The 72,089-nt window shown below is 35.5% G+C and overlaps 2 protein-coding genes across 9 annotated transcripts in view; one reads left to right on the top strand and one right to left on the bottom strand.

Moving 5' to 3' along the window:
- Positions 1 to 26,630: 26,630 nt before the first annotated feature.
- LOC120418230 (abnormal cell migration protein 10) lies at positions 26,631 to 63,040 on the bottom strand. 8 transcript variants are annotated; one of them, XM_039580525.2, is made up of 5 exons: positions 62,496 to 63,040; positions 51,789 to 51,875; positions 29,172 to 30,016; positions 28,733 to 29,108; positions 26,631 to 28,671 (listed from the first exon to the last, which is right to left on the bottom strand). In XM_039580525.2, exons 2-5 carry the CDS (start codon positions 51,861 to 51,863, stop codon positions 26,902 to 26,904), a joined length of 3,066 nt encoding a protein of 1,021 aa, XP_039436459.1. In that variant the 5' UTR covers positions 51,864 to 51,875; positions 62,496 to 63,040; the 3' UTR covers positions 26,631 to 26,901. The 8 variants fall into 8 exon arrangements, with proteins under 8 accessions (XP_039436459.1, XP_039436461.1, XP_039436460.1 ...); XM_039580527.2 differs by lacking the exons at positions 51,789 to 51,875; positions 62,496 to 63,040 and adding exons at positions 30,198 to 30,257; positions 30,388 to 30,840; XM_039580526.2 differs by lacking the exons at positions 51,789 to 51,875; positions 62,496 to 63,040 and adding an exon at positions 41,941 to 42,360.
- Positions 63,041 to 70,976: 7,936 nt separating this feature from the next.
- Positions 70,977 to 72,089, top strand: part of LOC120418235 (ATP-binding cassette sub-family F member 2) — a 3,309-nt gene continuing 2,196 nt past the window's right edge. Inside the window, exons 1-3 of the mRNA XM_039580537.2 lie at positions 70,977 to 71,106; positions 71,537 to 71,687; positions 71,767 to 72,063. Coding sequence (XP_039436471.1) covers positions 71,564 to 71,687; positions 71,767 to 72,063 — 421 coding nt within the window. The 5' untranslated portion in view covers positions 70,977 to 71,106; positions 71,537 to 71,563. The remainder of the gene's footprint in view (positions 71,107 to 71,536; positions 71,688 to 71,766; positions 72,064 to 72,089) is intronic.

The following is a 72,089-nucleotide window of genomic DNA, read 5'->3' as shown; positions in this document are numbered from 1 at the left end:
ATTTATTATTAACAATTTAGCCTTCTCCTTTACATTTACATTTTTACATTTACATTTACATTTTTACATTTCAAACGGGCCAAACATTCAATATTACGCCCATTTGAAATGTCAGTCTTGATTTTAAATTTTTGAAAATATTTTTTTCAAAAAGATCGGAAAATTTCACGAATGTTTCATGTTTTAACATTGTAAATCGGACCTATAATTGCTGAGATATCGACATTAGAAAATGGTGGGTTATTTGGGTGAGACTTAGAAAACATCAATTTTCCTGTTTTTTAACCTTTGCATGGCAATATCTCAGCAACTATGGGTCGTATCGACAAAGTTCAATGAAGCAAAATATAGAGAATTTTCTCAGCTTTTCAAAAATATTTTTTTCAAAGATGGGCAAACATGGGCACTAATTTTAAAAAATGAAAAACTGCGACTATTTTCAAAAAAGTTACCTAAAAATAGTTATAACTTGAAAACGGTGCACTTTATCAAAAATTCACTAAAGTACTTTTTGATTGCAAATTCGATTTTACATCGAAAAATGAAGTTGAAAAATTTTTGCGACCAATATTTCGATTTTTTGAAAAAATCTGTATTGATTCAAAAAATCATAACTCGGTCAAAGATTTTTTGCCCATTCTGGAAATTTCTGAAAAGTTGGCATTTTATGTCCTCTAAAACATATCAAAAAATAAAAAAAAATAAAAATAGTGTTTTTTTTGCAAATCAAGTTTTAGTGACAAAAAGTTAAATTAAAAATCACCAATTTTTTTTTACCGTGTATCATTTTTTTTCAGTGTAGTCCATATCCATACCTAAAACTTTGCCGAAGACACCAAATCGATCAAAAAATTCCTTCAAAAGATACAGATTTTTGAATTTTCACATATCATTTTTGTATGGACAGCTGCCAAATTTGTATGGAAAATTATATGGACAAACTAATGATGCAAAATGGCTTCTTTGGGCATACCAAAGGCACCAAAAAAGTTTCAGCCGGTTTAAAAAATACAAAAATTAAAATTAAAGAAAAAAGACCGATTCCGTAGAGAACTGCTCCTAATGGAAAATTGTCCAAAGAATCCGAAAATGCATTCCGTTTTCCGATTCAAAATTATATCCATTGAGAAAATCATGACACTTCGAGAAGTTTAAAATAATGACTTTCATCAACATTTTCTTAAATATAGTTAACTAACTTTTTAAACTTTCCAAAATTTTATGAAAAGTTCTTTTTGAGGTACTTTGAACACTTCTCTACCACGGTCAGTATGATTCTAAACCATTCCGTACGTATTTAAATTGTACTTTTCATTTTTCGGAAAAATCGCAAACCTATCAAAGTCACCCCGGCTATCAAAGTCACCCCGTTTTACGGTACGTTTTTTCAGAATTTAGAGTACGCCATCGAATACGGCATCCAAACTTACATAAAAGTCCTTTTTCGCATATTCAAAAATGGAAGGGGTCGTACCGTTCCTCCGTCACAAGACATTACAAAAATGAGCTCTGTTTCGTAATTTAGATTTCGTGTGATTTAAAGGAGATTTACCCATGCGTAAATTCACCTATGACTCTTGGTTTTGTTTTGCTTCCTATTTTTTTATTCAGCAAGCACGAGAATCATATCGATTTAGTAACAGTTGACGGTATCAGTGTAGAAAATTTGCAAATGCAGCAGTTATATGAAAAGTTTAAGCAGAAATTGACACATTGGAACAGTATGTCCTTTAAAGTTTGTCATTATCTGGCGCCCACAACAAGCTAGTAGCATGGACCTGAGAACAAAAGCTTGCCTTACAGAAGAATCGCGTTTACGTTTGCAAAAGATAATAACATACAGAACAGAGAGCTGGAGGAGGGGTTCTTAACATGAGTCGAGTCGAGTCGTCGTCTGCTAATACAAGTCCAACTCTGACTTCATTTGCGTGCTTTAATTTCCCTTTTTCCACAAAATACATTTGGTATTTTATAGATCCTTCGACACCAAACAGTAGTAACGCCTCACCCTCAGTAGTGGTATCTCGCGCTCAGAGTACGAGTGCAAGGAACAAGACCGTGTATGTCCAGATGGAAAATCTCTTGTATCATATATTATCTAGCACGAGTAGACATTCGCCGGGTCCGTAATTGCACAGTTTGGTGGAGTGAGAGTGTCAATGGTGTAAGCGTAGAAGCTTGTAGAGCTCTGTTTCTTCTGGTGATTCCGCACCGAACATGGTTCCCACTCCAGTGAAAAGTGCGACTCCTGCCGGGTGTAGGGATCCTTGTGGTGGTACGCGCGGCCAAATCTCGCAATAACATTCGGAGGAAACGCTCCATAGCTGGAGGCAAAAGCACTGAGGTGCTACTCTCACTTCTGCCCACGACGCTCTACAAGGTACAGGCTTGCTGTCCTTTCGTCCGTTCGTCCCCAACTCCAAACGTGGACCGTCCGACTAGAAGGGTGGTTTTAACATATAAACACATTTATATATCAAATTGTTATTATACGCACATGTATAGGTCTGTGTACGTACACGAAAATTTGTCGTTTGTAAAAGAGCTCACGCACAATAAGGCAACAAGATTTTCTATTCAGGCTCTCGAGGTTTAACGAGTGCCGAGTTTTAAAATTTTAAGTTTGTTCCTGTAATTTTGTCACTCATGTGAATTAATCGAACTATAGATTAGGTTTTCACTATGCACTTGCTTTGATTTGGGCATTTCCCGTTCCTAAAAATGGGAACAATGTTGTCAAAATTATTGCGCAATTCCCACAAACTAAGATTTCACATTAAATTATTGCTATCGATCGCATCTCACTATTGCGACTTGTCAAACTCCCTTGAAAAATTTTAAATTTCCTAGAAAATGATCATAGCGCTCGCTTGTTTTTCAGCTGTCAATCGCAATTTTAAAGTGCGAATGTCCAGTTTGGTGGTTTGGTGCTACTCTGCTACTGTTATAGGATTTGTAGTAGAGTCACTACACTACACTACACGCCAATGATGTTGAAAATAATCGCTTCAGTGGCCAAAATGCCTCAAAAAGTGACATTTTTGAAAACATCTTTTTTTACTGGTTAAATCCCATTTAAAACTCCAAATGCGAAGCGCCAGCTCCTGTTACGTCCAATCAAGCTCATATTTTGGATTTGGGCTTAGTATGCCCACCGGAACAAACCCTTGAATGCCCGCCAAAAAGTAATTTTGGTTACATCCTAATTTGTAGCCAATTGCTTTATAAAATTGAGTTTAGATAACTTCTTTCATTAAAGTTAAGAACGTCACTTTGTGCAGCTTTGCTTTCAATGCCTCACCTTTTGACCTGCGATTTCAATCATGAGATATTCAACTAAAACCGGCATTGTTGTCTCTTTTCATATGAAAGAAGTTTTGATCTGATCGTACTATGTCATACCCGCAATTTCGACGTTAAGACACAAACGTGTGTTAATGTTTGATCTAGAAAAAGCAAAAGCTTGAGCACGCAATGTAAACAATAACAAACACGTTTTGTTTGGCTGACCATTCTGTGCCTTGTTTTAAAGTTTAGTTGAATTTGGAGTCCCCCTAATAACAAATGTTTACGGTAGTCGGGCATGTACGTGTGTCGGAACGTCTTCTCACTAAATTCCCTTTGGCCATTTTCAGGGTGCGTCGAAAAGCACGATCAGATCGAAGCTTCTTTCATGTGAAGAGTGACAACAATACACGGCGTTTGAATGGCAATTTGAAAAAAAGTACATTCAAATGTCTTTCTAGTTTGTTCATGTCATTTGTAGCAAACTTTTAGGTTTAAGTTTTAAGAGCAAGTCTCCTAGCATCACTGACGAAACGTTTGCTAGTGGTGTTGGTGGCCGGCCTTTGTTCTTAAGTTTTTCGCCTGTCAGCTATTAAAATGGAAAGAAACGTCAAATAATTCTAGGCAATTGTTTTTTTAACAGTGCCTTTTATTTTGTTTTCATTTTTCGAGCGCGTTCATTATAAGTTTCCTTAATTAAGATTCAATATATTATTTTCATTTGCATTTTACAGATTAATGAATTAATTAAAATGATGAAATACAAGTATAGAAAATAAATATTTGTCACGACATGTGTTTCAAAATAACTTTTTTATTTATAACAAATTTGGCTAGTACAATTTTATTTAAAGTTTTTGTCCACCTTTCTTGTTATTTAAATTTTTATATTTTTTGCCCATAAGAATATTTGCATCAGCCTTATAAGTAACTGTCGAAGATTACTTATTAAAATTACATTGACATTTAAACCAATTTAAATATAAACGTGTTGAGGAAGTCTTACCTAAATATGAATTCAATTTAAACGTAAATAAAGGAAATATCATAAAAAGATAAAGAAAAGTCCGCTTTAACATAGGCAGATATATTTATTTCGTAATACTTGTCCAGTAAGATTTTCCTATTGGTCAATTGCAATTTTTCCGATTGATCGATTCGGCCGTTGCTGTGGTGATAATGATGAACACATTTTCGCGGGGTATACTTTTTCAGCAAGCTCAGCCATTTCTCCATTTTTTGATACTCTTCATGAACGCCTTACTTACCTAGCAAAGTTCCGAGCCAAGACAATAATGTGTTGGACCCATCCAGCAGCGAACGAAGCATCATTTTTAGATAAATTATATAACAACGTCATTAAATTTATCGTCATTAGGGAAGTTAAAAAGAATCAAATTAAAAATTCACCCTTTACAGAACTGGAGAAAAAAAAGTAACTGGGAAAGGCAAAAAACAATTTCTCCTTCCGCCAGCTTTTTTTGCCGCTAAATTTTCTTGATTTTCCACCTACTCCTCCTTCTTAACTCTTTACTGTGTGTGCGTGAACATTTTTCCGCTGGCCGCCTGTATAAGTGCGCGTAGTGAAAAAGGGGTGAGAGTGGGAGTTTCGTCGTGGATGGACATTTGGCAATGAGCAGAAAAAAAATCTCCAGAAACAGAAAGGATTCAGAAATTCAAATCACGTTGTATGTATAATTTCTAAAAAATAAATACAAGTGTGCGTGTGTCTATCTTTGTGCGAACACGCAAAATTCCCATTTCTCTGCCCACCACCCACTGCAACCCTCTCATTCTGCTTCCTGTGCCATTTCCAATGATGATTTCAGACGATTTCCACCACCCCCTACCGGACTTCTAGGGGACATCCTCCTACATCGTTCTTAGCGGAGCAGCAGAGTGAAGTCTCAGTGCTTTAGAAAATCCCCCACCCACGACCCGACCGACCAGCAGTTGTGACGATTGTGCCTTCGTTTGCCAGATACTGTAAACTGAAGTAAAATTGCCATTGATAGCTTTTCGAACTATTTCAATTGGTGTACGCGCACTTAACTCACAATCCAGAAATCGCCGGTTCGAATCCCGAGGCGGACACAAAAATTCTAAGTGTAATATAGGTATTCGGTGCCCCACGCCATGGCGGAAGGCAATTATTATTGAAATTGAATGTACCTAAAATGTTTTTTCGTGGAAAGGTAGCTAAGGGGGTCCCTTTTCGATATCTGTGACCTAAAAAATATTTCACCTAGGGATTTTCGATTTTTTGTCATTTTCAGTTTTTTAACTGTATAAATGGAGGCGCACGGTACTTTTCGTTACTTTGCGGTTGCACAGCACCTCCCAAATGCTTTCAATTGCAATGGATACTGATCAAAGGGGTAGTCCATGAAATATTTCACAATATTTAAGGCCCCACCCACCCTTACAACCCCCCCCCCCCCTCATCCCCCTTATTTATTTAACAAAGACAATAACATTATTTTTAGTATGAGGCGTCATCCATCAAGTATGGCATACTAAAATCAGCAAAAAATAACCCCCTCCCCCCAATGCCACACTTGTCACGCAACCCCCCCCCCCCCCCTAGAAAAGTCCGGCACGTTATGTAATTTGTTTTTTTTTTACATTTTTACTTTTTTTAGTTCTGAGTTCAATCAATGCCTTGTATCATGTTTGATTTATGAGTTAAGCTTATCAAACATCAAATAACTTTTTTGTGAACATTTTAAGCCTGAATTTTCATTTTTTTCTATTTCCAGTACTCTTGGTATCCTTACACAGTTAGTTGCATATACCTAGCTCGACTAATTTCAGCACAACCGATTAGCAGAAAAAGAAACAAAATTTACGGTTGATTTGGCTGACGAGTGTTAGGTAGTGCGATTCTCGGCATACTGCAAAATAAGTTCATTGTGTTTTTACAGGATAAGGTACAACAAGTGCATTATTTATATAAAACATTTGAAAATCAGGCATAAATAAATAAAATTGTTCGCTCTACAGCATTGCCTTGACGTTGTCGATTGCGAGATTCCTACTCAAAACTAGGTGCCCGAAGGCTTAATTGTTGAGGCAATTGCAAACCTCTTTTTACACCTTAGCTTCCATCCACCCCGGGATTCGAACTGACGACCATTAGATTGTGAGTCCAACTGCCTACCAGCGACTCCACCGAGACAGGACCCAGGGAGACGACTTCTACACCTGGACTGAGCTAACGACATAACCTTTAGGTTATACCGGAACCAACATTTACTTCCCCGTCCGACGGAAGCAAGATCAGACAAATCTCGTCTCGAAATATGCCACCGGGACCATCTGAGATCGAACCCAGGCCGACTGGGTGAGAGGCAACCACGCTTAGCCCTACACCACGGTTGTAAAATATTTACATAAAGTAATTCGATGTTTAATAAACGTAACTCATAAATCAAACATGATAAAAGGCATTAAGAAACAGAGTTGTTAATGATAGATATTATATACTTAAATCATTACTTACTTACTTGAATCATCAATCGTGATTTTAACAATAACAAAAATTAAAAACATATCCTATAAAAATGATAAGCTGTTAAATTGAACTCAGAATTATAAAATAAATTAAAATGTACAAAAAAAACAAGATTAGGGTCCAAAACATGTCGTACTTTTCAAGGGGGGGGGGAAGCGTAGTAAGCGTGCCAATGTGTGGCATTGGGGGGAGGGGGTTATTTTTTGCTGATTTTAGTGTGCCATACTTGATGGATGACGCCTCATACTAAAAATAATGTTATTGTCTTTGTTAAATAAATAAGGGGGATGAGGGGGGGGGTTGTAAGGGTGGGTGGGGCCTTAAATATTGTGAAATATTTCATGGACTACCCCTTTGATCAGTATCCATTGCAATTGAAAGCATTTGGGAGGTGCTGTGCAACCGCAAAGTAACGAAAAGTACCGTGCGCCTCCATTTATACAGTTAAAAAACTGAAAATGACAAAAAATCGAAAATCCCTAGGTGAAATATTTTCTAGGTCACAGATATCGAAAAGGGACCCCCTTAGCTACCTTTCCACGAAAAAACATTTTAGGTACATTCAATTTCAATAATAATTGCCTTCCGCCATGGCGTGTGCCCTCTTCCCGTGCCATACCTTCACACTTAGGAGACCCGGGAGGTGGAATCTTGTCGCAAAAAGAACTATACACGCCTGTGGATCCGTTGACGGGAACCACATAACAAGGTTTAGGAGGGCCACATTATAAGGTGTTACGTCGATTCCGTTTTTCAGTTGGCGGGACATTGTATCAAAAAGGTTTAAAGGTAAAGCCGTTGATCATTTGCGATGAAAATTGATCATAACTATATTTTTTCTGTATTAAATTCAATTTAACGAATTACAGCACGAAAAGGAATCAGCATGTGCCGGCTGTTGTGTTCAAATGCGTTTAAAAATTAATATAATGTTGTGGTACAATCATTGACGTCCTAGTTGCCAATCATTGATTAATGACGATCTCCATAACTTTACAAGGAAGGGGATAATCGTTACCAAAAGAAATCAGCATGTGTAGGGCACTATTCTAAACAACTTGTTGAAGGAATTTTGTCAAAATATTGAAAGCGACGCAAAATTTTATTTTATTTTTTATCTTCCATGATGGAAGTGTTTACGTTAACGTAACGGCTTTCGTATAGTTTTAACCTTAATCTTGGTTGTAAGGGAAGTGCATAGACTACGTGGAATTCAAAATTGAAATGTCCTACCCCCTGCCCTTCCCTGGCTTTTTCTCCATACAAAATTTAAAAAAAATTGTATGGCGTGGGGCTCTGCCATACAACCACCTTACAGGCCACGTTGTTTAAACACGACCCTAGTGGGTAATTTTATTCGGACATAGTTTATCATATTGAAGCTGTTAAAAATTTAAAATACGTTTGCATAAAATTACATAGGTACCATGACATAAATTCCCGGGATATTAGGAAGTGGAAAGTATTTCATTGTTTTGATGTGTTTCCTTCCAAAAATGCACATGTCGGTATGATTACAATGCATTCTATTTGTAATCATTTGGCTCAATGTAGGGCCCTGTGGGGTGACTAAATATTGACATCTAGGCAGGATTCGTCCTTCTTTATAACCTGAATCAAGCTACAAAATTCAGCAACTATCAAAGACACCCCGATATACGGTATTCACAGCCTCAGCCACAGCGATGCGAGGTTGTCCCTCCATTGAGCCAGCGTTGGTTCTTTGTTTCGAATGCGTAATAACACCCCAAAAGTCGACGCATGGTCCTAAACCCACTGCCGAAACATGGAGCATGGGGTCGTTGAAGATAACGCCGCTGTCCGCCGAAACCTCGGTTCCGGTCCAAACCAAATGTCGTACGTGTACTATAGTACCAACTAGACGACCTACTCGTCTATCCTAGGAAAAGGTTCGGTACTTTCCTATCCGCCCAGCGTCCTTGTTGTGTGTGGGAATGAAAAATGATGACGACAACGGGAAAGGCGAAAGGGTTCATTACAAATTCCGTTGTTTAAAGATCTTAATCAAAACGTTTATTTGTTTGTGTATTATCGTATGTGATGTGGAAAGGCAACCACCCGGAGGAGATGTCCTGATTAATTCATCCCAGTTTCGGAGGGGACGTACCTATAACCACAGTTGTTAGTTGCTGGACCGTGGTAGTTTTAGCATCGCACCGAATTAGCCCACACATGTGTGAGCATTGGTCTGAATAAATCAATCAGGTTGAATGAGCTTGATTAGAGATGTTTTATCGTCGCAGCGGAGGGAACGTGATGACCGATCCTTTCACGCAACCATAATCACCTGTCGTGGAGACAAAGCTTCTGTTGGGGACCAAAGCCAAATATGTTAGCACTTCTTAACATGATTCAAAACTTTATTGTTTTATTGTGTTGTAAAACTCACTTCCCACGTATTTCATGACAAAAACACAAAACTTTTCAACTGTTTTTGAGTGTCCAAAAGAAAAACTTTTGCAAGATAAATTAAAGCATATCATTAACTCGGCCGTTGTTATTTTTGTATTATTTGTATTCATGGACATATTTGTTTGTTTAATTAAAGTGACTTTAACCGAAATGTGCTCAGTATATTATGGAAATTTTAATTATAGACATACGCAAATATCAACAATTATGACTACCGAACTTTGATATCTAGTAAATCCCACACAAAAAAAGAGTATCAAACACAGTTCTTTATATTTTCTAATGGGGGAAAGGAAAGCAAATTGTTGAAAACCACTGATGTGCTTTATCGACTTAAAAGTTTCTTATTTTTGACATGACACATTAAAAAACATTTTCATTAAAAAAATAGTTTTAAAAAAGTAACTCAACACAATTTTAAAAACAGTTTGAACCAAATGTTTCTCCTCAAAAGTAAATATATATATAAAAAAAAACGAAGTTGACTTTATAGCTGTCGGCCACCATTGCTAGTACCAACCACTAGTGTCTTCCTTTTTATCTACAAGGACTTCGCCGCCCTGGGCTCCTAAGTGTATGAAAGTATGGCACGGAGCGACGGCGCCGAATACCCATATTTACACAAAGAATTTTAGAGCGCCCGCCGCGAGATTCGAACCGGCGACTTCTGGATTGTGAGTCCAGTGCGCGGTCCGATTGATCCACACGGGCGGGACAAAAAAAACAGAATGCAAAAACTGCTTCCAACGCACAATAATACGCGTACACAGGGTTAAATTTTCCAACACTCATTATGTTACAAACTTTTTTATACTTCTTATTCGTTAGCTTTGGCGCGTCGAAAAGGGTGATGAGTACTTATTTATTAGATTTAGTTGGTAAATCATATCTCTCACTGCCAACGGCGGGTATCGGATGGGACTCATCTTCCTATTCTATGCTGTTGCTGTTTTTTTAACAGCGTGTTCCACTGATGTCCTGCCTGTGTTTTATGTACTTAGAAAGTCCTACGTACAAAAGTTCGAAAGGGGGAAAGAGCCTTTCGTTTAAGATATAGACAAAGTTCTCGCGCTCGAGGTTATAAAGGAAAGGGAAGAAAAAAAAGCTAAATACATTATAGACTTCAAGAAAATACTGTCCAAACGGTCTTATGGATGGTATTGTATATGAGAAGAGATAAAAAAAGAGTTGAAAAAAATCTAATTAGTTCTGCCAGTACATGGGTCTGGCCGTTTCCATGAGAACGTTTTACCGATTTTTAATTGCTAAGAAATACTTGATTGCACTTTCATTGTATCGGAAAAGATTTTTAAAGAAATTAATCAAATGATGGATGTTAAACAAGCATGAAATATTTGGCTAGAGTTGTCAATATCTTTCATTTAAATCTTTTCACTAAAAATATATAAGTCGAGATGTTGGCGTAATTTCAACATTTTGTGAGCAACTTCTTTACTTTTCCTTATGTCTCTTTCTGTTTTTAAAAGTTATATTTTGTGATCATCTTTGTCGATGAACATATACATCTGCTTTTTGTTTAGAAAGTCACTTGAGTGTTTAAAATTGAAAAAAAAAATGCGATTGCAAGCATATCCCTACAATTAAAAAACCCTCAAAAGCTAGAGATAAAAATGATTTTATATTTAAAAAAAAAGTAAAGAAACATTTCTATAGACTTATCACAAATAACTATTGACAGTAAGCTTGCCAAAAAAATGGCTTTTATACTATGGGTAATCACAGTTTTTGTTAAATAGTTAAGATTTGAAACTATGTTTTGTGGAACAATAAAGGGCATGAAACATAAACAACAGTAAATAAATGTATCACAACACAAAAACCATATTATCCTAGTTGTGAATCTATTAGAATCTTAAAAAAACAACCGCCACTGACTTGCTATGCGCAAACAAATGGTACAGTCAGCTGTGGCGCATCGACAAACATAGGACGAAATATGACAATCGTTTTGGCCATGTTTCTATTCAATAATTTTAAAGGTCATTCAAAAGCATCCATTTCGAATTTGTAGCTTTTCAGAAAAGCAAATTATTCGCTCTACAGCATTGCCTTGGTGTTCTCGACTGCGAGATTCCTACTCGAAACTAGGTGTCCGAAGGCTTGATTGTTGAGGCAATTGAAAACCTCTTCTCACACCTTAGCTTTCATCCACCCCGAGATTCAATTCAAAGTGACGACCTTTGGATTGTGAGTCCAACTGCCTACCAGCGACTCCACGCGAGACAGGATCCAGGGAGACAACTCATACACCTGGACTGAGCTAACGATCTAACCTCTAGGGGAGACCGTGGCCAACATTTACTTCCCCGTCCGACGGAAGGCGTGTAGCTTTTATGTTTTCCAAAATCGACTATCGGTAGTGATGGACTGATTCGTTCCCGTGCGATAAGCAAGAATGAAGCAATCCCGAAAAATGTTTTGTTTTTCTTAATGGGTAACAAATTTGACTTTTCATTATCTATCACAGGGCTATATTATTTGGGTGTTCTATCCTAATTTTAAATGAGCTCGATTGGATGAAAACTATAGCAACCAAGCCAACTGCTTTTTCCATACGATTTTGTAGAAAGAAATTTAGCCGGACTATAGCCGGCATAAGCATAAGCATAAGCGAGTAGGATTTGGTGTATATAACATTGAAGTTATAATATTGAAAATTAACGCTTAAAAGTAAACTATAAATAGTTAACAATCGCAATCACAGGTTTTTCAATAAAATTTTCTACTTTTGGATTTATTGTATTTTAAATGATGTATTCTAGCAAAATAATGCCAAAAGCCGTTGTGGGTTTGTAAACAAAGAGTGTGTCCCTTGTAAACATCCTCTAGCATAAACAGGACACACTCTTTGTTTACAAATCCACAACGGCCCATTTGCATTGTTTTGCAAGTTTTGTAATATCAAACTTAAATTAGTCCGATGACCAAATTTTACTGCAAATGAGTGTTTGTCGCTTTTCTATGTAAAACTGTTTTTTATAATTAATTAATTCGACATCTAGACAAAATTGTGAAATTGAAATAATGTTACCGAATAACCTGTGTTGACCTCGATGGCGAGGGTCCTAAATCCTAACGGTCATTTCCAAGTATGCAGAGGCTCAAGGCTATCTTAAGTGCGCAAAGGGATTGAAATGAACTTTTAATTGCTTAGGAGTGACCCGTTCTGAATCCATCAACTGGTTATACATTGAGTTAGAACAAAATCTTCAAGTACGAACAATTTAATTCGGAATACTTTACATCGTTAAAACCATCAGATTATTTATTATCATGTGAAAATCGGCTACCTGAATATTCCATCCCCTTACAAGACAGGACATCGCGAATTGACCAGTTCCCCACCAGGACAATTTCATCCTTCGTTACGGGTCGACCCTCATCATGAACTGGTCACTTTAATTATTCACAGTCAGTCCATCAGGCATAAATCATCATTCCGAACGCAGAAGTAACGGCACTGCCGGATTTGCCTCAAAGTTCATGTCCGATGACCCTTCCATATCTCGTGCCACTTTCATAAGGGTCAAGACATATTCCTCCAGTTTTCATTAGCAGCGAAACAAGTTTTATTGCATGTAACTTCTACATGTGCAACAAAATAACCAATGGCCATCAACGTCGCCATTTACATACAACGAAGGACCTCTTCCACTCACCTAAAGTGTACGCGTAATCGGATCATAATAATTAAAAGTGCAAGCGTCTCCAACTGACCAGTACGGAACTAGCTAGGAACATGAATTAAAATAAGACAACCCTTCGTACCACGAACGAACCCTAAGGAAGCAAGGGATATAAAAAGGTCAATGGGACGTTACTTCTAACTGACCTTTTAAATTTAGACCTCAGCCACATGTGAACTGCCCCAGACTGACCGTTTGGACTTGGAATCTTGACCCTTTTGATACGATGTTGTAAGTACGTCATAATAAAAAAAACTTATTTGCTTGACCCTTTGCCGGCTGCCAACAAGATTCATTTCTACGGGACATGTTTTAGTTTAAATTATTTAAATCTAAAATATCTGTTTTTACATAAACATGATGGTTGAATCGTTGAGATGCACCACAAAGAAAAAAAGAATTGATTTCTTTTTTTTTGCGGCAAAACCATTAATATTTTTTTCAGATTACGGCGGCTCAGCTCATCTTTAACAGGTAAAAAGAAGTCAAAGTTAGACATTTCTTAGATTTTTTGAAATCCCGTTTTTTCATTCTATCTTCCACAACTTTTTAGATTAAATAGTTTTATTAAATTAATGTGAACTATAATAAAATGGGATTTACATGCTCTAGCTGTTTCGTATCCAGCAAAATTCAAATCAAACATTAAATGAGACACATAATACCATAAGTGAGATGGGGGTAAGACGGCCACCCTAAAGGAGAAGTCTCATAAAATTTACACAACAGATTATTTTGACCTCAAATTACGTACATATTGTTCTACTAGTAGTCCATTATAGAAATGATATAAATTAGTTGGTCTAAAAACCAATATTTAAAAAATAATTGAAATCGTAAATATTTATATGAAATACGCAGGGTAAGACTTATAACTATTTTGGTCTAAAAAATCAAGTTTCAAATGTGAAAAAACGCTGTTTAAAAAAAATCATATTTTGGCTCAGTGAATTTCATATTATTGCGACCACATTTTATGAAAAACTGTGAATTTTTACTACGAAGCAAACACAATTTAATGCAAAATAATTAGTTTTTGTATTTCGATTAGAATAAGTAAATCAAAATTATTTAAACAACATTAAATTAGCGATTTTTATGAAAAGTTGATATTATTTCATACTATTCAATGAGTTTTGCTATATCACAGTAAAGAATGTTGTCAAAACGGTAGCTATCAGCATTTTGATAAAAAAAATGGATAGTTTAATTGAAAATGCTTTTCCTCATCTACAAATATGTCTTAATAGTAAAAAAAAACGTCAAAAATATAATCTATATCAAATAAAATTTACAAATTACGGGTGGCCGTCTTGCCCCCAAATAAATTATTTTTTTCAGCATTTTTTGCAAATAGCTCATCGCATTTTTAAAACTTTTCCGAGGGAAATAATCTTGGGAAAACTTCAATTTAACATGAAAAAATATTTGAAGACAGGAAAACATATTGTTATCTAACAAAAATGCCTAAGTTGTAATTCATAAAAGTTACATCCAGTTTCAAGTTCAAAAATTATTTGTTTATTTTGAGCTATCTTTATACTATTTCAAACAATATGTTTGGCAAAGGTGACTCCATATGCATTATTTAGCATGACAGTATTGCTAAACACAGTGTTGGAATTCGAGCGAGAAGAAGGAAAGCATTTCTCGCTCGCGAACGAGGGAGAGAACTTGTAGTACTTTTCTCTTCTCGCTCGCGCTCGCATTTTCGTTCGCGTTCTCGCTCTCGGCGCGAGCGCTTGCGAGCGCCTCTGGCTATCCGTTCGTCCCAAGCTAGCAATTTGTTTATCAGGCTTATGAATACGGACCAGGCGATGGTATAAAGGTGTAACTTCAATCGCTGAGTTGTTTTTTGTTCGTTTTTAACACGTTCAACTTCTCGCGAACGGGCAATTCTGGCTCGCGAGAAAGCCCGTTCGCGAGCGGTGGAGAGCACGGGCAATCGGTGAGTTTCTCTCGGCAGCTCGAGACTCGCGGCGAGAACTCGAGAGAGAGAAATTTATCTCGCGAGAGCGCGATAATACCAACACTGGCTAAACATTTTAGGTAGAACTTCATTTTTTTTTTTTTTCACACAAAGCACACAAAATATCTTCAAAAACTACCTGAACTATCGATAACATTTTTCAATTTACTCTTGAAGCATTGTCTTCACAAGGGTTTACAACAAAGTTATACTGTTTCAGCAATCACAATGTTTCAAGATTAACACTGGAACACCCAACGCAGGTCAAACTTACACGGACGCCCAAGCCTCCCAAAAAGTTGGAACGGTAGCTTTAACTCGCTGGTGAGATCAATAACATCGTTCCAACATTTTTTTTTGTCACGCTTAATTGCCTCCGCAGAATTCTTAGCAAATATTTTTTTACAGGCCCAAAAAAATTGAATGGATTTAATAGCATCAATTACAGATTCAATCAGGAGTTCTGCAAAGTTCTAGGATGATCTCCTCAAGGATGATATAGACAAATCATTGGAAAAAGAATCGTCCTGATTTGTTGAGTTATGCTCGAGAACCAGCGAATTAAAATTACCGTTCCATTTTTTTTAGGTGTTGGAAGTTGGAATGTTGATTTTTAGAGATTTTTTATTGTGATTCATATGTTTACAGGACCTTATAAATAAGCCTAGATTCCATAAATGCAACGATTTTGAAAGAATAAGTCAACAGCTCACCCGTTGATGGGTACCCGTATTTATATTTATTGTAGTTATGCAGTTTATATCCTGTTGAAAGCCACGGTATACAAGTAAGAAAGTCTGCAATGATTTATACAATTCATACAATTAAATGAAGAATTATCATCGAAAAAAACTTAGAAATAATATTTGCTGCAGTATCGCAAATGAGTTATTTTCAAATGCATTTCAAAGTCATGTTCAAAAGAACATGATTGATTTTGAATAAATGAAGAGACGTGTTGGATCTTATCCAGCAATTCGAGCAAAATGCCATACAAGACATCTTGCAACATTTTTTATGCTAACACTATGTTGCATTCAATACTAACATAAGAGTAAGCAACATAAAGTTGCATACAACATTAAACTTATTGAATGCAAGATTATGAGCGTTTAACATTGATGACGCATGAAATTTTTCATGCGAGTGAAAAGCTATGTTACCATACGCTAAGATTTGTTTAAATAAAACAAAACGGGTCATTCATGCAAACATGTCAGGACATGTAGTAACAGTTCAATAGGGCGAATCTCCGTTTGTAAACAAGCAGTCTATCCCCCTCTTACTTGACGTGAACTGCCACTTGAGCAAAACGGATAGACTGCTTGTTTACAAATACAGATTCGCCCTATTGAACTGTTACTACGGATTTCTTAAGTGTACTTAGCTCGAATCCCAAATATTGATTGATTGGATGCAGCAGGGCATGGCGCTCTGGTCTTGAAGTTTAAATGAGATGTTGCCATTTTGAAATACTTAAAGCTGGTACCAATTTTATTGTAAGTTTTTTTTTCATCTGCCTTTCAAGCCTAATTTTCAACATTTTAAAATAAAAATTATCACAAAACCTTATATAAATTACAAGCTCTTCCCGGCAAACTTCGTCCTGCCCTTTTTTGGTTTACTGACGTTTCTTGCTTGTTTGCTAATTCAGCCTCCTGTGATCAAAATTTGATTTTACGCAGCTTTCTCCATACAATCTGCAGATTTTCCGGAATAGGTTCCAGAGTGGCCAAAGTTGTCACTTTTTGGCGTAAGAACCTTCCTTGGACTTTTACGAACCCAACGCAGCAAAGAGCGCTCCGATCCGACTTTCCGTTATCAACTGATGCGCGTTCGAACAAAACTGTCGAAATTTTTTATATATATAGATATATATAGATTACAGTGAAAAAATTGCCAACTATCAATGAATTAAAGGAAATATTTAACTCTCTCTCAAAGTGCTAGGTCTAGTTACAAGCTGTGATCCAAAAAAATATCACCAAATATTTTATGAACATTAAACAATGTATATCAAATATAGTTAATAATCGATTAGGGTGGGGTAGTCATCAATGAGACACTTGTGGTTTTTAACTTTCAACAATTTTTGTATTTTTCTAGCAGCATGTTTTAATGAACTTTTTGCTATTCCGTCGTGAAACTACTTACTTTTCCTGTCATTCTTGAACGACGAAATAGCCTACTTTTCTGTACCAAAAATAACAGAATCGAATAGCAACACTTTTCAAAATAAATGCTGAAAAGTTCTACTTTTCAGCACTGAAATGAGTGCTAAAAAGTTGAACTTTTCAGCACTTGTTTCGAAAAGTAACACTTTTCAACATTTTTTTGATTTAAACGATTTATTGACAAAATACATGAAAATTTGACATAAAATTTCACTCAATCAATGGGTGTTTTTCGGAATTGCAAAAAATGTTGTATGGACCTCGTTGCGTCTTTCAATTACGAAAATTTTGGTACCCAGACATGTATAGGTCATCGCTGAAATTTTAAAGTTATCGCAGTTTTAGTGAAAAAAGTTGATTTTTGCCGATTTCGTCATTTTCCCTTTTTTGCGCGCGGCGCGTCGAAAACCCCAGTTTTTATGTTAAAAAAATCATATCTTCGAAACGTATTAATGGATATCCGCAAATTTTTGATATGTTATGTAAAATATTACAAAGAATCAGGGAAAAATATTTTCAGACTTGGGCTCTTTGGTCCCGTGACCTTGAAATCGGCAAATGAAGTTTACATAGGACCTTTTCAAATATTCAGCTAGTTTTTTTGGACCTCAACATATTTTTGCTTAAAAGCCCAACTAATAACCTTTCTTTTGAATTGTGGCGCTCTAAAATTGGTTCAGCCGTTCCGGCGACGAAAAATGCCATTTTTTGGACCACCCTATTTCGGATAGGACCACCCTAATCGCCAAACAAAAAAAATACGGGTCTAATTATTTGGGCCAAGGAACCCCCACTCCAAATTTGAGCCAAATCGGAGCACTTTTGATTTGGAGACTTCCTGTTTGACGTGGAATGGCTGAATAATAATAATAATAATAACAATAATAATAATAATAATAATAATAATAATACTAATAATACTAATAATACTAATAAAAGTAGTAATAATAATAATAATAATAATAATAATAATAATAATAATAATAATAATAATAATAATAATAATAATAATAATAATAATAATAATACTAATAATAGTAATAATAATAATAATAATAATAATAATAATAATAATAATAATAATAATAATAATAATAATAATAATAATAATAATAATAATAATAATAATAATAATAATAATAATAATAATAATAATAATAATAATAATAATATAATAATAATAATAATAATAATAATAATAATAATAATAATAATAATAATAATAATAATAATAATAATAATAATAATAATAATAATAATAATAATAATAATAATAATAATAATAATAATAATAATAATAATAATAATAATAATAATAATAATAATAATAATAATAATAATAATAATAATAATAATAATAATAATAATAATAATAATAATAATAATAATAATAATAATAATAATAATAATAATAATAATAATAATAATAATAATAATAATAATAATAATAATAATAATAATAATAATAATAATAATAATAATAATAATAATAATAATAATAATAATAATAATAATAATAATAATAATAATAATAATAATAATAATAATAATAATAATAATAATAATAATAATAATAATAATAATAATAATAATAATAATAATAATAATAATAATAATAATAATAATAATAATAATAATAATAATAATAATAATAATAATAATAATAATAATAATAATAATAATAATAATAAATAATAATAATAATAATAATAATAATAATAATAATAATAATAATAATAATAATAATAATAATAATAATAATAATAATAATAATAATAATAATAATAATAATAATAATAATAATAATAATAATAATAATAATAATAATAATAATAATAATAATAATAATAATAATAATAATAATAATAATAATAATAATAATAATAATAATAATAATAATAATAATAATAATAATAATAATAATAATAATAATAATAATAATAATAATAATAATAATAATAATAATAATAATAAATAATAATAATAATAATAATAATAATAATAATAATAATAATAATAATAATAATAATAATAATAATAATAATAATAATAATAATAATAATAATAATAATAATAATAATAATAATAATAATAATAATAATAATAATAATAATAATAATAATAATAATAATAATAATAATAATAATAATAATAATAATAATAATAATAATAATAATAATAATAATAATAATAATAATAATAATAATAATAATAATAATAATAATAATAATAATAATAATAATAATAATAATAATAATAATAATAATAATAATAATAATAATAATAATAATAATAATAATAATAATAATAATAATAATAATAATAATAATAATAATAATAATAATAATAATAATAATAATAATAATAATAATAATAATAATAATAATAATAATAATAATAATAATAATAATAATAATAATAATAATAATAATAATAATAATAATAATAATAATAATAATAATAATAATAATAATAATAATAATAATAATAATAATAATAATAATAATAATAATAATAATAATAATAATAATAATAATAATAATAATAATAATAATAATAATAATAATAATAATAATAATAATAATAATAATAATAATAATAATAATAATAATAATAATAATAATAATAATAATAATAATAATAATAATAATAATAATAATAATAATAATAATAATAATAATAATAATAATAATAATAATAATAATAATAATAATAATAATAATAATAATAATAATAATAATAATAATAAAAATAATAATAATAATAATAATAATAATAATAATAATAATAATAATAATAATAATAATAATAATAATAATAATAATAATAATAATAATAATAATAATAATAATAATAATAATAATAATAATAATAATAATAATAATAATAATAATAATAATAATAATAATAATAATAATAATAATAATAATAATAATAATAATAATAATAATAATAATAATAATAATAATAATAATAATAATAATAATAATAATAATAATAATAATAATAATAATAATAATAATAATAATAATAATAATAATAATAATAATAATAATAATAATAATAATAATAATAATAATAATAATAATAATAATAATATAATAATAATAATAATAATAATAATAATAATAATAATAATAATAATAATAATAATAATAATAATAATAATAATAATAATAATAATAATAATAATAATAATAATAATAATAATAATAATAATAATAATAATAATAATAATAATAATAATAATAATAATAATAATAATAATAATAATAATAATAATAATAATAATAATAATAATAATAATAATAATAATAATAATAATAATAATAATAATAATAATAATAATAATAATAATAATAATAATAATAATAATAATAATAATAATAATAATAATAATAATAATAATAATAATAATAATAATAATAATAATAATAATAATAATAATAATAATAATAATAATAATAATAATAATAATAATAATAATAATAATAATAATAATAATAATAATAATAATAATAATAATAATAATAATAATAATAATAATAATAATAATAATAATAATAATAATAATAATAATAATAATAATAATAATAATAATAATAATAATAATAATAATAATAATAATAATAATAATAATAATAATAATAATAATAATAATAATAATAATAATAATAATAATAATAATAATAATAATAATAATAATAATAATAATAATAATAATAATAATAATAATAATAATAATAATAATAATAATAATAATAATAATAATAATAATAATAATAATAATAATAATAATAATAATAATAATAATAATAATAATAATAATAATAATAATAATAATAATAATAATAATAATAATAATAATAATAATAATAATAATAATAATAATAATAATAATAATAATAATAATAATAATAATAATAATAATAATAATAATAATAATAATAATAATAATAATAATAATAATAATAATAATAATAATAATAATAATAATAATAATAATAATAATAATAATAATAATAATAATAATAATAATAATAATAATAATAATAATAATAATAATAATAATAATAATAATAATAATAATAATAATAATAATAATAATAATAATAATAATAATAATAATAATAATAATAATAATAATAATAATAATAATAATAATAATAATAATAATAATAATAATAATAATAATAATAATAATAATAATAATAATAATAATAATAATAATAATAATAATAATAATAATAATAATAATAATAATAATAATAATAATAATAATAATAATAATAATAATAATAATAATAATAATAATAATAATAATAATAATAATAATAATAATAATAATAATAATAATAATAATAATAATAATAATAATAATAATAATAATAATAATAATAATAATAATAATAATCATAATAATAATAATAATAATAATAATAATAATAATAATAATAATAATAATAATAATAATATTAACTTTATATAAAAAAAATTCGACGGTTTTGTTCGAACGCGAATCAGTTCAATACGGAGCGTCAGATCAAGGTGCTCTTTGCTGCGTTGGAATCGTATAAGCCCAAGGAAGGTTTATACGTTAACTAATTGACACTTTGGCCACTCTGGAATCGATTCCGGAGCATTGGCAAATTGTATGGAGAAAGCTATGTAAAATCAAATTTTGATCACAGGATTCAAACATGTATGAATAACTTTTCAAGGGAGCGTCCATAACCAAAGCCACTTTTATGGCAGACGTGTATCCATACACCTTTTCCCCAAACATGAGCCTGATTGGTTGAAGCTACGAATTGTGAGAGCCATTTTTTGTTCCCCGTGTCTCATTGATGACTACTCTATCCTATACAATTTTTAATAGAAATTGCTCTTCCTATGGAACTTTTGATAGCAATATTTGTTTTCATGAACTTTGTGTAGCTAAATGTTGAGTATGAGTTGTTGTGATTAGTGCAGTGCCTGTGACGACGCGCAGTCCTGTTTTTTCGTGTTCTCTTTTGTGTCGCTATTTGTGTGCATGAGGTGATTGGTCCGTATAATTAAATAATGGCATAAATAATGGGGACGCGCAGTCCTGTTTTTAATGTTTTCTTCTTCTTCTTCTATTTACTTTTTTTAAGTTCGCGCGTTTGTTGGCCGATGAGTCTTTTTTGATCTCTTTGTATAGTTTTCGTTAGAAACGATCCGAAATTTTATTTTTATTTTTTTTTTAGACAAGCAAGTTGTATTGCTGGATTAAGTCCTTTCTATATCATCGATGATCGGAAGGCACGCCGACGAATATGTTTTAAGATTTATGATATAAAATCGTTATCTTCCTACATCACCGTTGATCGGGAGGCACGCCAACGAAGAATTTCTGGAGAATCGCGGTCGAATTAATACTGTATTTAAATCTCTAAATAGCTATCTTTCCGCAGCCAGCTGCCTAAGATTTTAATTTTTTCAACCGATAAACCAATTGCTTATGGTCGCATCACCTACCACAGTGAATCCAGACCTCATACCCATCTTACTAACCCCCCAAAACTCATGTGATGCTTTGTCGGAGACGCAGCCGATTTAGCGGTCTCCAGCACTCAAGTATCGGCTAACATTCCTATCCACTTCCCTGTGTCTTACCACTGCACTATGGTACATTGGGTGGCCAAGTTTCAAAAAAGTTACCTTCTCCAAATATTGTTTGGTATTTTTTTCTCGAAAGTAAACATTCTAACTAAGAAAAATCCAAATTTTCAAAGCTCTAAGTTTGTTCATTACGGAGATACGCAAGCTGAAAGTCAAAAAATGGAGTAAAAAACTAGCGTTTTTCGTAAAAAAGGCTGATTGTTTAATTTTAACATAGCTCAGCCATTTTAAATATTTCATTAGGACAATTATACATCGTTGGAAAGGTAATGAGATAAGCTTTGAAACTATTAATAGATAAAATGTTGTTTCCAAACCAAAAACTGACGTTTTCATCGAATAACTGAAGCATTTTTTTGACAAAACTTATTTTTTGTGTTTGTTAATCGAGTACTTTTTTTGCTAACCTATGCTAAACATGAAACTAAGATCACTTGAAAGATTGGATCATAATCTAACATTGCTGAAATTTCCAGCCTGCGATTTTTTGCGTTTTCGGAGATATGCCATTTTGAACATTTACGTTTTATCAAAATTTGCTGCAATCTACATATGCGTCCGTTTATTTCACTTGCTTTGCTACCTACTTCGTGGGCATCGTCGCTTCAAAAATCAATAACTGGTTTCAAGAAGTTCGAAATGACTTTATTGGAATTTTCTGTTGCCTACATTGAAAATTGAGTACCTTAGTTAAAATAAGGTATTCGTACCGAAGTTTCTCAAGCGAAACTGGAGAATCTCAGTTTGATACCGAAAAAAGTATTCAGCAAAATAATGACTTAGCATGATGAATTTCTGCGATCATTCCATGAAACTGATCCACATTTAAGTTCTATGTTGGTTAGTACAAAACATCATAAAAAGTACCTTTAACATATCCTGAAGCCGTCAGAAACTCAATAATCAAAAGAATTTTCATGAACAAGAACATTAGGATTAGTTAGAATATGTTTTGTATTTTATCGTTTTACTTCATAATTAATATTTTGGATAAAAGTCTCAAGTTATATGACATGGACTCACAAAAAGAAACACACAGCATTAAAAATAAATATTTGACTAAAAATGAATTTATTACGCTTAACAAAATTTTGTTGGAGGGGAGGAGGGGAGGGGGGGGTGAAAGAAAGAGGAGGGAGGGGTTGTGTCCTTAAAGTGGGAATGTATTAGCTTATCCATAATTTAATAATATAAACTTGCAATACAATATACACGCAACTCTGTTGCACTTGCAAATGTATGAAAAGACTATTTATTATAAACAATCAACTATTGAAAAACATGAAAAGTCATAAAAATGGACGTATATCATTTCAATACCATACAATTACCCAAATTTGTATGAAAAAACATTTAAAAAGCAAAAAAAATAATTTGGCCGCCTGTTTGTACGGAGATGGCCCATACAGACATGCATTGGCACTGCACGCTGTTAGCACGCGTGCTATTTTAACGGATAGCACTGCGCTTTCAATCATAGCACTCGCCCTGGCACTCGAACAAAAATGGTAACCAGGTTGATTTTTCATTTGTTGATATCAAGTTTACTGTCATTATAGTCCAGAATGTGGTGAAAATAATTACAACCACATTCATCTGTATATTTGGTGCAGTGCTAGTGTTCAAGGAATGTAAGCAGAAGATCCATGGTTCTGATCCCTTCAAGGTGAACTTTTTTTTTTGCTTTTAGCAAAAAATTGTAATTTTTTTTATTCAACGCAGATCCTGGAATCAAAATAATAATCTTCATGATCGTTGGAAGTACCCGAAAATCAGTTCCAGGTGGCCTGGAGATATAAATGGACGTGACAAGGCTGACATTTGAATGGGTACAAAATTAGAATTTTAACACTCTGAAGATTTAGCGAACTCTAAGATTTATTTTTTATGGAAGAATCTGGAATAAGGTATGTTGCAGTTGTAATAGATTCCCGTTGGCCGGTAATTTAATTAGCTTGAGAACATTTATTTAAAAGACTCCCTAAAAAGGAAAAAAAATCTATGAGTGCTAAATGGGAGTGCTAAATAATAGCACTAGCACAGGGCTGGAGTAGCATGCTTTGAACTTGGTGTAAGTGCTAAATTTGAAGTGCCAGTGCAGAGCGTGCCAATGCACGTCTGGGCCCATAGTGCACTGGTCGTGGCCGGCGTCGCTTATTGATCAGTATGATAGGGACCTTTGAAAATTGCGAAGGGGTGATGATTGGTTCCTACTTTTCACCCTTGGTCCACGGAGCAATTTTTAGGGGTCCTAGGGGGGGGGGGGGTCCTGACACCAATGCTATGCTATGCTAAATGTTCAGTATGAGTTGCTAAACAAAACGTAGCGCAATCCAAAGAATCCCGGAGTGGAAGGGTCTTTGGCGTAAGAAAAAGAGGTTTGGGTGTACTCCCCTTCCGACATCTAGGGTCGAGCAGAAACTTGCAATAGAGACCTGTGGATTGTTCATGTCGTTGTTTTATTTGTTCGTTGCTTATTTTAGATTTGTATGATTGAAAATTTGTCATCAAAAAGAGAAGTAAGCAGCGTTTACTGTAGTTATTTATTTATTTGACATAGTTCGAACTCTTTCGCAACTGCTATACAAATCAAATCGAGTTGCGATTTGTAGCACAAACAAATTTAATCGCTTGGAAGTATTGTAAATTCATAAAATTGAATTTCCACCTCAAATTTCCCTCTTTACTTAATATATCTCTTCTCCCAGTTTACATTCATCGTTTACTCTTTCTCTCATACTCTCGTTCTAACTCGTTCTGTTCTTATAATTCACGACACAATATACTCGTTCTTTACAAACTTGCAGAGTTTTTTGCTAGTGGCACAACTTTTAATAGTTTAGACGGTTTGTTTTGTATTGTTGTTTCCACCTTAATATTTCAGACGGTTCTATCGACACCGTTTTGAGGGTTCAGTGTGTTTTATTTTAGTTTTGTGTTGTATTGGATTTAATAGAATCTTGCTTATGTGAAGTGAATTTTGAATTAATCGATAATTGCTCCAATTATGATATAATAATTTGCATACCTTTTATAAGCAACGATTAGCAGTTGGCTCTTCGGAATTTTATGTGTTGAATATTGTTTCTTTTCGAAAGCACCAATTTTATATTATTATATTTTGTTGTATATTTTATTGTCCAATACGTGGACACTACAAAACCTTTGATTCAAAAATGTTATGTGTATATTTTGATGTAAAACTTCATCCAGTATAATTCATGTTCCTAAATTAATTTCGCATTACTGCAATATTATTACACGCTGGTAAAATTTGCTAGCCTGGATGATTTTACGCTAGTGCTAGCTTTGGTGATGATTAACACAAAACGAAGAATAATTTAGAGTAAATTTTTTGCAAAGGAGATTGATTTGTTTTCAATAATCCTTCTGAGAAATGCGGAATATGGACTCGATGCAATAAATAGTACTGAGTGGAAATGTAGCTTTTATTTTTATTTTCCACAATTAGCCTATGGCACTTTTTGTTGTTTGATAAACATTTTACAAATATTTGTATATTTTTACACCCACTTGTTTGGAAAATAAATTCGTAATGACACATAATCATAAGAATTATAACATAATATTTTTACAACTTCTACTCCTTATTTATTACTTTCATTGCATACCATCGACGTTTATTGGGAAATTTCACAGAAAGATGATTAACTGTTTCAAATCATTCAAATTATTGCAATAACATAAATATATACGGAGTCTTGTTTATTTTTCGATTTAAGCAGTTTTCATCAATTTTTGTGTTCATAGTTTCGTACAACCGCTGGGTAGCTTTATTTAATTGTCATATATTTATTTTTTTCATGATAATAAATTATGTCGCTTTCTATAAAATCCATCACAATCACGTTTTTTTGCGGATACTGGAAATATTAAGCCTGTTTTATAAATTTATTTAAATGTTTTCGATTTGACATTTTTGAAAATATTTCTAGTCCCACGCAGTCTCAATTTGCTCGGTTCAATCATATTGCAGCCATCTTATGACACTATTGAGTGCCGTTTTCCCCTTATTTCCCTATTCCAATCTACACAAATATCATTCTATATTTACACTTCACTAACATTGCAAGAGGATCCTTCCAACCGCTGGCAACGAACGGTTTTTCTTACCGTCAGCAGACAGTTTGAAAAGCCGAGAATGGCCCAATCTTATAACCTTTGTTGTGGCGTCGTTGTTGTAAGCTGTGTCTTCTCACTTCGCTTTGGAGGAGGCGGTGGAGGCCTTTTTTTAATCGAACCTGCACTTTGCAAGTGTGCTGCTGGTACGGGTTCCATGCCCAAATTGATTCCGAGATTTTCGTATAGTGCGTCGGAACCATAATGCTCTTGGACCCAGTGGCTAACATTAGCCGATTCCCTGTAGTAGTGAGATGAATGATTTTCATTCGGTAAATCACGGAATCCAAGAACTTCGTGAGGCGTTGTGGCCGGCTCCAGTTTACATTTTTGAGATATTTGCCATTTTTTGTTCATTACCCTTTGCAGGTCTTTGAGAAAGTCTCTCGGAGGATTTGACGCCGAATCGCTCAAACGCTTTGGAGAAGTATACGAGGTCGAAAGTCGCGTGGCTTCCGCTCTTGGAGGCGGTATTGGGGGGGTCGAGTAAACGTCTCTAGAAGTTCTACGTGGTGAGTATTGAGCCTCGTGAACTTCATCCTCAAAGCAAACTTTGCGCCTGAGGAGCACTGGAGAATCGGCAAACTTGACACTCTTGTTCGAAACAGATGGTGGCGGAGACTGACTTACAGCCACATCTCCGTTGTATGGTGGAGGAGCTTTGTATGGAGGTGCCTTGAGTGCCGAAGGTTTCATAGTTTTTGAATAAATTGGTTCTATTTTAATAGAGTTAGTTGGTGCTGGAGTTGGTAAAGTATGACTATTAAATTTCATAATTGATTGTTTAATGCTACTAGTAACTTCGAGATTCTCGTTAGTTGGAGTTACGTCTTGTGATGTGGAACTGTTTGATTGAGCCTCATTCGCAATGTCTTGCAATGCCTGCTTCACATTTTCAATGACAGCTTGTGATTGTACGACGGACTGCATGTTCAACAGTGGTGGCGGAGGCAGCGGCATTTGCACACTCACTAACGACAACTGAGATCCACTAAAACTATTGTCTAATTCGTTTGGCGGCGGAGGTGGAGGCAGCGAGTCCAGCGATAATGTTGAACCTGAGAAATTTGTTCCAAGATCGTCTGGAGGTGGTGGCAGTGAGAATGTTGAATCTGTCATACATGCCGGCATTGCTTCGAGCGCGTTTATCGGTTTTGCTGGCGTAGGAGGAGTATTGATCTCGGTAATAGTTAAATTATTATTATTATTAACTAGTATTGGCATCTGTTGCTGATTAACAGGCGTTCCGGGAACACTGTTTACGGGAGTTGGTGTAGGAGTTGAAGTGGAAGAACTCATACTCTCTACTGATCCCCGATTGTTGGCAGGTCTTCGCTTCAATGTTCCACTGTTATTGCTTTCCTCACTTCTTCTACGGCTGTGGCGCCTGGTTAAAGTACCTCCTCGTTCGGGAGATGCCGGCGAGGTGTCATTCAGTCGTGTTGTCTCTCCAACTTCCTTCAGTTGTCGAGTCATCGATGTCAGTGGTAGATTTGGCTTCATCGATGGTTTTCTCTTAATGGTACCAGTCGGAAACTCTGAGTCGAAGCCATTATTTTCATCGGATAGACAACCGCTGGAGCTTGAACTTGATGCACGCGATAAACGGCCATTATTGTGTACAGGAACTAAACGATTTACTCCGCTACTACTACTGTTACTGCTACTACTACTGCACTGTGAAGGTACTGAAGAAACAATGCTACCGATCGATCCACTTCGGGCTGTTGATAGTTTATCGAGTTCCTCCCTTGCTAAATCTTCCGTTAAAGATCGATGATTGTCCAGCAACTTTTTGCCGTACTGTAAAAATAAACAGAATTTTAAAACTCAAAACACTCAATCTTCCCACAGCTAAACTCACCTTAGTAACTCTAATAGCAGTGATCCATGCCTCTAGCACTGTCGCATCCTCAGCACAGAGCATTTTCACCGATCGAATACCTTTGGCACCAGGTGGAACCTTCGGACATCGTAGTGCGAATGTGTAATCTGTTGGAGCCTTGTGCTTCTTCTTCCAACCGATTCCTCGGTATACTTCGTGACCTGCAAAGAGCGCGAGGCACAACAAATCCTTTGCGGAACGCGTTTTCTGATCCTTAGGGTAGTAGTGCAGCCCTGATGCGCGCAGGACGAAGTGATACTTTTTCCAACCTTTCTTAGAGTCACTTTTCAAATAAAGTGGTCCTTCCAGTGGAATCAAATTATTACCCGAAAAGAACTCGTCGAGCAGCATTGACCTATAGAAAAGATACTGAAGTTAATTTCTGTTGAGATGAGTCAACAAAACGAGATTTTCTTACCGTGTATGCTCATCATGATCGCTCCCTGGTGCCATCTGAGTTCCCGGTAAGAATAGTTCCGGTTTTTTGAAGAGAGCTATTTTGTCGGGTCGCTGAAGGAACATTACTCGGTTTTTGGAATCTCTACTCCAAAGCATTAGATTGTCTACTAACAATTCATGATCTTCAAATAATCGTTCCATTTGGTGTTCTGGTAAGTGCTCTACTATGGCCCAAGATGGCTCCATCTGTAAGTGGTTTTTATCCGCCAAGAGTCGTGTGACAAGACCACAACTCATCGTGGCATCTACTAGAAGTGACTTTGATGCTCCATCGGCTGAGAAAGCTTTCACAAACAGTCGCCTGACTGTGGCTTGTTCTAGTTTTTGCAATGCAAGATGAATCTTTGCTTGCTTTCCAGAGTCTGTCGTATTCTGGGCCTGCTGTTGGAGACTCTTCAAATGTGAACTAACACTGCTGGATGCAGACGATTCACTGGACATGAGTGATACCGTGTCGCTGAATGCCGAATCATTGTCCGGACTGTCTGTACGAGGTTCACGTAAAGAACTGATACTTGCACCACTATCCGGTACGCTGCTGCAACCACTTTCCGACGAAATGGTCGTATTTGTAGCAGCTGAGATAGTCGAGTTAGTGCGACTGTGGCTTCGACCTTGGCGCAAATCACCCCGTTGCTCTAGCAAGCTAAGCTCGCCTAGGATTGCATCCAGCTCAGCTTCGTGTGTTTCTTCAAGGTTAGCCATTGAAAAACGGTAGGAGTCGGTACGATCAGCCAATGTGTTACTTTTGGGTCGTAATCTGGCTACAGACGATGTTACTGTCGCGCTGGGTGCTTCCAAACCCTGGAAAAAATGAAACAAAAAAGTTGTTGATTACCTGCTGAGCTGAAACGTTTGTTACTTTTTTATTTGTTTTACTAATTATTTCCGAGATATTTCAAGGTTTTTTGAATTGTGAACTAGTGTTTACTCTTGCAGTCTTGAAAGTTTAAAAATTATATCTCATTTCTGTATTTCTGCTTACATGAATAGACAAACTATCATTTGCGTTACATAATTACCGGAACCGGCTGTGAGACACTGTCTGGGAATAAAATTTGAATTACATTACTCACTAAAAATATCATTCTGAGGTGATAATAGAGCATCCGAAATCTCAAAAGAATGAGTTCAGAAATAATGATTCCCTATTCAAAAATAAATATTGCATTTACTCAAAATTCCTATGTCAGTCCATGCTTTTCGCCATCACTCGCACTATTCTAGTCTGTGCACATTCTGCCACACTGAATGCTGCGGACTTTACTGCATTGCATTCAATCGCACCAGCACACCAACGTGTGCGTATAACCGAAAGAGAGTGGGCAAATCCGAGAACTGCATACATGCAAAACCAGAATAGTCACCACTACTAGTGGATCAGCCGAGGAGAAACTCACGGTGGACTTTGGATCGGCGAAATCGTTCACAAAAGCATCGTGCAACTACTATTGGCTTTTTTGACCTCCACACAGTGACTCATTGTTTAGATTCAAAGGTCTATATATATACATCTTTGCCAGAACTGCTTGGTAATGGCCGTGTTCAGGATGGCCGAGTCAAAGTCTTTCACGTGTACACCAATACTGTGAATCAGAAATGATGCTGCAAACCGCGTTCTCCATTTCTAAACTGCCAAACTTCCCCCAACCCCACCCAAAGGCAAGACCGTCCTGAAAATAGGCCACCGCACGGCGACAGAGAAAAGTCGTGTGCAGCGTGCGAGATTCATACAAACTTCAGTATGAGCAACATAAAATAACACAGAGTTGCTTTAGGTTTATAAAAGAGTCGCGCCTCTACCCACACACTTGGTTGGAGTTTAATGGAAGGAGGTGTCCCTCAGCGGACACTGTACTGTCGTCGTAGAACCAGGTTACAAGAAAAGCCTGACGACCATTCGTGAATGGCGGCCTGTTCAAGCGAATTGGGGACACTTTTTCACCTTCTAGAGCAGTCACGTTACGGCAAAGCGGCCCTTTACCATCTCATTATAGTTTTGCTAGTCTAGTGGAACAATTTGTATACATTAGACTGACTTCAACACTTACTGCATCATGGCGTGATTACGACAAATCGGTGCAGTACAGTCAGACGGCAATGTCACAAAGATGGTGACTTGTAACTATCACAAGCACAATTACACCTGGAATTTCCGAGCGGAATTCAGTCATGAGAATTAATGACTCCATGTAGTTAGTTAGAACAAATTCTATTATAAACAAACTAACACTTTACTACATCCAACTCGACCAAATTTTTCCACTACACTGCGATGATCACTATCCTGCTCAAGTCACGAACGATTGAAAGTTTTCACTTGCCGGCTTCGTAAACCTGAACGAAACTAGTTGAGACGATCGAATCACGAGAGAAAAACACTGACTAATTTTTGCAACTTCACTTCCAAGAGAAAACTTTAAAGCGCATGCGTTCGACATGAAATCGATAAGCTCTGCAAATAGCATCTTCACAGCTTCAGCATAATTTAGGGTCAGCCGCGTCCCCACTGATGAGCTGGAGATTTCGCATGTACACAAATCAATCATTTTACCTGACCGGTGTCAACGAAAGGAGTTAAATTACACCTGTTCGTAGCATTGTTTCGATTACATGCGTTGAGCGAATGATTTCCATCAAAACTCAACACGCTTCAATTATTTTCCATTTGTTGACTTCTCATACGGGAAATTTGATAATCTCACTCAACCGGAGAAAACAAAGTTGTTCAAGCAAATCCGTGCCAACCCAAATGGCTAACGGCCAAGGCCAGCATCACCCATCGTGATGTATTTTTCTGGGAAACGTTTAGATGAATCATTTTTCGCCACACACCGGTTGCAGCTGGCTTTCGCGCGGTCAGCAAATATTCCCCCAAAATTCAAACTGTTTATTGGCTGTTTCTTTGAAATTTTTGACAACATTCACGACGATTTGTAACACTAGCGCGAATGTCTTCTCGCGTGCTGTCACTCGGCTAGTGAAAAGCCAGAGGGGAGCACGACCCCCAGCATCTTATTGGATTCACCGGACCAAATGTATGAATCATTTTATTTTTCTCGTAAAATTTCCAATCATGAGTTCAATATATTTTTTAGAAGGGACCAAATCAAATTCTACCTTGTTTGATTTATGTAAATTTGTATCCTGAGACAATGACTGGTTTTATAGTAAGATACATTGCAGTAGGAAGTTACGAACTCAGCAAATTTATAAATATGGCGTAAAACTATGCTCAAAGAACTGTCCTAATAAAGGCTATGGATAAATTTCAGCTGACTGAATTTTGTGCCGCCGGGACCGTGGTGTAGGGGTAAGCGTGGTTGCCTCTCACCCAGTCGGGCTGGGTTCGATCCCAGACGGTCCCGGAGGCATTTTTCGAAACGAGATTTGTCTGATCACGCCTTCCGTCGGACGGGAAGTAAATGTTGGCCCAAGACTAACCTAAAAAGGTTAGGTCGTTATCTCAGTCCAGGTGTAGAAAGCGTCTCCCTGGGTCCTGTCTCGGTGGAGTGGCTGGTAGGCAGTTGGACTAACAATCCAAAGGTCGTCAGTTCGAATCCCGGGATGGATAGGAGCTAAGGTGTAAAAAGAGGTTTGCAATTGCCTCAACAGCCTTCGGACACCTAGTTTCGAGTAGGAATCTCGCAATCGAGAACGCCAAGGCAATGCTGTAGAGCGAATAATTTGATTTAAGTTGATTGAATTTTGTGCGATGATTTTCAAACATTTCCCATTTAAACATATCCCAAACAAACCCTAGGGACCATCCATAAACCACATGGACACTTTAGGGGAGGGAAAGGGGGCTCCATACAAAAAAGTTTTGTTTTGTATGGAAATTGTTCACTAGGGTGTAATATCAAAATCGATTTTCCAGAACAGCAATTTTACAGTTCCTTTTGGGGTCCTAAACAACTCCCCAAAGTTTGGGAACGATTGGTTTAGTCCTCACTTTGCGCAAAGCGATTCAATTTTCCATATAAATTTGTATGGGAAAACCATTTTTTTTTAGTTTTGATATTTATAAAATCCACGTTTCACGCTGTACTAAAACCGGATTCATATTCGGATGCTCTGGAATGTGCTCTACAACTTTCCCGAAGCGAGTATGGTGCTAGCTTGTCCCTGAAAGAAGATACAGCGTCCTCAAAACTCGTCTAAAACGTGATTTTCGAGCAAAAAACACGTTTTAGACGAGTTTTGAACACGCTGTATCTTTTTATAGGAGCAAGTTAGCACCATACTCTCTTCGGGAAAGTTATAGAGCACATTCCAGAGCATCCGAATATGAATCCGGGTTTAGTACAGCGTGAAACGTGGATTTTATAAATATCAAAATCCAAAAAAAATGTTTTTCCCATACAAATTTATATGGAAAATTGAATCGCTTTGCGCAAAGTGAGGACTAAACCAATCGTTCCCAAACTTTGGGGAGTTGTTTAGGACCCCAAAAGGAACTGAAAAATGGTTGTGCTCGCTAAATTTGGACAACTTTATTTTTTTCCATACAACCATATTACACCCTATTGTTCACATTGGGGGAGAGGGAGGGCTGAGATGGTCCCCTACTTAAAAAAATACATTTCTGAACGACATAACCGTTGCTACCCTCCCGAGATCTGGTCGCCCAAGAACGGGACCCTCAGTGAAAAGTGCCTGGGAAAAAGATCACACACGATTTATTTTGATTGCATTCATAAATTTTATTGTACAACTCTTTTCAAACCCGCGAAAGCCTAACCATTTTATCGTCGTGACCACCGAGCAGCGAATGCACTCTTAGAAGAAGAAAAAAAACATCAGGCAATCAAGATTAGCGGCTCTAAGCACACTCTACTCAGCGGTGGCAACGAGGTGAACGATCGAGCGCATATTTCACGTTTGCTGTTAAAATAAATATTATTGAGCAGCAGCAAATGTAGCACGAGCTTCACCGGAGGGGGTGTGCTCATAGAATATTAAAAACCTTTTAGTACGATGCGATGCCCCGTTTACCAATGCACGCTGAAAATTGGTTGAGAAATATCTAATTTATATTAAAATATTTTTACAACACTTGCCTAACTTGTTGCAGTTCATAATCTGCACTTCCTTCTATGTTATTTATCATCTGTTCAATGCAAAATGCCCTTTAAAGAATCTTTATTCTTCGAATTAAACCGCAACTGTTTACTCATGTCGCACAGGAAACATACGGTTCATTTCCCACCAGAATTGGCGCACTCATGTTCCCGACTAAACTAAGTTCGAATAACATTTCAAACGGAAAACTTCGAAAAAGTAGATAAATTCAGAAATGGCAAGGGATTTAGTCAAATGAGCCGCGTAATAGAAAAATAAAATATTCCGCTAATAGATTCAAATGCACATGCAAATCGTCGCAACTGGTTTGACAAGTCTGCAGGGGCTTTGGAGAAGTTTCAGACAGACCTCTTGTGTGCGGGTGGGTGGATATTGGCGCCAACAGTCCACGCACTGCTGCACCGAGCCGTCAAGATGAACAAAGAACTTGGCCGAGTGCACTACGTTTTACCGAATCGGCGGCATGAATCACTGCTGCAGAGTCAAAGCTGCATTCGCGATCAAATGATGGTTGAAGTGTGGAAAACACTTGGGGTTGGGTTTAGTTTTGATAATTACATTGAATATTGGATTTCATTTTTAAGGAAGATTTGACAAGTGGCTTAACATACATTTTTCTTGGTCCTGACATTTTTATGCAGTTTTTCTTTTTTTATGTTTGAGGCAAAACTGAAATTTCTTCAAAGTAATTCGAACGGTTTGTGAATATAACTAAACTTGCTGTGTGCCGCGGTGAAAGTGAAAGCAATGGTTTTTTTTTGTACCCGTAAAGGAAGTGTCCAAACCTAACCCTATTTAAAAAGAAGAGAATCAATCGAGTAAACTACCAAATTCGCCTTACGGACAGCTTTATACCTGACGGTGCCGGGTCTCGATAGCCATTTAATTCTGGTCTGCACAGGACTTATGGAAACTGGCCAATGTGCACAACTAGGTGGAGCTCAAAGACTGAAATTTTGAAGTCGTCAGGATCGGACGAACTATGATCAAGATGAATATATTGAACAAGATGTTTTGGATCGTGTTTTGCAAACCCGCAACTCAAGATTACAGCTCAAGATATCCAAGTTGAATGAAGGATTAATGTTGAAGACTTCGTGATAGCAAATTTTGAAGCTTATCAACTTGTGAAGACTTCGTAATTTGGTGAGAGCTTCCATTTTTATACAAAAAACATGTTCATTTACAGACACATATTGACAATTCATTGAAGACAACCAAGCCAACCTTATTATATACGCGGTAGGGTGTTCCCTTGGTCGTTCGCTGTGAGTTGTGGATTGCCTGCTTCTCTTCTGGTGGTTCGACTGAGGGGGCATGCTTATTAATTTCTCGTCGCTCCATACCTTTAGTGACGTGATGGGAGCAAGGGCGTCTATACAAAGTGTTCCTACACCAGCTACAAATTTCCGGTGCTTGGGGAGGGATAAGGGGACTATTTTTATTCTTAACGCCGGTATTTGCAATAAAATTCGTGCAAAAAAACGTATGCACGTGGGTGTACAGGTTACGGATTAAAAGATGATCGAATTGTTCACCTAGCACTCACATTCGATTCCAGGATCAAGTTGCCTGCGGGTATGGAGATCATACATACATACATACATACATACATACAAGATTTGACAAGTGGCTTAACATGTGATAAGACAATCATAAATCATTTAGATTACCGCAGGATTAAGAGAGAGATAGAAAAAAAACACTTGTGGCGCTTCATGTTGGCTGCACTCTCAACTCATCACCCCTTTTCATGGCAGTGATTGTCGTCGAGAGATGAAAAGAACAATTGTGCACTCACCCTGCCTGGCCCCCAAGTTTATGCCGCGGTTATGACATCACACCGTCACGGAGAGCATAGAAGGGTACACTCGTAAAGAATAGGAGACACTCCACCCCTCTCCGCTGTGCACTTCATTTCTTTGTCATTTTTTGGTTTTTGTTCTTTCGTATTTCACTTCAGGGGAAATGTCGTGTACCATATTGAACAACACCCCACTGAAGCGACTTCCCGGACAACACTAGCAGGTTGTTGTTTTTTATATACATTTACTGACTGACATGCATCCACAGTGAGCAACGGAAATCTATTCTAGGATCGGATGTAAGACTCTCATATGGAAAGTTAATTAAATTCAAAGCGGAATTACGTGACCAGTAAGAATACGAACAGAGAGAGAGAGAGAAAAATGGGAAGTTGGATGCCAAAATTTATTAAACAGGCAAAAGCACATTCACGAAGTGACAACCTGGACAAAGTGAACGGAAGTCGTTATTTGAATATAAAGATATGTGTACGTTTGTTTATGCGTTAAATCCATTTTCAATACAAAAGAAATGGTTCTTAGCTGTCATGTCACACTTGGTGGCTTTATAAAGTACGATAGTACGGAATCCACAGCTATAAACTGAAGCAATAAACATATGAACGCTCTTATAAGGTATCGAATGATTCGTTTTAATCTTGAATGATAGCCGATGATTTCAACTAATTTAATTCAACACTTATTCAATTGTTTAATAAACGGAAATCTATAACATCCACATTGCTTTCTAATTATTATTGATTGATACAGTCTAATTGAATCCCATTAAAACATAATTTAATTCATGGTGAGCGTGTTATATATACCAAAAGATGCACAAGGATCTGGCCTGCACGCCAATGATGTTGGAAATAAACGCTTCAGTGGCCAGAATGCCTCAAAAAGAGACATTTTAGAAAAAAAAATTACGGATTAAATCCCATTTAAAATTCAAATGCAAAGCGTCAGCTCCTGTTACGTCCAATCAAACTCATATTTTGGATTTGGGCTTAGTATGCCCACCGGAACAAACCCTTGAATGCCCGCCAAAAAGTCTTTTTTGTTACACTCTAATATCCCAGTTTCTACAATCCACCGTAATTAGGTGCTATGATATGCCAATTTGAATGTTCTAATTGTTTCTTACATCAAGTTAATCAATAATTGAAGCAATGAACTACTCGTTACTATTTATTACAATTACTATTCATACTAAGAAATAACGAAACTGGCTTGTTCCGTCGAGTGTATTGAGCCATAATCCTAAATATGCCCTTGAATTTGAAATGGGAATCAATACGATTTTTTTTTCTAAAATTACAATTCTCGAGGCGTTTTGGCCATTTTGGATTTTATCGCCAGCTCCTGTAACGTCCAGTCAAGCTCATATTTGGGATTTTGTCTGAGAATGCCCACCGGAACAAGCTCGCAAATTCCCGCTGATAAGGGGTTTTAATCAGATGAATTCTTCGAATCATGCCAGGCGTTTGAAAAAAAAATATATTTTAAAGCAGCATTTTCTAAATGTTAGGGGTAACTTGATCCCCCTTTCAACATTGTGAAGTAATCTTGAGCAAAATGGTTCTATTGATCCAAACTACCCTAGTAACATTTTTAAACTTTCAGGTTTTATCAAGGTTCTGAAAACCTTCATGCATCCTAAATACGCTTTTATGGCCTACTTAAAACCTAAAATGTTACTAGGGTATTGATTTTCTTAAGGTACAGCAATTTCACATAAAGCCTGTATGTTTGTGTTCAAAATATAACAAGTTTAGTATTCAAAATATATAAAAACTTGAAATATTATTTTTTAAGACCATGTTTGACCAATTGAGCATGTTTGCAAAAGCTGGTAATTTTTGTTTTCAAAATATTTGAAAAATGGTTCAAACTGCAGTAAGTCATGTACAACAGTCATGTATACTAAAGGAAACCATATACGAAAAACCAAACCAATTAATTAAGCTTGAGGCTGATTCCAGTGACAGTAAAAATGCAGGGATCAAGTCTCCCTACACTAACTTTATTAAACAATTGATTGTAAAAATAGAATGACGATAAATTTAACGTCAAATGCGTAAGGGTTTTGTAGTTGATAAGTTTATCAAACAAATCATGTATAAAAAATATTTATTTGAATAAATTTTAAGTGTTTTCTATACATATGAAAACAAAGAAAAAAGATCTCATGGATGAGTTCGACTCAATTTTGCACAACTTTCTAGAACAAAGCTATTTATTACCCACATGCTGAAGAGAGTGTCCCCGACACCCTCATTCTTTTGTAAGTACATTGTACATTAAATAATTAACAAAGTAGGTACCTAAAAAAGTTGCTAATGAATTATTTCTTGATGCAAATGCTCGTGAATCAGTGAAGCAAGCCAACTTGACTCATTCTCACCGTACTGCCCCTGATCGCATAAATGTCCCATATGCATTTTCATCGATTTCGAGTTATTGATGCAGTTTGGTTCAAAATTGTGTGCATTTTCGAAAGAGCCTATAACATCCAGTACTTTGTTCTAGAAAATAGGAAGAAATCCAGTTTTTTCGCGAAAACTTGACACGTAGCCTTATGTATGGGACAAACTTCAAATGCGTTTTTCTCAGCTTGCTGTTTTTGCATATGGGACATTTATGCGAACATGGGCAGCGTATCAATTCATAATGCGTCGAATGCGCATCAGAGCGTTCCCGAGACATGATTCGAAGATAATTTATATAAGGGTTCTGCCATTGTCAGCTCAAAATCCTCTTGCAGCACCTCAGGTTTTAAATGTCAACATTCAAATATCCCACAAGTGCCACAAGTCCACGCGTAAATGTTTACGTTTGCACCATTTCATAAACAACATCAAAGTGTTCGTTGGGCAGGATTCTATTTAAAAAAAATGCTTATGCCCTCGAGCTTTTTTCTGTGTTGACTGGCACTCTTCTGCTCATTTCCACAAACCAGAGTGCGGTTGGTTTCAAGTTTGAAGGCGCAAATGTTTAGCTTGACACGGCACAGTAACAGAAACAACATAATTGCTGATTTGGGCGGTTTTTTGTTTTGTTCGCACCAACGTTAATGTGAGATTTTGAAAAGTGTGATACACGACTATAAATCACCGCAAAGCCCTTTGGGAGCTACGACGCCGTGATCAGAAAATGCATAAAATTCCTAAGGTGCAAGTTTTATTTTTATACTCTGATCCGCTAACGTTTTTGTGCAACCATTACACCAGAGATAGGCACTCTTTTCTTTTCAGAGTATCTGGCAAACCGGGCAAGTCAAGGCACAGATAAACAGACTTCGAATGTAAGCTAGTATGTAATTTGGAAATTGAGGTTTTGAATTTAACCCCAATAATAAAAAAAAACAATAATGTCGTTGTTGAAACGTCCCAAAACATAAAAATGAGAATACAAACGTATCAATTCTGGCTTAGTACTCAAGTCTTATTGTCTGTGACTTAAAACGTAGAAGGGGGAATATGCGAGAGCATGAGTGCATGTGGGCCAGAATAACATAATGCCTGTGTGCTCGGTAAACGCAGACACTTTGCTGTTTCAAATTTGGGCCCAAAAACAGTGCGGCCATTCCACAGTCAGAGTATCGCGGCCGCTTCAGTACACGAATTCCGCTTTATCATACGCTGGCCATATAGTGCGCATAATATGGTAGCATTTAAATTCCACGAAATCTTGTATACAACGAAAAATGCTTCATGATATGCATTTTAAGAAGCCGTCAATCAGATCAAGTCGGGCTCGTGGAAAGAGAAAATATCGAGTCAAATTGTGGATACTCTATATTATACAACTTAAATAAATAGTGTCACTCAGTCATTCAAAAGACTGAAAGACACTGCCTGCTCACACAAAATTCTTCCAAAAGTGGATCGAGCTGAAAAAGCCATCAATCTACCCTCTCGAATCTTCATTGATTCCGTTTTGTGATCACCGATCATCAATCCTTCTATGTTGATACGTGCTGTTCAGAAGAGAAGAGATAGAAATTGAGAAATAAAACAGCCAAGAATCACTATAGAAATAACTCTTCGGGAGTAAATTCCTGTTGTGTATTTTCATCGAAACCCATTTTCTACGTGTATAAAGATGAATCGCACGTTCCAAAACGTATTTCGGACGTCACTTTGTTCCACATTTAAGATAGATAATTCGGAACGCATTCCATAGAGATTCTTGCGACAAGAATGCAGTTGAACTATGGAAATTCAAAATTTATTTGGAATCGTTTTAAAAAAGTTTTGGATTGGCTAAAACCTATCAAATCACCCAAATTTTATTATTAAAACAAATGCGATCAAGCGAACCATGCACGTTAGCTTCATAATCAGAATATTCCGCAGACGGCACTACTACTACAAGCGAGAGTCACTATCAATCGCTTCATTGTGTACTAAACATTCATTCGATTCACAGTAAACGAAACGCTTCTGGGTCAAAGGGAGCACGCTGATAAGCTAGGAAAACTTAAATAAAAGCTGCTCTTTCTTCAAGGCGAGGTTCAGAGTCTTATCAATCGCTCTGCTTGGTACGCATTTTTTGCGGCAACGCAATGACCGCAGAGTTAAACAAACTGCTCAATGCTGGCAAATAAGTAGTTTTGAAAAAAACAATCTGGTTTTTAATAAAATGTAACTAATATGAACTAACGAGTCGTACATAAGACGAGTACTTAAAAGGATTGATTTTCAACGAGTTTCATTCAATTGCTCTGAAAAAAATGTCTTGTTTCCGCGCTTTACTCCATTGTCATGGTGTTTGTCAACTCAAAAAACAAAACAGTGTCGGAATGTAATATATTTGACATATAAGTGCTGCAAGTTCAACTTTGTTAGCACTCAGATGAGTGCTATAATAAACTGAATGTACTGATACTTTTGGTGGTGATAAGTAGGTAATTTTGTCACTGTAGAATGACAGCAAATTAAAGCAAATAAACATGAAATTATCCCTTTGTCGAATGATTTTTGTATCAGAGAAAAGGAACTCAGACAAATTTCCTTTTAATTGAATTCAGTTTCAAAAGCGATACACCCAAACAACAATCGAACAGGAAGGGGAAGAATGAATCGAGTATTTCCATCTTGAGGGTACTTCCTCCTCCAACAAATCAATTGTACCGACCGTCTGTCTGTCGGTCTGTGCGTACATGTCTGTATCGCATCCTCCCACAGAAACTCAACACTCCCATGGGTCGTGTCCCGAGGCTGTCAGCATATTTCGTAAAATCGTCGATGTTTATGCGCGCACAGCGCGGGTCCCAGTTCCGCAGCAGCGCAGGGTGCTCGCTCTAATGGCGGCAGCTTATGTTTTTCACACTCACTAGAACCAGCAGCGTAAGTCGCTGCGCACGACATTCCGACTTAGGGACTTTTTAATCTGTAAACCAGACATGTGGTCGAACTGATGTATTTTCGTGCTGGTTCAATTAAAAAATCCAAAAAGTTTGCGCAAATTATTTTTTGAGACAACCAAAATAAAAAAAAACATAACATTTAGAGTCAGTTGTATTCATCCAATCACTAAATTTTGTAAAATTAAATCCATCAAAAGCATCTGAAAACGCCATCTGTATGAAATCAAACACATTCCAGCAGAAGGTTATCTCCGTTTTCAATAAATTGAATCTCTCCATCTGTCCTCCTCTTCGCTATCCGCCATTATGTCGTGAATTAGTTATGATTCAAGAGGGGGCGTTCAAGACTCAATCACCCACAATAGGCATTTATTCTCGTACACAGCGTCTGAATCGCTACGAGTGTGTGCATACAACGAATTAACTAGTTTCTAGAAGAGAGTGTAAGAAAATTAAAAACTTACAGATTCACAGGAATAACTTGATGCAGAATCATAATCAGACCAGCTATAATCCATTATAATCGCTGCTTTCTAGAATGCTTTTTCCAACACAACCGTCATGAAGCACTCTTACTGTGTATCAATATGGCATGCACTTTATCACTTCATCTTCATGTAGTTTTTCCCTCAGTATTCTACGTTAATGTTAGAGTATCCGGAACTAATCCTTCAGCGTAATATATTACTCCACTTTGCGTATTCAGCAAATCCACTGCACTATCAATTTCAAAAATTACTTTATAGTTTTGGGGGAAAAATGTGGTCTTTAATGTTCACGGCACACGCAATACTTCAAGGAAGCACACCCCAGTAAAAATTCTACCAATTCTACGGCACCACCGAGCGCGGTTCTTACACAACAACGACGTTCACAAGACTAACTGAATGGAAAATTATACTTTTAAAAGAACATAAAACTTTCATCCAAATATGTATATATGAGAGAGGAGAAGCATTGAACGGCATGTTTATTATTCGGTCACAACCACTACCACCATCTGTGCTATAGATACACAAAGGAAATATTTAAGAATGAACAGACACCAATGAAACAGCAGTGCCTGAAAGAGGCACTTTGCACCAATACAGCACTGGAAGCTGTTCTACTGAGCTGGAGGCGATTATTTGAATCAAAGTGCATTCGAACACATTTGATTGCAAGCCACAATATCAACATTTCACCAAATGGTTTAAGAAATTTAAACAGCTTATAATTTCAAACAATTGTATTTTGAAAAAGCTATGAAATGTAATGTACATAAAGAAATCTAGATTTTAATGATTTTTATTGCGAGCATAAAAACATCGATGAGTCATCACTCTCGACCCACTCCACGGTGTCACATAAAACGTGAATTATGTTGCACCCCCAGCAAAATATAAATTGAATGTTCATTCACGCAAAACATAAAAAAGGTTCATTTACCAACATCTTTGTACGAGCATACATCGCGCTTCAGCATGCTCTACCAGTGTTAGTAGGTTTCGTGTGGTTAATGATTAGCACGTATACAAGCATACATTGTTTAATATTAAGGCGCACGACAGAATGTCAATTTTAATTAAAATCATGTTGAGAAGTTCTGACCAGCACATGAAAAGAGTTGAATTTTGCCCAACACGTCCTGTAACAGTAGTTTAATCTTTTAAAGGAATTCATGTATTAGAGATAACACGCAGCTCCATTCATTGATTAGCTGTATGAACATATTAATGGAGACGCATGTTTGTTTATTGGAGAAGAATAAAGGCGAAATAAAGTAACTATACAATTTTAGAATAACGCTGTTTGTTTACACATTTACGCTTGTAACTTAATACATTGAAGTTTGTTTGCAAACAGCTATTGTTAAAGCATAAAATTTGTCTGTTGTTTTGAACGGAATGACATGGAAACACCATGTGTCTCCATAAAAAAATATATTTAGAATAAGGATGATTGTTGTCAATCTTCGCATAAAGCATGGTGTTTTGTCTTTGTATGCAGCGTTGCGGACGAGATTTGATATTTTCTAGGATTTGCCACCACAGATAAATAGACATGAACTTTAAATTATGACTGAAAGAACACGATAATTGCAAATCGGGTATTTATTAAATGCCAATCTTTTTTTTCTAAATTTAATGTGAATCTAATTTCCCCACAGCGTACAATGCACCGCGACTAAACTATCACCACAACCACGCGTTTAGAAGGTTCATAAAATGCTCACAAATAAACCGATACGCTCTCTTCCTTCGCGGGGCCTCTCGCTTGCTCATTCAGTAAGGTCAAAATAGTTTTAAGGCAAAGCGATGAATGCAGGCGTTGAACATCAAATCGTGTCGTATGTAAAAGTGAAGCTACCACTAACTCAACACACTGGCACAGGTTGTGTGAGTGTGTACGAGGTTCACTCACTAGTGTTCGTACACGAGTATCAATTTGCTACAAATTGAGAATGGGCTCCGGTTGATTTGTGCAATTACAGAGAATTGCACATGTATTTATTATACCCGGGAACACTTGCCCCGATGTTTAATATACTCACACTTGCAAAAGTAGGACAAAATCTGCGAATGCAAGCTGCAAGTCCGATGCCAGATGTTTCTGACCCGCATTATCCGTTTTTTTCAGCGCAGATTTATATTTTTAGTTGCACCTGATTGCATGACAAGTAATGGCATCTGCCAGAGGACAAGATCATTTTTTTAAAGTCGTGGTTTATATCTGAATTTAATACGATTACCCTGAAGAAAACAGTAATCATTTGGACCACGAAAACTTCTATGCAAAGCAGTTAATTTTCAATTAAAGCCAGGTTAAGAATTGTGATTAATCATTTACTTAAATTAATAAAAATGTACAATGCTTTAAACTGTTATACAACTTTTATATTTTTTTATAAATGTCTCGTTCGATAGCTCTGAAATCCGGCTAATAGATTAAGGGGGAGGAATGAAAGAATTCTCTCCTTCTCGTTTTCCAAACAGGATAACAACCCAAACACACCCTCCCCCAAGAAAAACTCCTAGTTCACGCATTTGTGTGTCGAAAACAAAATCCAGCGATGAGTCATAGCCCCTACTGTTTTCCTTGCTGGTGCCATACAAACAGCATTTACCACGTTTTTATAGTAGCTTCTGTTTAGTCGGTTTCCGACATTTTTTTTAGTTCAATATAAATTAACAAAACTATTTAAATTTAAAAAAAATACGGTTTCCGTTTCCTTATTTCGTGTGCTATCTTGTGACAACAACCATTTAGTACTTTTCGAGAAAATTGATTTTTAATGTTTGATGGTGAATATTTTCAAAACCATGAATGATGGAGTCAAACTTTTTGAAGCAATCGGTGTATATACTATCGCTAAACATGCTCCAAATCTCAACTAATTTGGCCACCGGTTAAAAGATATGTACACTAAATAATGTCTTAAAAAAATCAAAATAACTCGTGTCACAAGTGTGTTTTGAAAGTGGAAAATGTACTACGTGTCACAAAAATGCACAGAATTGCTTGTTTTTTTTTATTTTTTTTATTTATATTTATTTTGATTTTCTCTTCCATGTACATTCATTCAGCTAAAATATTATTGAGTGTCCAATCACAATCGATGACTTTTCACCTCAATTTTAAATACTAGCAACTTTCATTTATTCATGAAATATTGTAGCTCAGTGATTTCAAATGTAGGAGGTCTTACATGTACAAAAGGGAAAAGGGATACCTTAAAACTAACTTATAAACTATATTACAGAATTGCTATAATAAGCTCTATAGTTTAACCGACTTAATCAGCATGTTTTCAAAAACCAAAGATGGCATTTCAATGAGAAATTGGTCTATGTCACAAGCGTGTATTGTGATATCCGGGAAATGGAAGGTTTGTTAAGTTTGATAAAAAGTCACCATAAATTCATTTTCGACCAAACTGGCCATTGTCGCAAAAGAACATCGTACCAACAAAAAGTTGGAAAGATGTTTTTGATCGCAAAAATTACAGATTTCATAAAATCGAGTTCTGCAAAATTCTAGGATCATCTACACGGAGAAAAATCAATTCAGAAAATTGTGAACAAACGTTCATGAAATTCGGAACCACGAACAAAGTGTTCAAATTGCGTACCACGTTTTTGAAAATCGTACCATGCCATTTGAGCACATTTTTCGTGGTTCCGAATTTACTGAAAAAAATAATTATCCCAATAGAGTTATCTACGTGCGCATGTATTGCGTGTACGTACACGAGAAAGATTGAGGTTAAATTTTGTACAAAATTTAACCTCAATATTTTTCTACGTACGTACACGCAATACATGCGCACGTAGATAATTTTATAGAGATATCCACGCGCGAGAGTGTGTTAGTTCGTAACAAAATTCACACGCATACATATGCAAATCGAGTCAGCCGTATCCTTTGTTTTACCACGAGAACGTGGTAAACAGCTGTTTTTTACCGGCGAGTTCGTCTACTCGATTTACCTATGTCTGCGTAAAAATAGTATAAACACAGCATCTTAGTGTGCTTGTCAAAAACCGTGGATATCCCTAGTAACATTTTAGGTTTTAAGTAGGCCATAAAAGCCTATTTAGGCCGTATCAGAGTTTCCAGAACCCTGATATAACCTGTAAGTTTAAAAATGTTACTAGGGATGTCTATTGGTTAAGTTGGGGTTACACTATGGACGGTTTCCATACAAGCAGGTGGCCAAAAAATCGAAATCATTGTTTTTAGTGATAAATGCAAAATTTTCAACATCTTGATGGATCAGGAGCAGTTTTTATGTACTAGATGATTTAGATATTGCCTATATGCGACGTCATTCAACTACGCGTGTCTTATGCAGGTACATGAAACCGTAGTTAGTTTGAAATATCGCGCATAATTCTTTTATCTTAAACTTGCTGTAAAAATCTTTTCGCAACTTTTGTAAAGATGACATTGTTCTTTAAATTCCATATTTTAAAAAAAACCAATTCAAAGTGCAGGACAGAGCTCGCTCTGGTTTAAAAAAGTTAGTAATTTGTAATTTTATGACAATTTTTTTTTATTCTTTGAAAAAATAAAAGTTAAGGACTAAAACATGTAAACATTATGTCAATTTGGAAAGTTCATTTTATTACCTTTCCAAAACTCTGAAAAAAATCATGGTGAAATCAATTTATTATGACATTTTGAAAATTACAGATATTTTCTGGAAGAAAATGAACCTTTTTACACTAATTTTTGACTTTGATATCGTGTATCTCGGAAACTATGACGCCTACAACTTTGAAATTTGGATTTTTTTCTTAGTTGAAATGATTACTATCAACTAACATCAACGAAAAAATATAAAAAATGTAACATTTTCTATTTTTGGCGACCTGGCGACCAAAGTGGGTTGGGAACTGGAATGTTAAAGAACATCTATCAATTCGATATCAGCAAAGGAGTATTTGTATCTTTTATTCAAACATCCTGTTCAACAAGTTTGCTTCAACCTAGTGTTTTTTTAATAGGTCCTATAAACATATGAAAGACAACAGTTTATTTGTCCTTTAAAAAAAAACTCTGGAAACCTTCTTTTGAAAATTATAAGTAAAATATAATTTTATTTTGTTTTGTTATTATTCATTACCTAAAACACTATGGAACTCAATTCTAAACCGAAAAATATTGCATTTACTTTCTACATCCTTAACAAACCAAGTCTACCGATACGCCGTTTTGAAAAATGATCCTAAAGTTCCTTTATTCAGATGTGATCTGTTATCCGGGTGTGTGCCACAGTATCGAATTTCGTACGTTTTCTTAACCAATCATCTCAGACATCGACCGGCTGCTATTTCCTAACGTCTCATTCTCCTTTTCCTCTCATTTTCTCTTATTTCCCAAAGTGTCTGCATCACCAACACCGGACTTGGGATGCAACTTTCTACGGGTTCTTCAGAAGCGATGCTCCTCACTAATAGCATAGCATAAAGGAGAACTCGAGCACTGAATTCTATTTCAGCTGCTGAAAGTAAGCAGATGGCCCTTCAGTTCAAACACAAATAATAGGAAATAAATTGGAAGCCAGGCAAAAACGACGCAAAGAGGTTATACGATGCTGACCAACTCCGCCCAATGGAGCTTTACGAAATAAACTCATCACTCAAATTTTATAGAGCCGATTGAAGTGGAGTAGACTTGATGAAATCACGAATAAATTATTCTGGGCAGTGAAAAATTCGTTTGGATGCACCTGCTTTTAAAAATGTATTTTCCTGTTTGATGAACTTTTATCAGGCTTTGAACAATTACTTAAAAATGATGCAAAAACTTGATCAATTGATTCCCCATTACTGAAAGCACCTGTCGTTTGCCTCAAGTCTGTGTGTAGGTATCAGCTCAATATCTGAAAGATAATAAGCAAAAAAAAGGTCGATAGAAGGTATCATGTATACACGTGAAAGTTCTACCCATCAAACATCTACCGTATAGTGGGGTTATGAAGAAAATCTGATACAGTGTTATACATTTTTAAAACTCGTACAAACAATGGTTTTTTATAGAACGAAATTTTCAAGAAATATGATATAATTGTTTTTCCTATTTACAAAGATAAAAGATACAGTTTTCTGCAAATACTTTAACAAAACTCTATTAGCATTAATACCAAAAAAAGAAAAAAAAAACATTACTTTCATCGGATATTCTTAACCTAGGTGGTGAAGTAATGATTGTCAATGATGGTTCTGAATACAGGGCCCAAAAAAGTAAATTGAAAATAAATCATGCTCTGTAAAATGCTTTTTGTAGAAGCTCATTTGCAAATCGATTCAAACTTCTAAAAAACACTTCGTACTGTAAATAATTAATAAACGGCTTGATTAGAGCAGGCAAGTTTCTTAATTTATAAGTTTAATTAGTTTAATAGCAGTGCATTCAACATTTTTCATCGGCCCGATGAAAGTCCTCTAACCCCCATTTCAAACCTCCCAAAAATATTCCGTTCACTTTTAAAAGTCGCATGGGTTCCCTGCAGTTTTGCCTAGTGAACTAGTGAACAACAAAAACATCCCCTCCCAAATCCCCACGTATGGGCGTAGCCTTGGAGCACAGTGTGGAAATTGACGTTCTTAGATATTTTTGGTTGTACCGGGCAACAATCAAATTGTCTAAGAATATTGAATTGACCATTGTGGCACCCCCTACAGCGTGGTGCAGACCCGTTATGCTATGCTATGCTATGCTTAATTAGTTTATTAGCAGTGCGATGCCTGCGAGGACGCGCAGTATTGTTTTTATTTTTCGTGTAAATTTTCATTTCTTTTGTGTCGCATGGGGTGATTGGTTGTTGTTGTTATTTTTTTTCTCAACATTTTTGAGAATTTTGAGTATATTAGCACTAAGGGCTACCTTATTATCAAACATATATGCAAAAATATGACTGTTATATTGGATGTATCCAAATTAGTGGTCAAATAAAATTTCTATCAATGTCACCCCGGGCTATCAATCTCACCCCAGTTTATGGTACTGAACAAATACCGTCGAAATCCCAAGCAATGTTGTTGTTCCTCATAATAAAGTGGTTGCGATCTGATTCAATCTGATTCAGCTATCTTGTAACAATCTGCAAGTGCAACAACTAGCCAAAGGTAACTCGAAAATCCGGCAACCAACTTCAACCAAATTTTAGGACAATGAATATAAAATCAAAGGGTCCATCCATAAACCACGTGGACACTTTGGGGGGGAGGTATGGCGATTGTAAACTTTTTTGTATGGAAATTGTCCACGAAGGGAGGGGGGGAGGGGTTCGGAGAATTCCAAAAAAGTGTCCACATTGTTTATGGATAGTCCCAAAGCAGGGATATCATTTTTTATAAAATCTTAACTAATAGTATATTTGAATTACTTTTAAACCTAACACTTTAAAAACATATCGTTCCTTCAAATTGTCGTCCGAGCAACAGTTACTATTAAAAAATGTTTTTCACTTTATCATAAAATGTTATAATTGGTCTGATAATAATGTTATAAAAATAAAATTTGTCCAAAGTTACAGTTTTCGATTGGGTGCGAATGTATTCATCCCAAAAACACACATTTATGCTTGTTTATTCAAAGCTCAACAGGTGCGTTGCATTCGGAGTTGTGATTATACGCGAACGTCAACAACAAATTAATGCTACGAAAACTGGTCCATCTAAAAGAGGCGTCCAAACTGTACCACTGCCCTTGGCCGTAACAAAGAAGCAAACACAGCAAAAGAATCCAACGAAGAAGAACTCTGCATATCGGGCGCGGCCCATTTTCGTAAAGGTAGGGAAAAGCAGGTGGTACGAGCTTTCTAATCCATCAACTAAATATAAGAAACACGTGCTCGGAAATAAGGTCCTGGCCCGCGGTTTCAGCTTTATTTTATCTTCACGTTTTGATCCTTTTTGTCAGAAAAAAAATAATATCCACATTTTCAGTTAAAAGCCTTCAGTAATATGTTAAGGCTCTTGCTGCTACTTAGGGTAGGCGACACTTTTTTCGGCAAGCGCATATTTTCTTAATCGATGGTGGATTATGAAAACTCATAGAATTAGAGTAATCAATTAACTTTGATCGTCCAAAAGAATGCCCAAATCAAGTCCCATTACCCTATATCTACACGGTTCAATCTTTTATTTTGGTCACTCGAAAGAGCAGATGTTTCCGAGCCACGAATCCTCACCGTACCGAGAGCCGTCTGCTGCAAGCTTTACAAATGAATTTTATTTTACTTCGCCTCGTAGGCACTCCGACCACATGCGGCCGTATCAGCGGGGCTTATTGTCCTCGAGTTTGTCTGTCTTTTTTTTTGGGTTTCTGTCTACATTTCAACTAGCCCAAGGCACGTTTCTGCAAATGTACACCACTCAGACAGCTGAAGACTTGAGACTAGTTCTGTTCTATGGTCAAAATACTTGAACCACTACAGAGTTTTTGGTTACGTTTCAAATTTAAAATTAACTTCTTTTTAATATGATTAGCTGATTAATAAATAGTATGAAATTTTAGTTTGAGAAATATGTTTAAAATTATTGTTAGTTTAAATAGCTCTACCATAATAATTATTTCGATGGAATATTTAAAAAAACAGTTCTATTCATTTCTATAATGTTCGTCAAAGACTGTAATTCTGTTTCGAACTTCACACTGCTTTAAAATAATATAAATTAAAAAAATGTATTTGCACGTTATAGGATTTTAAACATAGAAAGTTGTGTTTCACCTTTCTGATTAAGAATATGTTCGATTCAAAATATTCTATCAGTGAAAATTGCGTTTTTCAGAAAAAAATTGTTTTCCCATATAAAATACTATGGGAGAAGGCGTGTGGTGGCTCAAGTAAATTTTAATAATTTGTTAATAAGTTTTATTACATGTCGTGTCTCAAATTGTTTTACATTTCTTCTACCTTTGGATAGCATAAACTTTCAAAAATAGTATTTTTTAATCATTTTTTTTCAACTTTTATTTAGTACCAAGCGTCTTTATTAGTATTAAGAAACACATATTTTCTGAAAAAAAGCAATTTTCACCGATAGAATATTTTGAATCGAACATATTCTTAATCAGGAAGGTGAAACACAACTTCCTACGTATAAATCTCTCATGGGTGTTTTCGATTTATAATATTTTGCTTCCTCCATACCGTACATTGTGACTCAAGTGTCCTGATCATGCTATCTTGTTACACGTCCAAAATTCATTTAAAATTGAGTTCCGATCACAACTTGCCAATGGTAATTTTAGTCAGAGGCCGATTTGTCACTTTAGCATGCACGTCTACTGTTTACATTTTCGATCATAACCCCGAACTCCGGCAACCAAATTGCGGGAGAGTGTACAAAAAGGTCAGCCAAACAAAAGGTGTTTGTTTTTTTGACATTGCGTGCTCTAGTTTCTGTTTATTCATGGTCAAACATTAAAACGCGTTCATCTCGAAACGCCAAAAATCGACATGCGACAAAATAACACGATCACGTCGAAGTAGCGACATATCGATTTCTCTGTGCTCTATTGTACTAAGCTTGCTGGGATTTCTATCCAGTTATAGCATTAGAGAGAACAGAGGCATCGATATGGAGAATTTTCTGTGTTTTTTTTTATTAAAAAAAAACTTAGCAAAAAATAAAGTTCACAAAGGTTTTTTTATCATTGATTTAAAATATCGTAGAATTTTTACTGCAATTTGTAAATAACATCCAACGACTTTTTGCAGAGTCAAGAGACATAAAAATTTAAATATATTTAAAATGAGTTATTTGAGTAATTGAAACATCCTAGATGCATTAATGTGGTAAACAATGGTGATACTTACTCCAATCAAATTCTCCAACTCCCCAAGCCATTCGTTCAACAGCTTATCGGGGTCTTCTGTAAGACACGAAGTCATTGTGTTGCGAATCTGAAAAAAGATAATTGCATCTTTAGCAACCTTCACATCGATTAATACAAGCAAGCTTTCGGGTTGAAATATGCTATAAAGTGAGACAAAGCTAAAGAATCGAGAAAACTTACCGTGCAACATAACTCAAACGCCCGGTAGTTATGCTACACACATTGCCTATGCTATGCTTAACTTTAGCTTTATGCTGATTTAAATGCCGATTATGAATGGAATATGCATCAAAACAATTGTCAGTTTAGTTTTAAAAAAATATAAAATGTTCATAAACTTACGAAAAATGGTTTGACAACTTAGAGAGAGTATCGCTGCATTCTAAGTTCTTTAAGACACAAAAAACATAGTTGAACAATGATTTTATCTTCCAACGAATGCTATGGAAACCACGCTGACCGTATGCTAAAACTTTCTAAATTATGTGCAGAAACACGCCTCTATTCGTTCCGCACGGTATTGGAGGCTGTCTCCACGGATAAATCCCAGGTGAATAGAAAACGAGTTTCAGCCCCAAAAGTGCAGAAGCGGTGGATAAAGTCTGCGATTGTCGGTTGAATGGCGCTTCGGGGTTGACCGGGCCAGCATGTGGAGCTTACAATAAAAGTCTCCGGAGCACTGTTTAGTTGCTGAACTGTGGTTCAACTTTGAGTGGTAAAAATATGAGTCCCAAGTGGGGACCATCCATAAACCACGTGGACACTTTTTTGGGAATCTGTTACCCCCCCCCCCCCCCTTTCGTGGACAATTGTCCATACAAAAAAAAACATTTTTGTATGGATCGTGGACAATCGCCATACCCCCCCCCCCCCCTAAAGTGTCCACGTGGTTTATGGATGGTCCCGTGGTAATATTTATTGAAGCAAACCCCTTTTCTACATGAAAAAACGAAACTATTGGCACTACGCCCCCCGGGGCATGGCCTTCCTCTAACGTGGGATTTCTGCTCCAGCGCCTCTGACGAGACAGGAGAAACCGGGACCGACGTTTTACTTCACCATCCGATAGAAGCTCAGTGGATAAGGCGGGAATCGAACCCGCGTCTCATAGCATCATCGGGATCGGCAGCCGAAGCCGCTACCCCTGCGCCACGAGACCCACTTTCTACATATCTTTTTTTATTTTCAATTGTGTCAATTAAAGTACAATGGAATAGTTTTTACAATCAATATTTCCTAACAATTATTCTTTTTGAAATATTTTTTTCAAACTGGACTAAAACAATTCAAAAGGAGCTCAACGATCAAATCTATAAAAGAAATACAAAAAAAACTTACTGATTTTGTTTTCGCCTTTTTGCTTGTCAAGTGCCTAAATCCCAGAGTTGAACAGTCCAAGACGGTATAAATATGCAACCGTGCAATAATGATCACAAGCCTAATCCTACTGAGTTGTATAGGGCAGAGTGGGAAGACTTGATCCCCGGAGACACTTGATCCAAAGCCTCTCTTCAGCGAGTGGGTAAAAAATTAGCTTTGTTGTAGAAAATTGACTCAAACCCATGGTAGAAATCGAAGAAAAAAAATGTTTGGACTAAGTTACACACATTTTCCTGAAAAGTGCTGCAAAAAACCTCCAAGAGATCTTTTTTCCTTGTTTTGATATCTATACATATAAACACTTAAAATTTATTGAAAAAGAAATTTTTTTTTATTAAAATGACGTTCACAAACGGAGAGGATAGATCCCGAAATAACCGAGAGTACTTTACTCGTGGGTTCATTTTCCAAAAAAAATCACCCTTCAAAAAAAAGTGTCGATACCGAGTCTTGAACCCGAGACCTTCGGCATATTGAACTACGCCTTTGTCGTAACGGCCACCACGGTTCGGTGGTTACGTGGCGGGCTTATGTTAATGTAAGCCACTCAATGGGAGTAAGTGTTTTAATGAACATGCTTTGTTGTTGTTGTAACGCGAGAGGTTTTCATTCACGCCAACTAGTATTATCCTCTCGTTTCTTTTCGAAAGGACTATCCGCATGGACTTTAACTTTGGGTGTAGAATATGGGACTTTTTCTCAAAACCTCGCTGCACAAGCTGAATATTATTCCTTGAGCTATTTTAGGACTCTGGTCCAAATATTAGCAAAATCGGTCTACATTTTCCCATTGATACTCAAAGGTGAAGTTTGTATGGGGAAAATTGAAAAAAATGTATGGAAAACCCAACTTTCTTACGGTTTGGTATCCACGGTGCGCTACTACCATCCACATATTCCCAAAAGTGAGATTCTCATTAATTTGATTATTTGATGCTCTACAACTTTGTAGTTTATACCAAAGCTGTAGAACTTGATCATCAAAAGTTATTATTGATTTAAAAAAGTCATTCTTGCATGAAAAACATTTTTTTCGGGTGACATCGGATCTGGGGGTGAGATTGAGGCATACAAATTTCAGACCCAATGTCGAAAAACGGAATCGACGTAACACCTTATAATGTGGCCCACTTAACGGTGCACATCAACCAAAGTTTTTGCACCCAGATTTTTGTTAGAGACATTTTAGTATCTTCAAAACTACGGGTACTATCGACATATTTTTTTATTCATCCCCTAAAGTACTGTCCACAAAGTAATTTACAACAAAGTTTGACTATTTTTACAATCACGTTGTTGCAGGATTGGGTCCGTAAATTTGACAATTTTGGAATAAGAAGACAACAACTTCCTTCGTTGCTGTGCACCCTTAAACCTTGCGGTTTCGTCAACGGCTCCACAGGCGTGTATCGTTCTTATTGCGACAAGACTCCGCCTCCCGGGACCCCTAAGTGTGAAGGTATGGCACGGGGAGAGGGCACCGAATACCTATATTTAAACTTAGAATCCGCCTCGGGATTCAAACTGGTGACATCTGGATTGTGAGTCCAGTGCGATACAAACAAATATTCTCCCCACTCTCCCCTACATATACATGAGTAGGAGGTTAATGCTGCGAAATAGTCACACGTCGAAACATTATGCTAAATCTTCAGCGACCAACAGTTTATAGGTCACGCCATCTGACTGAAACCTTCCTACACTGGGGTTTTGAACTTTATAAAATGCTGGTGAATTTAACAAAATTTGCACAAGTCAAATTTTAAAGTTAAGAAATTTGATAATAAGATTCAAAGTAAGAAAACAAACACTTATGAAGTTTACTTCTAATAAGTCACTTTGAAAAGGTTATGCCAACGTATGTGCGTCCATACAGGCGCCATCAGCAAACCACTCGTGCTAATCTTCCATTCTGCACGTCACACATCTATACTTGAATGAAACTGTGTCGGCTCTCTAGCAGCGCGCTACAGTCTTTGCTACTAATAGTTTCACCACGTCCGCAGTTTATTACCATACACCTACTTTGCACTGACAACTTTCGCGATTGCACATTTTTAATGCATGAGCCTTAGCTGCCACAATTTCAGTACTAAAAGGCGACGCAAGGGAAAAAAGCCGCTTCTGGGAAATCACACACAAAACTAGGTAATCCTATCCGGTAATTAATGGTGATCCAGATCAGATATGAACATCACAATTGGATAAACTTACTGTTAATTATAAAACAATGGACTTAGAAATGTTACACGTTAGTAAAAAAAAGTTTAATTCATTATTTAGAATTGATTTTTGCTTTTTAAGCTCAAGTTAGGCAATCCAAAAGAAATTGAAATGGTTGATGTCATATTTAATTTTAAAATGAATTTTAGGCCGATGCAAATATTTTTCAAAGTTTTTGTCCCTCGGCTATGGCCGGGGTCAGGGGGGGGGGTCAAAAAAATATATAAATATTGAAATAACAAGCCATAGTTTCAACATTTGCATGGAAAAAAGTGTTTTACACTAGTTACGTTCAGTGTATTTTACACTAGTTCAGTTGTTTTGCAATTATTAGTTTCCAAAAAAATGAAAGATTTGACATATTTTATGCTGCTGAAGTAACTTGTTTTGAAACATTTTGGATCTGTTGATGTCAAAATTTTCACTGAAAAATTATTTAAGTGCTTCGCGCATTTTTTGTTCGTAGACTAAACGATAGGCGGCCAAAAGATACTTTTTTTATTTTTCCACGTGACGAAAAATTGCGTCAGAAGTTGGTGGAATTTTGTGAACCAGAAGAACAACCGAATGGAAGTTCCGAGATTATATATATATGTATCTTTGTATCTTAAGATTTGTTGACTTCGAATACCTCAAAAGCTCGAGTCATTTTTTAAATCCTGACAAAATAAATTATAGATCGGTGCAAACATGTACTGCAGTAAATTGGTTCCGCTTTGACAGTTCTAAATTAAGGCCGCTTTGCGAACCACTATTCTGTACCCAGGATTTGACGAAAACAAAAAAATAGCGAAAAAAAACATTTTGCGATAATAAACATCGAAAATTTTTAAATCAACCCAAACATGCGTAAAATGATTCTGAACGCAGGGGAATGCATTTTAAATTGATTTCAGCTGATCGCAGTTCAATTTTTTTGAAGTTTTTTGTAAAAATATTTGTTTTGCCCCCTGATTTGTCGAGTCAACTTTGAAGGGGGAGACAAAAACTTTAAATAGAATTTGAACCAGCCTTACTGAATATTCCACCGCGGCCATGTTGACCGCAATATTGGCTTACACATTCCTAGATCATTTTGGAGTATTCTTAAGTTCGATTTCAGTGACCCCAAATGAGACAACCCGAGTGTTTGATTACCAAATATTCTCGATTTTCGACCATCTTTGTATATCATTTTGCAGCAATCCTAGAAAAAAAGTTGCTTCAGACCCCCGACGATTTCAATTTGTTTTTGGAATATTTTCCAACAGGTAAGGTTTTTCTCAAGATTATTATTTTTAAAACATGTACTGGGGTAGGACACACAAAGTCCATGCACTATTTTGGAAAAAAAGTTTTTTCAATAGTGTTTAGAAAAATAGTTACGTTAAAAATTCATAGTTTTAATTCCAGGGTGATTTGATAGTCATAGTTTTTCTTGTTAAAATCATATTTAAGATGTTCAAACTTTATGTGTACGTTAAATGTACCATCACTAAAGTAGCTGATAAGTTTTTAAGAAAAAAAAATCAATGTTTATATTTAGTTAACTAAGTTTATAAGCTTTTTAACAAAATACATACAATTTTTAGGTAAAATTGTTAAAAAGTCGGAATTTTGCTTGAAATTTGTTAAAACTAGTTTTTTTTATAAAATTATTGATTTAAATTGCATTTTGTACTGAATTCGAAGCACGAATCACAAGTTTACACATTTTACATGAAATTTGTTCAACTAAAATTGCCTATATTTTTTAAGTGTGTTTCAAAAACACATATTATTTATTATTTACAAACTTTTTTAACCTTCTCCTAGTGAAAAATTGTCTAAAGAATCCGAAAATGCATTCAGTTTTCTGATTAAAAATCATGTTCATTGAGAAAATCAGCCCAGAAAAAATCACAACAATAAAATTCGGAATCTACATGGGAAGAAGAAACGTGAGGATCCCCCGCTCACCTTTCTGTTTCTAAAAGCAATGAATCTTTGGGAGCACCATACTAAGAAGTTTCGGTGTTCCGGGACCCTCGAGGATGGGACACTCTATTTCCACAAATGCCCCGAACACTATTTGCCGATGTTATAGTGCCACAACTCGCTCACATTTTGCAGCAATCCTAGAATCATTTACAATATCAACAGAATGATGAGCAGAATTCTCCTATTTGAATATAATCGCAATAATGTCATCCACGCTTACCACTACACCACCGGTCTCGGTTGACTCATGAAGAACCTCATAAAATGAACCAAAATATCTGAACATTCATTACAATCTCTTTTTCAAGTATCATTGAGTTCATTTTAGAGTCCAATAATGTGCTAGGATTGGATAACCAGATTGGCTCTCCACCAACTTAGCCTAAACAACTTTTCATTGGGTTAAGAAAATACAAGCTAAAACATTATTTCTATGAAATTTCAATTACCCTTTTTGAAAATTAGTTTAAACTAATCATTATTTCAAATGTGAGCCAGTTTGATCAACAATCATGAAATGTGTTTAATAAACTTTAAATTTGCAAATGGGTATATCTCAGTGTGAGTTACCTGATGTTTTTGCCTTACTCACCTTACTGAGGTAAGGCTATAAAATCACTCGAAAAATGAACTTATTAATTTGACTTCGGAGACCCACCTTCACGTATACATATCGATTCAGAATCATGTTCTGAACAAATGTCTGTGTGGATGTGTTTAGGTGGGTGTACAAAAAATTGTCACTCGATTATCTCCGGACTGGATGAACAGATTTTGACCGTATTAGTCTCATTCGATCCGTCTTGGGGTCCCATAGGTCTCTATTTAAAATCAGCAAGTTTAGTTATGTACTTCAAAAGTTATGCAAACAAAAAAACAATTTTGGCGTATATCCGGAAGATTTTAAAAAGGGTGGTTTTTGGAAGAAAACCTATCATGTTATACATTTTCAGAAAGGTATTGAAAAGACCTTTCCAATGAGTCATTGAAGATCTGACAACCCTATCAATAGCAATTAGCACTTAAGTCTTTTTTATACACTTTTTGGGGGCTGGATCTCAGATATTTCAATAAAAATGATGTCCGGGTCCCTTATGCAACCCGACGTTAGTTAGATAACTGAAAGACCTTTCAAATGAGCCTAAAACATTGAGGATCTGGAAACCCTATCAAAAGTTATTAGCACTTAAGTGTTATTTATACACTTTATGGAGGCCGGAATTCAGATATTGTGATAGAAATATTGTCTGAATCTTCCATGCGAACTATCGTTGTATAGGTTTTTATCAGACCTTGCCGATGAGCCAGAAATATTGAAGGTCTGCGAAGTTCGCAGTGCGAACCCTATCAAAACAAATGAGTAATAAATTATGGTTTGTTAAACATGTTAAGGGGGGATGTCACTATTTTTACTAAATGTATTGACTTTATGAATGTGAGGAAGGCACCAACCCCTAAAGGTAGATTAAGTAACGTTTTTTTTTGTATTTTATAGCAAAAAAAAAGCAAAGCAATCCACTTTGACGACCCCCAGATCTCTGTTCCAAGTTAATGCCAATTTTTAGGCGTATTTTATATATATAGTATGTATATTATTATTCTATTATTCTAAGTGAATTCGTCCAGCCCTTCAATCGGACCGCGCACTGGGCTCACAATCCAGACGACGCCGGTTTGAATCCCTAAAATTCTGAGTATCAATATGGGTTTTCGCGAAATCCATATTGATAAAAGAAATTCAATCGGGGTTGGTAGGGGAAATTCTCGTATGTTTGGCAGGCTAAGCACTCGCTCCTAACTTCATCCAATTTTCTGATTTCCACTATTTAAACAACTGATTTTGGAAAACTATTCATCGAAACTTGCTTGCTCACTTCCCATTGAACTATTTATCACCTGATTTCAGTTGAAAACACGTTTTGCTTGTAATTGATCGTCTGATTTGGCAACATTGCTCTACTAGCAATAGTGGCCGACAGCTATAAAGTCACTTTCATTCTAAATGGATTTAATTACAGTTTTAAATCTAATTTTCACGACATCTGAAGTTATCATTCTTTGGAGATTATTAACTTTATATGTATATGTTTCATGTCGTGTTATCATTCCATTAATCCGATCATATGAGATTTATTCCAGAACCCTATTATAAATCGATGATTGTTTACAAAAACCACGGTGACCACTGTGAATTAATTTTATTGGTCGCATTTATCACTTCGTGGACTGCGTGGACACACATTGGTGGGATGTATATATTGATAATATATAAACCTACTTGAGTGGCATAGAGAGTGCAGCCGAATGGCTCAACTTGTGTGGGATATCAACTGGAATTTATATGCGCGTAGGCATCAGTTTCATGACCGTCTCGCCAAGAGAGATTTCCTTCAAGTGTGGAAGAATGAGCTTCAGCAGTTTGCAAATAATTTAATTATTATCCAAAAGAGTTATCAACAGTTAGCAGTTTGACTTATTGAAATATTATGCCGCTTGAATTTGTATACTGACGGCATTCTCTACGGGGCAAAACGTTGCAAAACTATGTACAAAGAAACTGCTGACTAAGTCAAGCTCTGTCTGTACCCAACTCGGAGAAGCCCTTACGGAAATGATTTCCATTTTGGTGTGCGACAATAAGCCATTGCAAGCAGCAATGGAGACACGTTTTCCAACCAACGTATACATTTTAAATGCTGTTATGTGTTATTAGGTCCTCGTTAATATTACTTTGACTATTAGCCGGTCAAACAAATTCAATTTGCGAAGCTGTATTTTACAGGTGATATGGCTTGTTTTATGTCTCTGTTACATTGGTGAAATGAGGGCAATAACTTAGTCTGTTGGCCACGTGCCGCCCACTTTACTAATGAGACAACCAAAAACTGTAGGCACTTTTCGTCACACTTTCGGTTTATTTTTATGTGTACGTTTTGTAGAAAACGTCACTAAACATATTCAGATTGAGGAAGAAAAATTAACATTAGTTTATCAATTTAACTGAGTTCTGTTTTTTTTTTTGTTAATGAAAAAGGAAATAATGATAGGTGCATGGTTAAAAATATCATTTACTAAATGTCAAAACACTTCACATTTATCTAAAACTGAATCATCAAGTTACAGCCACCTTAAAACTATCTCCTGTTCAGTCTATGCCACAGCTATGCCGTACGAACGATATTTTTAATGTGTTTTCGTTTATGTATTCCGATCGGCGGAAGAAAACGTGTGGGTAGCATAAGTATGACACGGATTAATACCTTTACTACGGTAACACGAAAGCATCTCTTTTATCTGCTGCCACCATCATCGCTCGCTCGTGTCGCACAGTCGTCTCTGTCTCAGGAAGTATCAGCTGAGTCCGACTTCTCCAAGTTTTTTTGTGGGCAAACAAAAGCAAATCAACAAATATCAGCAGAAGTCAGAAAAACTTTTGAAAATAACTTGATGTTTTTTTTTTGCTATAATTATGATTCTGGTTTTGACAATTGCTACCTAGATGTTAACCTCAAAAACCTGACCGAGTCACGTAGCCTAGTGGTAACGCTCCGCCTAGTAAGCAGTAGATCGGGGTTCAAATCCCGGCGCGGACCAACACAGCTGGTGATCTTTTCCCTTCTGGATAAGATTGCTTTAGTAAAGGGAAGGTAGTGTATCATCACAAGCTTGACCCTTATCATGACAACCTTGGGAAAGGCGACCTACGGAATGTTAACATTATTAATCTTAACATGTTACCATTAAATTAAGAAATAGTCACTGTATCCGCTTTGTAAACGTGGCCCCGATACTCTTCATGGGCCATGGGAAAAATTAGCTTTTTTGCATAGAAGCAAAAGAGATAATATTGACATAGTCAAATAGGTAATAGGGAGTAAATAAATTGAAGGGACCATCGAGATAGGGAGGCGTTGACCTAGAGAAGCTTCCGTGAAAGAGAGAGCATCAAATATTCAGTCTAATCGACTAATAATTATTTTCCAAGATCCATACAAAAAAGTTGTTATGAGCAGAATCGAGTGCATGCAAATTTAATCTTAACAGTGTTCTTTAGATACTTGAATTGAATGTAAGTTATTGATGTTTGCTCGATTTCGCACGCCACAAAACGAATAGTTTTTAGCTCATATCCGCTTTGTTTATGAGGTGGCTAAGTAGACGCACTAACTAGTTATTGCTTTACGTTGAGTAACTAACTATCCTTGCAAAAGAGTGGACTGTTGTACAAATGGAAACGTGAATCCTCCTTCTCGAGTTCCAAACAGAAAGTAAGAAAGTGATTGACCTTCCTGATCGTTACGTGCTGTGCAGGCCAGTTCGAATGACAGGAAAAGATCAATTTCCACACAACACAGTCTCTATCCGCATACACTTTGTGCATACAACACACTCGTGTATGTACAGCAAAAGAGAAAAATAACCTCTAACAGAGCAGAGCGTATTTATGGTAAATTTACATTTCTCATATGGCAACGAAGAAATTGCACGTTTTAAGCAGATGTGTGCTTAGCCAACAACACTCACTGTTGTTGTCAGCAGCCGAAGCTCTTCTAGGCCGCCAATGTACCCCATGTAGTTAAAATAGTAAATGGAATAATAAGAAAATCTTTATCTGGCCCTGTTTGGCTCCACCGAAGGAGACTAAATTCTGTCACGATTTTCTTCTACATTTTGCCGCTATGGTTTCTTCATTGTTGTTTTCGGCTTACCAATAGTTTTCCAAGCCATTTTACTACCATCTGAAATAAATTATGATAATTGATGACATCATTTAAGCTTCTTTTTCAAGGCAATGTGCGATAAATATTCATATTAATCCTGACAGTTTAATTCGCATTTTTTCATAACCAACAACTCTTAACCACTTCCAAAAGTAAATATCTCTTTTATATATTATGTAAACGTTGACGACATTATTATTCCCTAAATTCAATATCTACTACTTTGGATGATTAAACTTACGTATTGTCGAATTGTGCAGTATCTACTACTAATTTACTCTAGAACAATTCAATAAACTTTTAATTAAATATATAAAATTCCCTAGAATGTACATCATTTACCACAATTAAATATTTCCCTATAATGTTTAAACGATTTAAAGTAAAACCAGCAATCAAATTACCTTTAGACTATGCGATAGATGATTACTACCGTGGCACAGAACGCTGTATCTGCTGATAAGACTCCTCTTAGTAGTACGTGTTATAGCTGTTGCTCTTATCAATAATCACTCAAAAGCATTCGAACACTTCTTGTATCATGATACCAGGACGTCCTCTTCGGGGCCCGATTAATATACCAACATTTGAAGTGAACTATCTTCGATTCGGTGAACGGAACACATATACACAAATATTCAAATAAGAAACATAAAACATAAGCTGCACGGCTCACAGGGGCGTTTACCCACACACATTTTTTACACGAAAAACTCACAGCTGGTACTTTTGCTGCGAATAATTCAATCTACAGGAATTTTCACACATTTCACTACACCGCAAGTGCCCAAGTGATCAACACAGTAGTGAATAAAAGATCTGGATGATATGATAATCGTTTTTTGAAGGGTTTCAGTGACTATTAATCGATTATATGTACGCGAAACATGCAAAAAGTTTTGGAAATGACTGCTCTACAACCTAACAACTACGATGGAGAAGATAGACTGACTCGCTGAGCACGCCAAGCTCTCATGCTCCCCAAACTCAAACAGCATACGCTATGGAAAGAAGGCTCCCCTCGGCCGATTCTCTTTGAAATCAGCAAATGTTATTTTTTTTTTATTATAAATATCCTAATGAAACTTTTTTTTTCTTCTAGGTTCGGACTAGACAAAATTAACAAATGCTTGGGATACTTGTTTTTTTCACAAATAGTTTTTTTATATAAACAAAAAAGTATTTGAATGGAAATCCATCAACCTTAGAGAAGTTCATCTTATACCTTTTCTAAAAAAACTCTCGAGGTTTTATAATATCAAAAGACCAATAATAAACAATTAAGCCGCGATAGCAGTCAGTGGCAGTGCGTGGCCGAATGGTTACGCTGTCCGCTTTGTAAGCGGATGATTCTGAGTTCGATTCCCATCTGCTCCAACCTTCCATCGGATGAGGAAGTAAAATGTCGGTCCCGGCCTTGGTTGTTAGGCCGTTAAATCTCATTCCAGGATAGGAATGTAGGAGGAGTCGTCTCCATGCCATAAGTACAAACAACACACCAAACCAAGCCTACTCCGGTGGAATCGTTAGCGGCGGTTGGACTCGCAATCCAAAGGTCGTCAGTTCAAACACTGGGGTGGAAGGTTCCTTAGACTAGAAAGAGGTTTGGGTGCTCTCCCCATTCAAGCCTTCGGACTCCTAGGTTCGAGCAGAAACTTGAAATAGAGACCACAAAAAACCCGGGGGTCGTTAATGTGGATGGTTTTATTTTTGAGCAGTCACATGAGTCACATTGTGTATTTACACAAATATCAGGTTGTTTCAAGATTGGGTCCAAGAATGCAACAATTTTGCTAGAAGATAGGAACAACTTCCGCGTATGATGTGTAAAAGCATTGAATCAAGGATGTCATCAATTAGTCGCAGTGCGTGGCCGAATGGTTACGCTGTCCGCTTTTTAAGCGGATGATTCTGGGTTCGATTCCCATCTGCTCCAACCTTCCATCGGATGAGGAAGTAAAATCACAAAGAACAGATGTACATCTAGGCTCAAACTTGTGTGTAAACACTGCAGCACTCACAAAATGTGTTGCATACAATCTTGCATCAAAGAAATTAGGGAGTAAAGGATACGCTTGGCGGCGCCACCGTCGCAGCTGAGATTACTTGACTTAACAATGTATTATGGCTCATTAGAGCAATTCTCTGAGATTTCGGTCATTCGATTTTTTTGTATTTTTTAATCCGGTTGAAACTTTTTTGGTGCCTTCGGTATGCTCAAAGAAGCCATTTTGCATCATTATTTCGTTCATATAATTTTCCATACAAATTTGGCAGCTGTCCATACAAAAATAATATGTGAAAATTAAAAAATTTTTATCTTTTGAAGGACTTTTTTGATTGATGTAGTGTCTTCGGCAAAGTTGTAGGTATGGATATGGACTACACTGAAAAAAAATGTTACACGGTAAAAAATTTTTTGGTGATTTTTAATTTCACTTTTTGTCACTAAAACTTGATTTGCAAAAAAAAAACACTATTTTTATTTTTTTTTATTTTTTGATATGTTTTAGAGGCCAACTTTTCAGAAATTTCCAGAATGGGCAAAAAATCTTTGACCGAGTTATGATTTTTTGAATCAATACAGTTTTTTTCGCAAAATCGAATTATCGGTCGCGAAAATTTTTCAACTTCATTTTTCGATGTAAAATCGAATTTGCAATCAAAAAGTACTTTAGCGAAATTTTGATAAAGTGCACCGTTTTCAAGTTATAGCCATTTTAAGTAACTTTTAAAAAAAAAGTCGCAGTTTTTCATTTTTTTAAATTAGTGCCCATATTTGCCCACCTTTGATAAAAATATTTTTGAAAAACTGAGAAAATTCTCTACATTTTGCTTTATTGAACTTTGTTGATACGACCCTTAGTTGCTGAGATATTGCCATGCAAAGGTTTAAAAACAAGAAAATTGATGTTTTCTAAGTCTCACCCAAACAACCCACAATTTTCTAACGTCGATATCTCAGCAACTAATGGTCCGATTTACAATGTTAAAATATGAAACATTCGTGAAATTTTCCGATCTTTTCGAAAAAAATATTATCAAAATTGTAAAATCAATACTAAAATTTCAAAAAGGCCAAACATTCAATATTACACCCTTTTGAAATGTTAGTCTATTTTTTTCGAAAAGATCGGAAAATTTCACAAATACAATTTTGTTCAAAGGTGGGCAAACATGGGCACTAATTTTAAAAAATGCCTTAAAATGGCTATAACTTGAAAACGGTGCACTTTATCAAAATTTCACTTTTTGATTGCAAATTTGATTTTACATCGAAAAATGAAGTTGCGACCAATAATTCGATTTTTTTAAATCTGTATTGATTCAAAAAATCATAACTCGGTCAAAGATTTTTTGCCCATTCTGGAAATTTCTGAAAAGTTGGCATTTGATGTCCTCTAAAACATATCAAAAAATAAAAATATCGTTTTTTTTGCAAATCAAGTTTTAGTGACAACAAGTGAAATTAAAAATCAGAAAAAAAAAATTTTACCGTAAATCATTTTTTTTCAGTGTAGTCCATATCCATACCTACAACTTTGCCGAAGACACCAAATCGATCAGAAAATTAGTTCAAAAGATACAGATTTTTGAATTGTCACATATCATTTTTATATGGACAGCTGCCAAATTTGTATGGAAAATTATATGAACGAACTAATGATGCAAAATGGCTTCTTTGGGCATACCGAAGGCACCAAAAAAGTTTCAGCCGGATTAAAAAATACAAAAATTAAAGAAAAAAGACCGATTCCGTAGAGAACTGCTCAATAATTTCCTCAGAAAAATAATATTTTCCTCGTTTATAACCTAAATTTACTTCAGTACAATTTCAATTGACTGCAAATAATGCAAAAATGCATTAACATTAACAAAAACATAGCAGAAAACTTGTTTAAAAACTGTTTTTTTGAACGATAGCTTAAAATACAGTCGACTCTCTGGTTGTCAATATCCAAGGGACCGTCGAGGAAGAGAATCATCAGTTTACAGAACGATGCAAAATGAAGACCCGATTGAAAATATGTTTTTCTTGATACCCAGCTATGGGAGAGAATCATGGCAACGTCCAGCAAACAAAAACAAGCTAATGTCAAACACCTTTCAATGCTTCGTTTCGCAAAGAAAAATGTCTATGCAAGCCATGAGATAGGGCTGGTATGCTCTTCAAAAGAAAGGGGGTCAAGAAACAGCTTTACGAACGGCAGAACAAAAGAGAGGAAATGTTTTCTTGGGGCTTTTCTTCACCCTCTCTGACTTGCTTTCGCTACCGCTGCTGCCCATTTGAAATTTTTCTTGACCGATTCCTTCCGAAGTGCGTACCTTACAATAGTGAAAATATTGACAACCGGAAGAGATTTTTAAAGCAAACAGAATCCAAGGGACCGTCGAGGAAGAGAAAAGCCTTCAAGCAAGAGAAAATATCGAGGAATAAAGACAATCGAAGTATGCAGGGACTGAAGCGAGGAATTGCCCTTTGATGGTTCCGCACTCGAGTGTCCCGTCTGTTTGTCAGTGGTGTAATGTTGCGTTTTCAGTCTTAATTGAGGATTGAGGTGAAATTACATCATAAAGAGCTAATATTCAACTTTCTAAAATTACACCTTCCAAAATGACACATATGTTTGCTGTGTAAATTGAGACCATTTGATAAATAGTTGGTAACTATTTGTCATAATGTAGTAGTTACTATATATACCAGGGTGGGTACGTTTTTCAAAAAGTTCTCGGATCAAGTTTTAGTATGGTTCCCCTTGTAGGGCATGTCCATAGGGACTTTCATGCCAAATATCAGCTCATTTGGTTGTAAACTGGCTGCGCGCATCAGGATTAAAGTTTACATGGGAATTACTATAGGAAATTGGAACTTTTTGTTCAAACGCTCCTACAGGTCTGGGAAAATCACGCGTCAACTTCTGGTATGGACAGGCCTATGGGGAATGGTCTGGAGAACATTTTCCCGAAGAGAGCATATGGATTCGTTGTCCCTAGACCTGGCGCATCGGCAAACAATCCGATGTCTCCGGAATCAACGGTTTTCCCTCAAAAAGCATTAAATTTTCCTTAGCATGCTATGAAAGCTTGATGAACACCGCGACGCCATACGTCAGGCAGCTACCACGTGGTTGAAATATTTGCAGAAAAAGACAAATTTGCTGTGCAAACATTCTGAATCCGACCAAATAATATCAGGATTACTCGAAATGATCATTTTCTAGTTAAAAGAACACAGCAAAAAATCCGATGGTAAAATCGCATGCAAAAGCATGCACATCACCTTCGTCTAAATAAACACTTAATATTACACACTGCATGTACAATTTTTGCAAACACAAAAAAAAGTTGCAACCGACGGGATTCAAACCCAGCACCAACAGTAAAGACTGGCGCCTTAGCCCACTCGGCCATCAGACCGATGAAAAGCTGTAAGGATAAACGCATATATGAGCTTGACATTTCGGTCAAGTAGGTTTCCCATACTGATGGGCTACATATTTCAGGGTGCAAAATCACATAAAATTACATAAAATAATGCAATATTTATTTTACACCCAGGCCTTTTACACGCAGCTGGATTACTACTTTTTTAGCTGTGAAGGTTTGCAATTAAATATTCCAGCCGTTTCTCACCCACGTTGTAGCTGCGTGACGTATGGCGTCGCGGTGTTAATCAAGCTTTCATAGCATGCTAAGGAAAATTTGATGCTTTTCAGGGAAAACCGTTGATTTCGGAGACATCGGATTGTTTGCCGATGCGCCAGGTATAGGGACAACGAATCCATATGCTCTCTTCGGGAAAAGTGTTCTCCAGACCATTCCCCATTGGCCTGACCATACCAGAAGTTGGCGCGTTATTTTCCCAGACCTGTAGGAGCGTTTGAACAAAAAGTCCAATTTTCCCATAGTAATTCCCATGTAAACTTTAATCCTGATTCGCGCAGCCAGTTTACAACCAAACACACAAAAAAATATTATGGTAATGACAAAAGTAACTTACTTTTGAATTAATAAGTGGTTAAAATTTGCTACATTAAAAGTTTTTTTCTTGTTTTGAAAATGAAAACTTTTACTGCTGCAGTTTTTTAAAATCTCATTGCTAACTTATTTAAAAGTTTTAACTTTTAATTCGACTGTATAATTTCTTTCATTTTGTCGTTCTCGTGAAACCGTGTACGTCTAAGTCAAAAATGTAAACAAACGTTTAGGTGATTCCGGTGGTTAGTGAGTGGTGGTCCACGACGTCAATCAAAACAGAACGCGTCCGCAGCCAGGACTTATACGCGGATACCTTCGATGGAGGATGGTGCGGAACAAGGTTAGGGGATTAGGGGAATGTTGGTTTTCAAAAGGATGAGGCCAGCTTCCTGCCGGATCTGCAGCTGTTTCACGACCGAAATGGGTAAGAAGGAAGCTTGGGTGTTTGGTGGCGTTTGTGTTTGATTTTGTTTGTTTTTGTAGGACGTCGTTTATGCGGATGTGAATTTGCACCGGTTGTATTCGATAAAGTTAAATTTAACGGTGAGGAGAAGGATCCGACGGAAGAGGGAAACGACGAGAAGCGATCGGAGGTGGTCAGCGCGGATGTTGCACTCGGTGCCGGCGGTTTACGACTATCAGCAGCATTATGTGCCGGAAGTGATGACGGGACAGTGTGGGATGGGATCCTGAGGGTTCGCAGTCCATTTCTCGGTGCGGGACATGTTTGACGAGTATTACATAAACATCCGGAAGACCAGTTCTGGAAGAACCGTCTGTACGAAAGCCGCAGGTCCTGAAGCTGTCGTACTCGGATTACTTCCAGAGGTTGGAGCAATATTCGACGAACCTGATCAAGAACATCTACCTGGAATACCGAAGAAGTCACCGGTGAGTATTGAGAATGTGTTCAGTGTCTAGCAAATTTAATTTACTTTCAAACTCTTTCAGCAACTCCCGCCCGCAAACTCTCAACTCGCGCCGGCGCAGCTTCGGCCGGATTAACTGGCAACATCTGTGCCATTCTCGAAGGAGGACGATGTGATCGGGAACTATCGGTTCAGGCGCTTCACTTCCCAGTCGGAAAACGTCGACTTCCCTTCTCGAATTAACACCCAATGGCCAACTCCTCCAAGCCTGTCCTGATGATGGCCGGCAACGAGACCACCATGTTCTCTACATCGCTGTCGCGCTCCAAAATGTAGGCCGCGATGTTAAGCAGCATAAGCAGCAGTTTTAATATTAAAATAAAAATAAAAATAGAAATAAAATCCATCACATTTTTCGAAAATCATCACTGTAATATTAAATGTTATTTATCAAAAACTTTCCAACTTTTATATTAAAAAGTTTGAACTTTCTACGAATATTCACCAACGCGAACTTTTAATCCAACGAACGATCTTTTTAAATTTAGAGTATTTTTTCTTTGTGTGAATGAGCTGATATTCGGCATGAAAGTCCCTATGGGCATGCCCTACAAGGGGAACCATACTAAAACTTGATCCGAGAACTTTTTGAAAAACGTACCCACCCTAATATATATACTTTGTGTTGGCTGAGTGTAGTTCTGACTATGCGGGAACCAATAAAACAACAAACTATTGTCCGTTTCTCACGAGGGTACACGCCGCGCGGCATTTCAGAATGTGCCGCAGACATTGTTGCCAGCGATTTTCTACACTTTTGGTGCAATAAAAAACATACCCGGCAATAATCAACAAAAATAAAACGCGCAGTATGGGATTTGACAGCGTGCATTTGCCGAAAGTGCGGCCGCGTCGTTTCGATGCTGATTTGCCGCGTGTCTTTTTTCGGGAATACGCGCAATACACGCAAAATCCACATAACACAGATCTGTGTAAAAAAATTACACAGATTGTAGAACATGTTCTAGCTGTCAAAACTGTGTAGTTTTATAACACAGATCTGTGTAAAAAATTACACAGATTTTCGATCAGCTTTCGTTTCAAATCTGGGTAAAAACCAAAAAACATAAGATGGCGACTTTCATGCAGCTCCGAGAAACTTGGTAAGTTATTTCTCGTGACTTTTTCCATGAATTATTGTTAAATTCTTGAGTTTTTTTTGATAAGGTCCTATAAACAAATGTAAACATTGAGTGTATCCCGCTTACTCCGATGGACTTTGACATAAGGTGTGAAAGGGATACACTCAATGTTTACATTTGTTTATAGGACCTTATCAAAAAAAAGTCAAGAATTGTCTTTCTCTATTAGATTTTTTATCATTTCGGCCATCGGAATCAGTCCTAAATTGGATTTTCAACTTTTCAGGTAATGCATCTCATGAAAAATAGCTAACCTTTATTCTAACCTCTCACGATTTTTATTCCAGATCGGTAGCTTTTCTCTTGGATGTCCTACTTCGTGTGTGGCAGAAGCGCCAGGCTTGCCCGCTGCGAAACTATCCACACCAGCTATTCCAGAGGAGGAGTTCCGAAGACAACACGAGCAAACGGATACTGCGGCTCCTTCAAATATTTCAAAAAATCAAATGTTTATTATGTTTAAAATCTCAGACTTAAGCTAATAAAATGTGCTTTATTTTTAAAATATATGTTCAAAATCATCTTCAGAATCAAAACCATATTTTATATTCTACCCAGATTCTGTGTAAAATTTTACCCAGATCTGTGTAAAATCCTACACAGATCTGTGTAAAATTTTACACAGTTTGTTTAATAAAAATTACACAGATTTGACAGACAGCGGCTGTACACAGATCTGTGTACAAGGCTTCTACACAGATTCTGTGTATTCCAGGTTTTGGGCAATCTGTGTCAAATTTTACACAGATCTGGGTTATGTGGATTTTGCGTGTACAAATTACTAAAATGAACCCAAATTATAATTTGAGATGATTTTGCTTAACCGTGTATACCTATCCCTGCTGTAGTTGTTCCGCCTTCGCAGACCTCTCATCTGTCACACGGAACATGTGTGAACTGTCACTCTCATCGACACGACCGCGCTCCTTCCTTTCGTCTCGTCAAGGCAGAGAGAAAATTTGCAGGTTTGTGAATTCTCTTTTTTAATCAATATTTCGGGTGAATATTAGCTTCTATAAGTGCGTTTTGTGGTGTAAATAGTAGTTCAGGTTAAGTGTTAAGTATTTAGCTAGTTTACCGGTCAATTAACGCAAAGTTTAGCCCGCAAATTGAAAAACCAAAGTTGGCACTGAAATTTCATTGTTCGCAACTCTTTTCTTCCTCTTTGCTCCAATCCAATGCATCTTTCATGCGCTCCTTCCCGCAGCACGCAAGAGGAAGCGCAAACGAGTAGGCAACAGCAGGCCGCGTTGAGACAGCTTCGATTTGACTCATCTTTTCTCTGTCTCTTAAACCACTTTCTTCACTACCTGCAGGGGAAAAAAGCAGAACAGCTGCTTCCGTGCAGTTTTGAATCGCAGTAGGCACGCAATTAATTTTCGATTCGTTTTCCAGTGTTTTTCCACTACCAAAGCAACCACGATGGCTCCCGACAAGAAGCAAAAAGGACGCAACAAGAAGATCACCCTTGTGCAAGGCTCCAAAAAGGATGACAAGGCCACGACCAACGGTGCGGCCAACGGAACGGCCGAGATGACCGAGGAAGGTAAGATTGGCCGATCGGTTTCTAGAGTTCAAGGTTGAACTGTTTTGCTGTAAATTATTGAACTTTTTTTTTCTTACAGAGGCACTTTGCGCCAAGTTGGATGAAGAGGCGCGAATCAACGCGGAGGCCAGAGCCTGCACCGGGTCGCTGGCCGTGCATCCACGCTCCCGGGACATCAAGATTGCCAACTTTTCCATCACGTTCTTCGGTAGTGAAATGCTGCAAGATACCATGCTCGAGTTGAACTGTGGCCGTCGTTACGGTTTGCTCGGAGCCAACGGATGTGGTAAATCCTCTCTGCTGGCGGTGCTGGGAAACCGTGAGGTCCCCATTCCGGACCACATCGACATCTTCCACTTGACCCGGGAGATTCCAGGTAATAATGTCTTGTCCTACCAAATG

This window comes from Culex pipiens, chromosome 3 (assembly GCF_016801865.2).
Source record: "Culex pipiens pallens isolate TS chromosome 3, TS_CPP_V2, whole genome shotgun sequence".
Classification (NCBI taxonomy): Eukaryota; Metazoa; Arthropoda; class Insecta; order Diptera; family Culicidae; genus Culex; species Culex pipiens.
Note: the sequence above shows the minus strand (reverse complement) of the source record. Positions and strands in the feature narration are given on the sequence as shown.

Coding starts and splice junctions, on each gene's coding strand:
- LOC120418230 (XM_039580525.2), bottom strand. CDS start 51,863: ATGACTTCGTGTCTTACAGAAGACCCCGATAAGCTGTTGAACGAATGG. Junction 30,017..51,788: donor AGTTGGAGAATTTGATTGGA/GTAAGTATCACC, acceptor CATTTTTTCCAG/GGTTTGGAAGCACCCAGCGC. Junction 29,109..29,171: donor GATCATGATGAGCATACACG/GTAAGAAAATCT, acceptor TCTTTTCTATAG/GTCAATGCTGCTCGACGAGT.